This window comes from Beta vulgaris, chromosome 5 (assembly GCF_026745355.1).
Source record: "Beta vulgaris subsp. vulgaris cultivar EL10 chromosome 5, EL10.2, whole genome shotgun sequence".
Lineage (NCBI taxonomy): Eukaryota > Viridiplantae > Streptophyta > Magnoliopsida > Caryophyllales > Amaranthaceae > Beta > Beta vulgaris.
The window spans coordinates 35,151,521-35,223,609 of record NC_079206.1 but is presented as its reverse complement, the minus strand read 5'-3'; the positions used below and the strand labels follow the sequence as shown (position 1 = coordinate 35,223,609).

General features: G+C 37.3%; 1 protein-coding gene and 1 long non-coding RNA gene across 2 annotated transcripts; one reads left to right on the top strand and one right to left on the bottom strand.

Moving 5' to 3' along the window:
• Window positions 1–35,451: 35,451 nt before the first annotated feature.
• On the bottom strand, window positions 35,452–43,094 carry LOC104893465 (uncharacterized). Its single transcript, XM_010679569.4, has 7 exons — window positions 41,039–43,094; window positions 40,822–40,915; window positions 40,554–40,711; window positions 37,072–37,123; window positions 36,880–36,959; window positions 36,686–36,779; window positions 35,452–36,584 (listed from the first exon to the last, which is right to left on the bottom strand). The coding sequence occupies exons 1-7, from the start codon at window positions 42,821–42,823 to the stop codon at window positions 35,746–35,748; spliced, it is 3,102 nt and encodes a 1,033-aa protein (XP_010677871.1). The 5' UTR covers window positions 42,824–43,094; the 3' UTR covers window positions 35,452–35,745.
• On the top strand, window positions 39,378–48,552 carry LOC125497500 (uncharacterized). Its single transcript, XR_007274338.2, has 3 exons — window positions 39,378–39,650; window positions 43,375–43,452; window positions 48,209–48,552. It is a non-coding gene; the product is annotated as an uncharacterized LOC125497500 (long non-coding RNA).
• Window positions 48,553–72,089: the final 23,537 nt, after the last annotated feature.

Here is a 72,089-nt window from a genome sequence, read left to right as displayed (position 1 = left end):
TAGCATGTTGTTCCCAAATGCTATGGACAAAACAACAACTACGTGACTATGGAATTTACTTTGAATGTGTTCCCATCTATTGTGATAATACTACTGCTATTAGTATTTCTAAAGATCCCGTGCATCATTCAAGAGTCAAACACATCCATATTACGCATCACTTTCTGAAAGATAATGTTGAAAAGGGTCTTATTAAAATGGAATTCTGTGAGACTGAACGTCAAATTGCAGACATTTTGACAAAGCCCTTAAATAGAGATAGGTTTGAGAAATTGAGACTTGAACTTGGCTTAATCAAGTTGAAATGATTGCTACAATATTCCCCTTTGTGTTAATTCTTTGGCATTATGTTTGGATGTGCATATTCGATGTTTTTATTTGCTTAAATACATCACAATTCTTATATGATTATTTCATGTGTATAAGTAAAAATGTCTGAAAACTGCTCACCAATGTCCAATAATATTCCCCTTATTGTTCATAAGACAATTCTATGCCTTAAGTGATGACAAAGGATTAAAAGAATTAATGTGTTCCAAAGTAGCAAAATTTCTTGTTTCCATTCATTGTTCCCAAACGCTGTTCCCGCGTGTTAAGTTTAATTTTTTTTCTTTCAAAATTCAAAAATCCAAAAAATATTATGTTCAGATTTTTTTCTCTTAAAGAATATGATTTTCTCCTTATATCTCTCAAGTTAGTTGCAAGATATTTTTTAAATTAGTAGAAGATTTTTTTCCAAAAACGTGTACTACACGGTTTTTATTATTTTCTTTATTCCTTTCCTTAAACCAAAATAACTTCTTTGTTTTACTTCTCATAAAACCGAAAACCTCCACAAAACATGAATCCCAAAAATACTTCTCACTCTCTCTCCTCCCACAAACCGAAAAACCCTCTCCTTCCTCCATTAACATTGAATCACCTAACCCCATGGATATTTCTCCAATTCATTAACAAGAATTCTAAGAAAAAGGAAAACAATGAGGAGAACGTTGGAAATGGAGGTTGGAAGATCAACATGCAACAAGTGAGGGGGAATCGGATGTTCCGAGAGAGGAACAACAAGAGTTGCTCGAAAAAATCCACGGCATCTAGGTATGTTCATGGACTTTTATTGATGTTTCTTGGTGTAAAAGAGTAAATTTTCGTCAATTGCTCAATATGATCAAGTTTCAAGGTGGGACATCTTTTTGTGAATTGTTATGGAAATAGTTTAATTCCTAAATATGGAGAATTTTGTGAAAACTTTTCCATTGATGAAGAAGGAAATTGTTCTACTTTGGTAAAGGGAACACAAATGATTTTAATGCTAAAATTTGGGTAAATTGCTTGGTGTTCCGTGAGAGGAACTGATGTTTACTTTAAGAAGCAACGTGGATCCTATCCATTTTCGGATATCTCTTTTGATCAATTGATTGTTAAATATGGTGGTCAAAAGGGAAAAACATTTCTTGATCATAATCTTCTTTCTCCCTACCACAAAATTTATTTCACATCCTAAAGAAAGCCTTATTGCCTCGTCTTTCAAAACGTGCTCAAGTTAGCATGTTGGACTTGATTTATATTCATTGTTTAGCCTCTCATAAACACATAAACTTTCCCTCTTTAATGATTCAACACATGAGTCATTGTATTGAAAATGGTTTTGTTGTTGGTATGGGCTCTTAATAACCGAAATCTCTTGAATTGTCGGGAACTCAAACCATTGGTTATCCACGGGAAATATGTTGAATGTGCGTGCCTTGAATAATTGAATGTTTGTGTTGTGAATGGGAAGTAATCAAGGGAAGGGCTAACCTTGATGATGATGAGGATGATGAAGTATATGATGATGTGAAGAAGAAGAAGAGAAAGAATTGAAGAGAAGAAAAAAAAAATGGAAAAAGAAAAGAAAAGAAAAACAAAAAGAAAAAAGAAGAAGCTAAGAAGAAAGGGAAGAAGGTGGTTGAAGAGGTGGTGAAACCGGTTACAAAAGCACTAGAACTAGTCAAAGAGTTCAAAACATGAAAGTGCTTAATTTTCCTTTGCTTGAGCAGATGAAAGTTTTGAGGAAGATGAAGTTAGGGTGATTGATAGGAAGATTATGAATCTAACCTACCTCCTTCTAGGGAACATATCCTGTTCCATGGAAACCAATCCTCCTTTTCCTCCATCTCCACAAAATCTGCCTCACCTCTACCTAGCACCACAAAATGATCCTATCCCTCCCTCTACCTCAAAACCTCCTGTTCTGTTCCTAAAGTAAGGAAACAGATGTGTTCCCATTCCAGAGGAACAACCTGCTGTTCCCAAACCTAAGGAACAAACAGCGACCAATCCTTCTCAAAATGCTCCCTCGTCTTCTCAAAATCCTACCATTGGTTCTACATATACTCTAGCTCATGCTAGAAGATTGGATTATTTGTTCTCTTTGGTTATGGGTCATTCGGAAGCAATGATGGAGTTTGCTACGGAAGCAAGGATTTGAATGGGTTAGTAAAGGGGTAATGCACAAAGTTGACAAAGCCTTGGAGGACAACAAGGATCATGGTCGGCTTGGTGAACTTTCTTCCTCCATTCAAGAATGAACTCTCGGTATTGAAGTTGGAAGAATGTGTGCTCAAGGAAATGATCATACTTGGCCGAAAATCATCAAGAAGTGATGGCTAAGCTTATGATGTGGTGGAAGAAATCGAGCAACCTCCCTCTCCTAAACCATAAACCTCTTAGTTTAGTTTTTTTTTTGTGTGGGAACATGAACTTTTTAATATTTGTCTTTTCTATCTTTCTCCTTTAATCATGCTACAATGGAACTTGTTAATTTGATAATTCTAGTTTGATCTTTTTGCATGTGTGCGTCTAAATGAATGGCTAATATTCTTGGATTGCGGTTTTTGAGAGTTGAATGCTTTATTTGCTTATACTAACCAAATTGTTTCTCACAAATTTTGGTGGTGTGATGTTTTTAGTAGATAAATTCATCTTTTTGAAATCGTGGACTAATGTTTTTGAAGATGCCAAAGGGGGAAAGATAAAGGCAATCAGAGTAAATTTTTTTTGTCATGGATTATGTTCTCATATTTCTTCTTTACAAAATAAAATACAACGAGTCTATAATATTAATTTAACTTGGTTACATACTTTGTTAAAATTAGTTTTATATGACTTATGTGTATTATTTTTATAGTATATTGCCTTTTGTTGTCATCTTCAAAAAGGGGGAAATTGTTGACCCTTGAGTTTTGAAGATGACCTAACCACAAAAGACATAGTATATTTTATTTATGTTGTTGCAAGGTAATTCATGCTCGAGCTAAGAGAATACTTGATTGAAGATTAAACGGAGAATTAATCAAGATCGAAGTAAAGATGTTCGAGAGTGAAAGAATCAAGCATGGAATGAAGATTAGAATACATTAGGGTTATTTATTATCTTCATGTTAAGGTTGAGTAAAAGCTTAATTAAGTTCGTGGTGAATTCTCAAAGGAACTTGGTTCTGTTCCCATGAAAGGAACAGACCTGGCACTATAGGAACAAGGTTAGGGAACAAGACTTAAAACTGAATTTAGGAACTCCTAAGAGCTCTAAATGTTGTGCGCCTAATAAATATGCGCCCAATATGTTGTTAGAGTTTTTAGGGTTTTTAACTAAGATCCACTATTTTAGGAATTTAGTTTAAGTTTGTTAGGAAAATATTTTAAAAAGATTTTCTGATTTTAATTCAAACGATTTTCAAATCTTATCTTTTTATCTTATATATTTTATTTAAAAGATTTATGTTTTCGAAAAATAATATTTTCCGGTTTTTAAATATTTCGGTTTTTAAAATATAAAATTTTTTTCGGTTTTATAAAGATATTTTAAAAAGATATTTTTCCTAAAAACTAGCTAAAGTATAATTTATTTTATTTCCTAAAAACTGTTACAGCCTAAAGTACTGCTACACGTTTTGTAGTTAGTGGATTTAGTGGCTTAGTTAATTATCCTCCAAGTATTTAATTATTAAATAGAGTTTAATTATTCTCCAAGTTTTGTAAAACCACGTAATTGTTACTGCTTCTTATGAAGTGAAGTAGTGGATTAGTGGATGTTTACATGACATGAAAAATATTAATTTAATTAATTAATTAAATCATGGAGATCTGTATAATGGTTAATTAGTGAGAAATGTCTTGTCTTAATTGTCTATAAATAGGCGCCTAATTCATTTGAAACAAAGTTGTCTGACTTAGTTAATTTGTCTTAAGTTATCTAAAGTGTCAGTGCCTTTTCCTTAAGAGAATTCATACTTACATTAATCGAGTTTATTACTCTTCCATTGTTTTACAAAGTGTATTTTTGAGAAAAAGGGTTTGAGTGAACTCTTGTAAGTGTGAGAAGCTTTGAGTGAAGCAAGAGAAAAGAGAAAAAGAAAGGAACTTCGAGTGAAGTTTGAGAGAAACGTCAGTTGTGGGAACTGTCGTTGGGAACTTGAGTTGAGTGACTTAAGTTGAGAATCGAGAGAAAAGTAATAGGTTGTAATCAGAGTTGTTTTGGCCTATTATAGTGGAAAGTTGTTTAAAATCCCTTGTGGTCGAGGTTGTTTCTTCCTACTAGGCCTAGGAAGTTTTTCCTCGCTAAATCTCTCGTGTTCCCATTGTTTGTTCCCAAGTTTACTTTTAATTCCGCAAAAAGTATAGCTTATTCTCTCACTATAATTCACCCCCCTCTTATAGTGCTCATATTATACAACAATAAATTCTTACTCCTCCAATAAAATGAACAATATCTTTATTCTTCCATAGAAGGGAAAAATAATGTGAAATAAAAATAACACACTAGTATCTATATTTTTCCTAAAATGATAACTCTATAAAACACCTTTGTCCTTGTTGGCACACATCCAACATTATTCTTATAACTAATATCTTATGTATATCTATATATAAAAAAAAAGTATATAAGTATATATATATAACTTATGGCACTACATTGCCATCTTTATCCTTATCTTCCTTATAGTGCTCAGGTATGAAGGTTTCATCACTAGCTTCATCCTCTTCTTCGTCCTCATAATAATCGATGAACTTTCTCTGGATCTTAGACCTTCTAATAGGTATGGTGTCTTCGTCCTCTTCAGGTTCAGATGCATACCTGAAACATGCATCATAGATATCCTCCCTAGTGGTACCTCTAGCACGGTCCATTTTTATGATGACTTCATCATCCCTAGCAAATTCCTTTCTCAAAATACAACGCATTGTCCAATGCAGGTCTTCATACTCATGGAATGGGTGCATGAAAGTCGTCGGCTTCATCGTCAGTCAGAACGATGGGGTTGAAATAATTTCCTAGATTAGCAGCCATATTCGTAGGGCTACAACAAAATAAACCAGAAGGTTTAGCACTCTCTCTAACGTGTTCCCACAAATAACAAGGGGTAAACAAAAACAAAGGCATCTAAATTTACACTTTGCAGGCAAGAATTATAAACAGTTAGCAGGGAAGAAAAATAATAATGATGCTGAACTAACTTTTTAATGCAAGCATATAATATTTCTATCCTATATGCCCTTCTTATACTACCCATTCTCACAATGCAACACTATAAACCTTAAAGGCATGAAAAATAATGCAGACACTTTTATAAATAACATTACTTAAGTGTCTAAAAAAAATTGAATAATAAAAAAAAAATTCGAACCTATGAATTTTCGAAAAATATTCGACTCGACAAATAATAATAAAAAAAATTTCGGACTTAATATATTCGAAGGATAAAATTTCGAAGCTTGTATTTTCCGGAAAAAAAAAAAAATTCGAACCCTCAATTTTTCCGGAAAAAAAATAATTTCGGTGTCTAAAAAAAAAATTCTGGTTCTGAAAAAAAAATGTTTTATGTCCAACTTTCGAAATGAAGACGTAGAAGCTATACTAAGGTTTCCTTCAAATAACTCATAAGCTAGGTAACTTAGTTCCTTCAAATCACTTAATAAGTCTTAAACAAACCTAAAGCTCCCAGATACCACTTTGTAACACCCCGATAATTCTCTCTTTCTAGAAAATACTTTTATTATAAACCTTAGAGAATTACCCAGGCATTATCGCCCGTGTGATAACGTTTCGGCTTACTCAGAATTTTGCAGTTGGAAAACAACTTACTAAAAACAACTTTATTAAAGCTTATGAAATCAATAACAATATCTGAAACTAAAACACACCAACTCAAAAACTAATGTCTGAAAACACAAGTTCCTATGAAAGAAACTTAAATGATACTACAGATTCCCAATGAGATGCATCTGCGAACCTGTAATGTCAATGCTTTCTCGACTCTGCTCCCCCGAAGGATCACCACAGGATCAATAGGCAAAGCCATGATCACACACACAACAAGCACGTAATCAGCAAAGCTGAGTACTACATATCAGGCATAAATAATCCTAAACATGATACTACAAAAGTAACTTGCAGGGATAAATAATAATATAAACATATAATAATCTGCAGACAACTTTTACTGAACTAGACTCTAAACTTTATTTCTTTCTTTAAATGGAATAGTTATTGGACGAGTTGATTATCTAAAAATAGGAAATATGGGAGCTACCACATATTCCAAAAATGACCTGCGATATCGAGGAACCTTTGAACTGAAAGAGGGATGGTGATCAATCCATTCCTAGAAGAACCCATGGCACGCTCACCATGCAATTCCAACCCTTAGTGTCCAACTCTAGACGTGCACCAGTCTAAAGTCTATAACCTATTCTCGTTTCACTTTACGTTGAATATATTTTATTACTTGTGTTGACACAACAAACAAGTAACACATAACTAATACTCAAACAGTCATAACATAATCTCTTTTTATCTTTGGATTAACAAGTGATCACAACTCATCAATCAAGACTCCTTTAACTCCTTTTTATACTTTACTAACTTGCTTGTTTAACCTAGCCAACAATAAACTTTACCTTTATATAGGTAGAACTTGTAACTTACCAAATAAGGTCCACCGTCCTTATAAGATAATAAATACTCAACGAATACATGTAAGACATGATTCACTCTAACTTATATTAATTCACTCACGAATTAATAAATAAACTTGACTTATCATGCTTGCATCAATCTTCCATACAAACATTTATAATAATAATCACTTCTAGTTTAGATGTAGCACACAGGAAAATAACATGTAAAAACAATTTCAGTAATCATATATATGAACAAATAGAGTCCTATACATGATACTAATAAATAAAATACTCTTAGAGCATGCTTCTAAATCACATAGCATGTAGACGATGTACGTACCTTGTATAAACCAATCGGTAGGCCACTTTTACTCGCTAAAAGTTTCCTACTACAAAATCTCCGCCTAGAAAATAAAGTAATGAAATAAATATCTCGAACTAAAAATTTACAGCAACTTTAAAACGATCAAAACCCCCTTAAACGTGTTTTAAAATCGTTTTTACGTACCAAACTTTCGTTATTTTTAATCCCTAGTATAGTACAACTATTCTAGTGATTAAAAATCATTTAAAACTCTTAAAATACTTATTTTCTGAAATTACAACACTTATATTATTGAATAAATCTTCTGAAAATATATTCAATACATATAAAATTATGTACTAACCAAATCTCATGATTTATACTTTATATATATATAGTTTCTAGTAATTAAAAACCCTAAAAACTAAAATAAACTTAACATATTAAATCTAAAATTTATTATAATAATAATCATAATAACCGAAAATTTTTTATATAAATAAAACAATACTTTAATTCATAAACATGATAAATATCAATATAATAATATAAAAACTAGTATTTAAATGGAATCTTAGAGAGGAAGAAAGAAAAACAACCAACAATAATGAGGTAAAAGAGGCGTCGGACAGCAGCAGCCACGACAGAGAACCCAGCGGCAGCATGTTCGGCTCTTGAGAAGTAATCGTGACATTTCTTGTTGAACAAGAAACGTTACTTGAAGAAGAAGAAACGAACTTTTGGGAGAAAATTGAAGAATGACGCACAACCAAGAGGAGAGAGAAAGTGCCGAGTGAAAAGAGAGGAATTACGTGAGAAGAGGAGAAAATAAAGTGTGTACGGTAAAATAATTGGGCTTTTAGGATATTTATAAAGGCGTGTACTTGTGGGCTTAGGAAAAGAGATTTTAATTAATGAAACTTGATGACTAATAAGATGGGCTATTTAAAACTTTAGTCATCAAATGACTCTTTCCCTTTTTATCATTTTTGGGCTTTCGATTCCATTAACTACCTTTTCAATATACTTTTAGTATTTGGAATTCTTATTAAAACATGCTTAATTAAAATATTTCAAATTTTATTAAGCTATGAAAAATAATTACAGTTGACTTTTAAAATAGTCAACCCTTTTAAAAAGTCAAATCACTTTCCAAACTCATTTGGATTTAAATATAACTACATAAATACTTTAATATATTTATGAAAATTCTTTAAAATTATGGGGGATTACAGACGAGCGCAGGGAGGCGGTTTAAAGGAGACGGGTTCGTGTCGCAGGAGGAAGGAAAGGGGCGTTGCTGGGTGATGCCGCTGCCGGAGTTGGAAGCAGTGGTCGATGAGGGTGGCGGTGAGTAAGGGCAGTAGGGGGCGGCGAGTAAGGGCGGTGCTGGGGTTGCACGCTAGGTTTCTCATATTGATTCCTTGTTTTTCCTTTTTTTTCTCTTCCAATTTTTTCTTAGAAGGTCTTTAGCATCATTTTAGGACTCTCTCTCTCTAGAATTTCTCTCGCTAACACTCATTTTTTGCAAGTAGTGTATGTACATGTTAAATCATGAAAAATGGCCAAAAATGGTCAATAAATAAAGCCTTTATTGCAAAACTTGGTTGAAAAATTCTCACCGACCCTCATGATTTCTAGGTTAAACTAATCTCCAACAAATATCTGTAAAATCAATCGTTTACTACAATGACTCACATTTGGAAAAAAAAAATTACTTCAACGATCATTACTCCAAAAAGGCATTCGTTGGAAAATTGGTGATGGGTCCCAAATTCTTTTTCGGCTCCAAAACTGGTGGCAAGAGGACAATTTAATGACCATCTTAAAGCTAAATGAATATCAGGTAGACGTTAACCTCCTGGTAAAAGATTTCATCTTACTAGAAAATCCTGGGATCTCCTAAAATTAAAAACTCTTCTCCCGGACCATATCATCCAATGTATTAAAGGCACCCCTCTACCGTGTGCATCTCTATCTGATGAACCTATTTGGGGCCCTAGTCCCTCAGGACTATTCACAGTTAAATATGTTACTTGGCTGGCTCATAACCTCCCACCTAGCAAGGAGAAATGGCCTCACCGCTAGATTTGGCAGCTCAATATCCCACCAAAGCTAAAAATCTTTCTATGGTCGATCTGCCATAATAGCCTTGGGGTTCGTGCAACCCTTGCGAAAAGGAATATCATCCCTTTTCATTGTGTCCTTTGTGCCACTCACGACGAATCCATCGACCATATCTTTGGACTGTGTTCGAAGCTCCTCCCCCTTTGGCATCTTAAAGAACTTAACAAGTGGTTGCCCCATTCTTTAACTAAACCCACGTTTTCAGAAACTCTTTATAATATTAAAAATAATATTAGATACGCTTCTAAATTTGTCTTCCTAATTTGGAGTATTTGGAAAGAACGGAACAATATCAACTTTTATAACGACTCGCTTAATATTTATAGGATTCTTTAAAAAGCCAAATTTCTTTTCTCAGAATGGATTCTTAGCAATGCAGTTGATTACTGCAAATCCCCTGGCTCCCCGTTTTTCCATTCTTCTCTCCAACCCTCCACTCCCAAGTACCCTTCTTCGATAATGGTGGCTTGGGAGCCTCCATCATCTCCATTTTATAAACTCAACTGCGACGGTTCTAATTGTGATTCTTCAGCAGCAGCAGGTTTTATCATCAGAGACTCCGACGCCAAATTAGTCAAAGTCGCCGCCTTAAACCTTGGTAGCTCCTTAGTCTCAGTGGCATAAGTTATCGCTCTTCGGCATGGAGTCAGACTCTCTCTTCAAAATGCTATTACTCACCTCAACATTGAAGGAGATAATCTCATGGTTATCAACTTCATCAAAGGGCTTTGGTCCCCTCCTTGGCCCATCGCCCACATCATTCAGGATATCCAGACTTCTCTCCGCTCCTTTTTTCTTGGACTATTCGCCATGTCTACCGGGAAGCTAACAAAGCGGCAGATTGAATTACCAACGTTAGTCACCTACTAGATTCTAGTTTTTGTATTGAAAGTTGTACTCATTCAGCTCTTCATCTAATCCTTGAAAACGATAACGTTGGATCTCTCCTCGTGCGGAGGGTCTCCTAACCTTCTTTTTCCTTGCCTTTATAAAAAAAAAATTAACATGTACGTACATGTTAGGAACGTACGTAGAAGTACTATGTTTTAGTTAGCTATTTTAGTTATTTGCATTTATAAGAAACCTAGTGCCATGTTTAGGAAAAGGACTAGATAGTGAAACATGTACATGATGATGTTGATTTTTTTCGTTGTAGAAGTAATAAGTGTTTGTAACGTTTATGAGCATGAAGTATGAAGAAGCATGCAAGCATGATTTTCGTTTCTTATTGGACAACCTAGGTTATTCAATTTTATCACATAAACTAAGCATGTGTAACATGTGTGTGGTTATGGCAAGTGACTTCTATGCATTCTTTGTTTCCAAGTTAGTAAGTTCATAATCTTTTGATACTAGCATAAACCTGCCTCTTAGAGTACATATATTGTGAATATGTGTAGTATCTTTTTATACATAATTAACCTATCGTATTTATGGTAATTAGATATCCTTGTACCCTAATATATATGATGAATAATAAGCATAGGCTCGCTAAGGGAGTATTCCTAATTCTAACCTAGTATCAGCCTTTTTATCCTAAGGCCACACATCTCTTCTTCTCTTCTTTTCTTTCTATCGACCTTCTGTCATATACACTGGTTGATGAAGTCGTCACCCCGCTTGCGGCAATCCTTCTTATCATCATGCTTTAACTGTTTAACATTAAAGCCCTAATACCCTTGATTCTCGACATTGACAAAGTACCCTATACTCCATGGGCCACGCTCTTCCGTAACATCGTTAAGGTGTATAACGTTTTGGATCATATTGATTATGAAGTTAAGAGATCCGAGGATACTGATGATGAGTTATGGGCTCGTTTAGATGCCATTTTTTGTCAATGGATGTATGGAACAATTTCCACAGATTTGCTTCTCAAGATACTACAAGAAAAGTGCACGGCTATGGAGGCTTCGACTCACCTTCGTAATAATTTTCAGGACAATTGCGGCACTCGCATGGTGCACTAGACATCTCTCGCAATTCAATTCTCTTTGTGATTATTGCCTAAGTCTCTAAGATATCTCTACTCAAACTTGCCGCTATTGAGCATCATATTTCCGACGAGCGATTAGTTCTTCAACTAGTGGGGAAATTGACCTCGGATAATTGCATGGTGGCTACTCATATACAATAGTATCCTCTTTCTTCTTTTGACAAAGAATGTTCAGTGCTTGAATTGGTTCAGGTGAGTCACCAAAAAAATGGGGCTCGTCTTCCTGCCGGTGATACAGTTTTAGACACATAATCGTGTCTCTCCATTTAAAGATCCGGTGATGAAACATGTCATGGTCTTAATTGCTCCGACCTAAGGGCGGAGTAGTATGAAAAGTCATTCAAAACCATTTCGAAATGTGTTAAAGTCATATTTTAAATCCCAATTAATTATTCATGATAATTAATTGTATTTGAGCCAAATTCTTTGAAAAGCCCAATTATTTGATAATTAATTGATTTATTGTAAAAAATAAATATGTCAAAAGATATTGTTTATAAGTTAGAATCAGATTTTATCCTGTAAAATCTGATATACATATAGTCAAAAGATAAAAGATAATTTTTAGAACGCGTTTTTATACTTAAAAAAAACTATCAAGACATGTCAGAAACAAGCTCTGCGATGAGCGCAACTACATGTGCAGAGTGCAAAGCCTGCGCCGAGTGCACGTGTCCTGACACGTGAACTTCCACGTATGTGCCAAGCGCACAAGAAATGCCACGTAGACTTCTATTTAATGTAGAGTCCTCCGTCAAGCACAGTTCTTTCCTTGAGACGCGAAATTTCTTTCCCATCTTTTTCAAAACGTGTGCCACGTGTAAGCTTTTTACTGGGCATGCCGCGTCATGTGCTTGACATGTCAACTGCGTCAGGCGCAGCAGGCGTGTGAGGCGCAATTATGTTGTCCCTAAAATAAGCTTGATTTCCGTACAGATTAGGGGTAGATTTTTTCATATAACACTCGAGAAATATATTACGAACCTCTCTAGAAAAAATAGAACCTCCCTACAAAATTCACACCTTTCAATCTACATACATTCATATTTTTAGGTGTCACGATTGCTCGTCCCGAAGGTTCTGGATCTCGCAGACCTAAAGCCACGGTATAATCATGATATGGATATTTAATATAAAATTGCTCTACTGTGTATTCTAAACCATTTTCAATTTTATTAATTTTATACATTATTACAGCTTCCTGATTATTTTATTCATATTATGTGATTGTCCTGCTTTATTACTTTTATCACCCACAATTTATTTCTGCTAAACAAAAAGAATTGTTCTGATATTAATCAGATTAATTTGGACAACCTGCGAGGTTTCTTGTGAATTGATTGCATAATAATTTTTCACTTAAAACAAGTCTTTATGTGTTTCCTGAACCAAACTTAGACTAATTATTTTTAGGGTGCTTAAAATATTATATGATTATTCTTTGGCATAAAATTTGTAATGAAACGATATTTAGTAGAGGCCAGCAATAGACAATGTTGTTCACTATGACCATATTTGTACCCTCATCCCCGAACTCAATCTTTGGTTCACTTTGACCATCTATGGAGTCAGGATGGGAAAGTCTACATTGGATAATTTGCCCCTACAGTTTTCCCATATCCAATTAGGTTTGTGATTTTTCCGAAGTAGAATTGTTGGCGACTTCTTTCAAAATAATTTTCAATAGAACCTTAAGAATGGGGTAATCAAATATAATACGTGCTCACACCGCCTAGACAAAATAAAAACATGCCTACAATTTGGCAACTTCACTGGGGATGATTTAAAAAAAAGATTAATTTTTTAAAATGAGTGGGTGAAACTTGAAAAATAGGATTCATTTTTATTTTTATGTCTTTGAATAATATACAGTTTTGCATATGCATGGCTTTTGATCAGCCACCATAAGGATAACCTACCTTGCCTCATTAGTACATGTTCTATGTGTGAGGTCACCCCCGGGGGTTTGCGCTTTGTCATTTCAAAAAGCTTCCTGAACGATATTGTTGGATCTTAGTTATAAGCAAACCGACCCAACCATGGCATTGTTCTCTTGTTCCTGACTTGAGAACTGTTTCCTATGTTCGTTTGTCTGCATTCGCCAAAAAAAAGTGGTCATTTTAGGGTTTCACCTAATTCAAGAAATCAGTCCTTTCATACAAGGTCGAGTTTGTCCTAAAAAGTGCATCTAGAAAAGTGGTCATGGTTGAGCTAGGAGTGTCATGCATGTCTACCTCTTCCCTTTTCATCCCTGCAATCCATGTCAATCTTACCTTACCATATTCATCAATTTAAAAAAAAACTTACTTTTGTCGTAATCAATCCTACACCTTCTTCTATTATACCTATTTCGAAAATATTTAACAATCATCATCATACCACCACATTCTAATAAAACATATTTTTTTCAAAATTAATGCATCATTTTTTCCTAACAAAATATGAAACAAGGGGTTCCTTTCAAAAAAAAAATGAATTTCGAAAATTCTAAACCCGGACTACACACCTTCAATCCAATACATTTCAATCCAATTAGTTTAATTCACTTGCATTCATTTTAGGCCCATATGCATTAAATTCCATTTTGCATTGATATTAGGTCCGTCTAATTTGAGTCCATACATTCATTAGCATTAGAGTCGGTCTTAGGCCCATATAAGTCTAGCTCATGTCAAATTCTATGCTCATTTGCATCTAGGTGTGAAACCTATTCAATGTCAAGCCCAGTCCAAGTCTAAATCCCAGTCTATTCCATTTTAAGTTCAATCCTAGTCCAAGTCAAACCTAAAATGTCAATTCATAGCTTAGGTCTAGTTTGCATCTCCATATAATCACTAGTCAGTCTTCGAACTATTAAAATCGAGTTTTAGGACTACTAAAGTTCATAACTTAAAGTCTAGCCTGCTTGCTCACCCGTAAGTTCAAGGTCTAGCATTCCTTAAGTCTATATGCAATCGTTGTGTCTAGCCTACTGCTTACCCGTAAGTTCAAGGTCTAGCATTCCTCAAGTCAATAAGCAATTATCGTGTCTAGCTTGCTTGCTCTCCCGTAAGTTCAAAGTCGAGCATTCCTTGAGACCATAGGCAATTTTTTTGTCTAGCCTGCTTGCTCACCCGTAAGTTCAAGGTCTAGCATTCCTTAATCCCATAGGTAATTTTTGAGTCTAGCGTGCTTAGTTTAATGTAACTTTCGAAGTCTAGTTTTCTAGCCTGCTTGCTCACCCGTAAGTCCAAAGTCTAGTTGCCTAGCCTGCTTGCTGAAGGTTAAGAGTTTGGTCTCGGTTATTGTTCAGTCTTCCTTAATGTCTAGCCTACTTGCTTACCCGTAAGTTCAAAGTCTATCATTCCATAAGTCCATAAGCAATTATTTAGTCTAGCCCGCTTAGTCTAATGAAAGGTCCGAAGTCTAGGTATCTAGCCTACTTGCTCATCCGTAAGTTCAAAGTCTAGGTGGCAGCCCGCTTACCTTAATATAAGAGTCTAGTCTCCCTTATTGTCCAATCTTCCTTAACGTCTAGCCTACTTGCTCACCCGTACAAAGTCTAGAATCTCCTAAACCCAATCATGGAGTCCAGTTTGCTTGCACATTACAGTCCATGCACTAGTAGAATTTTTTTTCAATAAGCTATGCGCTTAGTGCAGCTACTACATGTGCCGAGCCACGTGTCCTGACGCGTGAGCTTCCATGTAATTCGTGCCTAGTGCACAGCCAATGCTAAGCGCACCAGAACTGCCATGTAGACTTTTGTTCAATGTAGAGTCTTGCATCAAGCGCAGCTCTCTGCTTGAGACGCGGATTTTTTTTCTTAATTATCTTTTTCAAAACACGTGCCACGTGTACGATTTTTACTAGGCATGTCGCATCATGCGCTTGACAAGTCACCTATTCGAGGGGTAACTGGCACGTGAGGCGGAATTCTGTTTTCCCTATAAATAGACCTGATTTTCATACAACTTAGGGACATATTTTTTTCATATAACACTCGACGAATATATTATGAACCTTTCTACAAAACACATAACCTGCCTACGAAATTCACACCTTTCAATCTACATACATTCATACATTCGGATTTTCAAGTTTCACGATTGCTCGTCGCGAAGGTTGTGAATCTCGCAGACCAAAGCCAAAGTATAATCTTGAGGGTCCTTAAATAAATTTTCTATTTTTATATTGAATTTACTAACTATTTCTTTCATGATGTAGATCTTTATATAAAATCGTTATAATGTATATTCTAAACCTTTTTATTTTATTATATTTATTTTCATACATTATTACACCTGCCTAATTATTCAATTCATAATTTGTGATTGTCCTGCTTTAATGCTTTTATCACCCACATGTTACTTTTGCTAAAGAAGACCTAATGAAATGTTGTAATATAATCAGATTAATTTGGACAACTTGCTAGGTTCCCTGTAAATTGATTGTATAATAACTTGTCACTAAAATATAGTCTTAGGACATGTTGCCTCAACCAAACTTAAACTTATTATTTTTAGGGTGCGAAAAATATTATATGATTATTCTTTGACATAAAATCTGTAATGAATCGATATTTTTTTTTTGAGGCCATCATGGGCAATGTGGTTCATTATGACCATACTTGTACCCTCACCCCCGAACTCAATCTTTGGTTCACTTTGACCATCTATGGAGTCAAGATGGAGAAATCTACATTGGATAATTTGTCCCTACGAGTTTTCCATATCCAATTATGTTTATGATTCTTCCTAAAAATAATTGTTGGCGACTTCTTTCAAAATATTTTTCAATAAAACCTTAACAATGGGGTAGTCAGATATAACACGTGCTCACACCGTGTAGATTAAATAAAAACACGCCTACATCGATGTTGTTGGACGGAGATCTATCCCCTCTTTCGTTCTCCCATGCTAGTGGTGGTGGTCAATGATTTTTAAGTAGTGAACTAATGAGTTATTTAAGTGTATGATTTTTAAGGTATTAATGAAAGAAACTAGGAGAATATGAAGTTAAGGAAGAAGTCAAGAGAGGATTTCAAAGGCTAAGTAAAGAAGTTTCTATGAGTTGATACTGGAGCAAGCATTGGATCAGAAGAATAAAAGCAAGGCGTTTTATTTTCTAGTTCCATGTAAAGGAACAAAGTAAGAATGGTAAGGAACATTGGCAGTTTATTAGAATGAGAGTTTGTTCCTTGTAAGGAACAAACTAGTGGCACTAAACGAAATTGTTAAAGGAACTTGATATATAAAAGGAACTAGACTTAGGCGTGCATAGTATAACGGTAAATTATGAATTGAGTAAGTCATGCCTAAAAATAGGAAATTAGTTTTAACTGTAAAATCAGTTTTAAAAGAAAATCTTTTAAGGAAAAGATTTTGTTTTTCGAAAAATAAGAAAATATTATCCGGTTTTAGAAGATTTATTTAAAAGATATATTTTCTTAAAGATTAAAATTCATTTTGTAATAAATTGTTTTAATAAACTGATTTTCGGATAAAGCTCAAGAACTCCTAATCTTTAGGAGATTGTGGCTAAAAATATATCCACGTTCAAATGAGATCATGGGATCATGGGACATGATATGAAACGTGTTCCTTAGGGGAAGGAACATCATGGGTTAATGGATTAAACATGAACTCGATTTTAACTCCCACGTTCTATGTGTTATCACTATAAATATTGAAGTCTAAATAAGTTCAAAAGTGTGTCTGACTAAGTAATTAAGTGAGTTTAACTAATTAAGTGTCAGTGCCTTCATTCTCTCATAATAGCCATTTGTTCTTTGCTTCTTACTCTAATTCCACTAAGCTTATTTCGATCAATTGTATTTTGGTTTTTGGGGTAAGGGAACTTTGAGTGAAGTTCTGTAAGAGAGAAGGCTTTGAGTGAAGCTTGTATGGTGAGAAAACTTCGAGTGAAGTTGAGAGGAACTGCTGTTAAGGGAACAGTGGCTCAGGAACTTGAGTTTAGGAACTCAAGGTGTGGCTCGAGTTAGAATTAGGTTGTAACAAAGTTGTTTGGCCTAATTAGTGAAAGAGTTGAGTTTAAAATCCCTAGTGGTCGAGGTTGTTTCTTCTTGTTGGGCCCAAGAAGTTTTTCCTCGTAAAAATCCCTTGTGTTCTCTAGCTTGTTTATTCGTTTAAGTTTTAATTTCCGCAAAAAGTTACGTTTATTTCTACACCTACAATTCACCCCCCTCTTGTAGTGTTCCTAGGGAAATAACAATTGGTATCAGAGCTAGAACTCACGTAAGATAGGAAACCCTATTGAGAAAAAGATCCAAGGAACAATGAATACCACCGAGAAACTTGAAGAAGGTTATTCCACTCAAAGGCCTCCTATGTTCAATGGGAAGTACTACAACTATTGGAAGAACCGCATGGAGATATTCATCAAAGCTGAAAACTATCAGGTATGGAGAGTCATTGAAGTTGGTGATTTCGAAGTCACAACTACAAATGACAAAAATGAGGTAACTCTAAAACCCCTCTCTGATTATGACAAATCTGATTTTGAAAAAATGGAAGTAAATGCCATGGCTATTAAACTGTTGCATTGTGGACTTGGACCCCATGAACATAATAGGATCATGGGATGCAAATCCGCAAAGCAAATATGGGATTTACTAGAAGTAACCCAGAAGGAACTAATGAAGTTAAAAGATCGAAAATTGATTTACTTATGAATCAATATGAACTGTTCTGCATGAAATCTAAGAAAGCATCCGAGACATGTTTACTCGTTTTACTAACATTATTAATGAGTTGGCTTCTCTTGGAAAGTTTATTTCATCTGAGGAACAGGTTCGAAAGGTTCTTAGGAGTCTTCCTAAGGACAGATGGATGGCTAAAGTCACTGCTCTTCAAGAAACAAAAGACTTCACTAAGTTCAACTTAGAACAGCTGGCAGGGTCACTTATGACTCATGAGCTTCACCTTGATACTGAATATGGTGAAAGCTCCAAATCAAAATCAATTGCTCTCAAAGCAGATGATGAAGATGATTCGGATCTAGAAGAAGAAGAAGCAGCCCTCATGGTTCGAAAATTTCGAAAGATGTAAGGAACATGAAGAATGGAAACTTCAAAGGTAAAACTAAGAAATTTTCTAACAAAGCTGCTTGTCATAAATGTGGTAGTACAGATCACTTCATCAAGGAATGTCCTCTTTGGGAAAATGACAAAACCAAAGAAAGGAACAAGGAACGCTTTGCTGAAAGGAACAAAGAATCAAAGCACCTTTCTCTAAGGCAAAGTGCGCAAAGCTATGATAGCTGCTTGGGGAGATTCAGAGACGGAAGAAGAAGAGGAACAACCAACTGAAGAAACAGCAAACCTTTGCCTCATGGCAAACATGACGAAAAAGAAGATGAAGAAAAAGTTGAGGTAAGTCAACATGGTCTTGAGTCAGACTTAGATGTAAAACTAGGCTGAAATATATGATCTTCTTTATGATGCAATTCTTGAATGTAGAGATGAACGTGAAAAACGTAACAAACGGAACAAGCCTTAAAGGTTCGCAAGGAACACATAGAATGGCTTAAGAAAATGAGAACAGATGTTGAAACAAGATTCTTTGATTTATTTGATAAAAACTTAAAAATCAAAGAATGTTATGAAAGTTTGAAAAATGAAAATTATCTAATTAATTTAGAGATTTCACACTTGAAGGATTTGTCCCTGTTCTGAGTTCCTTTGATATAAGATCAACCCTTTGAAAGGATACAGATCTGAGATTGAAAAATTGAATAAAGAGAAAAATTATTTTAAAGGAACAGATCTGTACTATTAAAAAGGAACTGGTTGTCGCAAGGAACAGAGGCAAAATCATGAAGTTCCTAAGTGGATTGAGAAACCACAGACCAAAAGGAAGGAAGGTCTTGGTTTTGAAAACTACAAGAAAAGGAACAAGACAAAGAAATATGTTGATCTACCTAGTGATAATTTTGTATGTATTGTGGAAGGTAGGTCATTACATAAATCAATGTCAACTAAAATCTGAGATGATTGGGAAAAATGTGACAATAAGTAAGAAAAAATGGGTTGTCAAAAAAATCCTAGTCAAGAACAGGAACCCACGAAAGATGGGGTTCCTCAACTAACAACTAGTTGATTTTTGCAGGTTGGAGTGAGGGGGAACAACACATGGTATCTCGATAGTGGTTGTTCCAAGCACATGACAGGAGACAAAACAAGTTTCTCTCACTCACAACCTATGAAGGTGGAAGTGTAACATTTGGTGATAATAAGAAAGGTAACATAGTTGCATGGGTAAGGTTGGTAAGTCAACACTACACTCCATTGAAAATGTATTTTTAGTTGAAGGTCTAAAACATAATCTATTAAGCATTTCTCAATTCTGTGACAAGGAAATACTGTAAAATTTGATAAAGAAAAATGCTTATCATCAACATTAAAACTAAGAAGGTTATCTTGGAAGGAACAAGGAAAGGGAACACATACATTGTGGATCTAGACCTTGTTCCTCAAATCAATTTAACTTGTCTTAGTGTTATTGAAGATGATTCACTTCTTTGGCACAAGCGTCTAGGACATGCTAGCTTTTCATTACTTGAGAAACTTAGATCAAAAGATCTTGTTTTAGGATTACCATCCATAAAATTTCATATTGATCAAGTTTGTGATGCATGTGCACGAGGTAAGCAAGTAAGATCCTCTTTCAAATCTAAAACGATTGTAAGTACCACTAAACCATTAGAATTAATTCATATGGACTTATGTGGACCCATGAGAATTCAAAGCAGAAGTGGAAAGAGGTATGTACTTGTATTGTAGATGACTACTCTAGGTATACTTGGGTTATTTTTCTCTCACTAGTAAAGATGAAACTTATGATGAGTTCCTTGTCTTTGCTAAAAGAGTTCAAAACACTGAGTGGTCACAAAATAATGCACATTAGATCAGATCATGGCAAGGAATTCGAAAATTATAAATTTGATGACTTAAGCAGAGATAATGGCCTAGATCATAATTTTTCTGCCCCTAGAACACCACAACAAAATGGTGTTGTAGAAAGGAAAAATAGAACTTTGGAGGAAATGTCTAGAACTATGTTGATTGCTAGTGAACTTCCAAGGAACTTTTGGGCTGAAGCTGTTAATACTGCTTGTCACATAATTAATCGTGCCATGATGAGACCTATCATTAATAAAACTCCTTATGAACTTTATTTTGGAAAGAAACCAATATCACTATTTTAGAACATTTGGTGCAAATGTTATGTGCATAATAATGGAAAAGATAATCTTGGAAAATTTGATGCAAGGAGTGATGAAGCAAATTTTTAGGATACTCTCACATAGTAAAGCTTATAGAGTATATAACAAGAACTATGTGTGTTGAAGAAAGCATTCACTAATCTTTGATGAATCTGACAAATAAATCCAAGCATACAGGTTGATGACTATGAGATAGGGTTGGTACAACCAAGTGAAAAAGCAGATTCACAAGAAGAAGAAGAAGTGAAAGAGGAAAGGAACGAGGAATTGGAAAATAATAACATCAATTATGTTCCTGTTCCTCAAGGAGGAGAAGATGTTCTTGTTCCTCAAAATGAAGGAACTGAGTCCACCGAGGCTAACAGAGGAACAACTGACAGAGTTCCTCATCTACTCAAGGAACTCATGAGGAACAACATGTTCCTATAAGAGAGTTTCAACCAAAACCTTGGAGACAACAAAAGTCACATCCATTGGAACTCATAATCAGCGACATATCCAAAGGTACGCAAACTAGATCTCAGTTAAGGAACTTTTGTGCATTTCATGCGTTCCTATCAATGATGGAACCAAGAAATCATGAAGAAGCCTTAACTGACTCTGATTGGATTACTGCAATGCAAGCTGAATTAAATGAGTTTGAAAGAAACAAGGTATGGCATCTAGTTCCCTCATCTAAACAACAAAAAGTAATTGGCTTAAAATGGGTGTTTAGAAACAAACTAGATGAATATGGAACCATTGTAAGAAACAAAGCTAGACTTGTAGTAAAAGGTTATAATCAACAAGAAGGAATAGATTATGAAGAAACCTTTGCTCCTGTAGCTAGATTAGAAGCCATTAGAATTTTAATTGCATTTGCTGCTTACATGGGATTTAAATATATCAAATGGATGTTAAGTGTGCATTTTAAATGGCTATCTAAAGAAGATGTATATGTTGAACAACCCCCGGCTTTGAAAATAATAATCTCCCAAATCATGTCTACAAGCTTGATAAAGCTCTTTATGGGTTAAAACAAGCACCTAGATCATGGTATGAGAGATTATCAAAGTTCCTTTTAGAAAACAATTTTAAAAGAGGAAAGGTTGATAAAACCTTGTTCCTAAAATCTAAAGGAACTGACATTTTCTTGTTCAAATATATGTTGATGACATCATATTCGGAGCTACTAATGAAACATTGTGCAAAGAATTCTCAAGTCTCATGAGCAATGAATTTGAAATGAGTATGATGGGTGAGTTAAATTTCTTTCTTGGACTACAAATCAAACAAACTGAAAAGGAAATAATTGTTCACCAACAAAAATACATAAAGGAACTATTAAAGAAATATGGCCTCGAAAATTCAAAGATAAATCACACTCCTATGGGAACTTCAACTAGATTAGATGAAGACTCCATAGGAACAAGTGTTGATCAAACAAAATATAGAGGAATGATTGGTTCACTTTTGTATCTAACTGCTAGTCGTCCAGACATAGCTTTCAGTGTTGGTTTGTGTGCTAGATTTCAAGCAAATCCAAAGGAGTCTCACCCAACTGCTGTAAAGAGAATTCTTAGATATCTTAAAGGAACAGATGATCTTGGACTCTACTATCCAAGAAGTGATACATTCGACTAAAAGGATATGCAGATGCAGATTATGCTGGAGATCTTGTAAATAGGAAAAGCACCTCAGGTATGGCACAATTCCTTGTCATAGTTTAGTTTCTTGGAGTACCAAGAAACAAAACACAGTTGCTTTATCCACTGCTGAAGCAGAATATGTAGCACTGCTGCATGTTGCTCTCAAATGCTTTGGATAAAACAACAACTTAGTGACTATGGAATAAACTTTGAATGTGTTCCTATTTATTGTGACAATACAAGTGCTATAGTATTTCTAAAGATCCAGTGCATCATTTAGAGTAAACATATACATATCAGACATCACTTTTTAAGAGAAAATGTTGAAAAAGGTTTGATTAAACTTGAGTTTTGTCAAACTGAGAATCAGATTGCTGATATCTAACTAAGCCTTTGCAAAGAGATAGATATGAAAAATTAAGGCTTGAGTTAGGTTAATAAAAATTAAGTGATTGTTCCTATGTCATTCCCCCATGTTTGAATCAATTTGAGTGACTTTGTGTGCTAAAAATAATTGTGTTTAATTGCCTAAGACCATTGCAAATTGGAATGTTACAAAACATAAACATGAATTCAAAGAATTAAACAACTCACAAATGTCACATAATACTCCCCTTACTGTTCCTAAGGTAAGAAACATGCATGATATGAAGGAACATTGATATGTAGCATTAGTTGTTCCTATAGCACAAGTTCCTTAGCATTTATTTTCTTTCAAAAATTAAAACTCATAAAAATCAAAAATCCGAAAAATCCCAAAAATAAGGAATCAGATTTAATTAAATCTTGATTCTATTTATCTTCTTTTCGTTTTTTTTTTTTATTTATTTTTTCTTTATTTTTCCCGCGTGTCAAAACACTTTACATGCAAAATTCCCTCTTAATTCATCACATAGAAACCGTGTTCCTCCAACCTTCATCTTCACCATAACCGAAACTCATCACACCTCTTATACTCCATAAAAACCTCCAATCTACTTCAAATCATGGCAAAAACTCAACGAAATCTCCTTTTCCAAATCAAAAACTCCAACCCTCAAAAATGGAAAATCTCTTCTCCTACCAAAACCCTTGAAACGACAAATTCAAGAAACACCCATAAGAGCAACATTAGAATCTCCAGAAGGAGTATGCGAGAAGAAATTAATTGGGGAAGATGATGAAGAAGAAACCCCGGAACAACTCAGGGGGAAGAAGAAGCTGACCTGTTCCTTCCAAAGGAACTGTTTCTTCTCTTCCAAAGAAACGGGTGAAAGAAGTAATCTAGGTATGTTTGGGTTTTTGTGTGATTTAGAATGGGCAAATAAAGTAGAATTTCAGAATTAACACATTCTAAAGGAACAAGGATGGAATTCTTGTTTGAATTTGCCTTTAACAATGCTCTTGTTCCTTTAGCTATGGATGAATTTTGTGCAAATTTTACAATATGAATGGCTTGCACAACTGAGTTAGAGGAAAGAAAATTAAGTTTAATCAAGCCACATTGGGAAAGTTTGGGAAGTTCCTTGCAAAGGAACTGATTTGTATTTTAAACGGAAAGGAACTGTTTCTTTCCAATTTTCCTCAGACAAAATTTGAATATTTTGGAGGAACTGCTGGTCAAAACAAACTAAACATAATACTCTCTCCCTTCACAAATCTGTTTAACTTGTGTGGAGAGCACTCATTCCTCGAACTGAAAAGAGGAATGAAGTGGGTCTCTTGATATGTGTTACATGTTTTGTTGACCACCACATCAAATCAACTTCCCTTCCTCTTTATTCAACATCTTACCCACTGTATTGAGAATCAATGTGTTATTGGTATGGGCCTTGATACATCTCTCCTTCATCACTTTGAAGTAAGACTTACTGGTTGGCCACTAGGATCAAACAAGGGAACATCTTGAATGAGAAGACCTAATGGACTTGGTCTTTCTGTCCAAGAAGGAGTACTCATTCAAGGGAAGAACACTCCAGTTCCTCAGCAGAAAGAAAACTGCCTAAGGTATTATGAGAAGATGAATGATGTTATCTTGGAGAACCTGTTCCTAACCGGAGGAACCAAACCAATAAGGCGCAAACACATTGCCAAAGCCTAAACCCTCTGTTTCTAAGAGTGAGGAAGAGCACTCGTTGAAAATTGCTCATTCTGCTTGTTCCTTCCAACAAGGACTCCCTTTAGTCCTTTCGGATGGAGGAACAGGAACCCTCACTCTCAAGGAACCTACTCCACCACATCTCCAAATCTCTGTTCCTTTCACAAAATACCTCCATCTCACCTCATCCTTTCTGTTCCTTCCAGTTTTGAGCAGTTAAGGATGAAAAAAGGACCTAACCTTTTGCTTCCACCTCCACAACTCTTCCACACACCACCTTTTTCCTCCCATTTACACACTCTCCATCTGTTTCCATTCCGGAACGATGACCTTCCATCAACCTCTCCAGTTCCTCCACAAACCCATCTGCCTCTGTTCCAAGGGTAAGGAACAAGTCTCGGATGACTGTGCTGGGTTAATGATGTCTGTCCTTCCTGCACAACAATGATAAAATTATAATCACTTCATGGACTTTGGATGCTAAAACTGATCAAAATGCGCATATGAAGATTAGTGATACGGTTTGCAGCAACAAAAAGATGGAACTATGGCCTACCTTGGAGGAGTTGAAGGAACAGTTGGTATCAATCATGGGGGTAGAAGAAATTGGAGGATGTGGTTGAAGAAGAATTGTAGAGGAACACCATTCCCCTTCCCTTTTTAGTTTTTGTTTTGTTTCCTTTTCCAGGAACACAACTTTTGTTTATCTTTTCTTTTTTTCTTCTTTGTTTTTTTGGAACAAGTGCTATATAAACAATGACTTTTGCTATTATGTCTGTGTTTTAATATTTGCATAATTTCTTCCTTGGAATGGCTAGTATTATGTGATTGATGTTTGAGCAAGTTTATCTTTGAATTCTAACTTAACCAAATGGTGCTTGCTTATGGTCTTAAGGTGTTAAACAATTCATCAATACATGCAGAGTCTATTCTTTTTGAGGATGACAAAGGGGGAAAAATTTAAGGAACAAACTGTACAATAAATAATTAAGAAAGAAAAAATTAAAAATAGGTAAGGTAAATGAAAAATCAAAAATAGGTAAGGTAAATGAAAAATCAAATTCAACTTAGTATTACTTAATTGTGTTTTATTTTTATTTCTTCTTTATTGTTTTATTTTCATTCACTTATATTATTTGTTATTTCCTTAGTTTGTACCTTTGTTGTCATCATCAAAAAGGGGGAAATTGTTGAACCCTAGTTTTGATGATGACAAAGAAACAAAGAGCAAACTAAGTAGTGAACTAATGAGTTATTTAAGTGTATGTGTTTAAGGTATCAATGAAAGGAACTGGAGAATACGAAGTCAAGAAGAAGTCAAGAGAGGATTTCAAAGGCTAAGTAAAGAAGTTTCTATGAGTTGATACTGGAGCAAGCATTGGATCAAGAAGAATAAAGCTAGGCGTTTTATTTTCTAGTTCCATGTAAAGGAACAAAGAAAGATGGTAAGGAACTTGGCAGTTTTATTTGAGAATGAGAGTTTGTTCCTTGTAAGGAACAAACTAAGTGGCACTAAACGAATTATTAAAGGAACTGATATAATAAAAGGAACTAGACTTAGGCGTGCAATAGTATAACGGTTAAATATGAATTGAGTAAGTCATGCCTAAATAGGAAATTAGTTTTAACTAATGTGAAAATCAGTTTTAAAAAAAAATCTTTTAAGAAAAGATTTTTTTTTCGGAAAAATAAGAAAATAATTATCCGGTTTTTAGAAGATTTATTTAAAAGATATTATTTTCTTAAAGATTAAAATTCAGTTTTAAGTAAAAAAGTTTTATATAAACTGATTTTCGGATAAAGCTCAAGGAACTCCTAATCTTAGGAGTATGTGCTAACATATCCACGTTCAATGAGATCATGGGATCATGGGACATGATAAGAAACGTGTTCCTTAGGGGAAGGAACATCATGGGTTAATGGATTAACATGAACTCGATTTTAATCCCACGTTCTATGTGTTCACTATAAATATGAAGTCTAATAAGTTCCAAATGTGTCTGACTAAGTAATTAAGTGAGTTTAACTAATTAAGTGTCAGTGCCTTCATTCTCTCATAATAGCCATTTGTTCTTTGCTTTCTTACTCTAATTCCACTAAGCTTATTTCGATCAATTGTATTTTGGTTTTTGGGGTAAGGGAACTTTGAGTGAAGTTCTGTAAGAGAGAAGGCTTTGAGTAAGCTTGTATGAGTGAGAAAACTTCGAGTGAAGTTGAGAGGAACTACTGTTAAGGGAACAGTGGCTCAGGAACTTGAGTTTAGGAACTCAAGGTGTGGCTCGAGTTAGAATTAGGTTGTAACAAATTGTTTGGCCTAATTAGTGAAAGTTTGAGTTTAAAATCCCTAGTGGTCGAGGTTGTTTCTTCTTGTTGGGCCCAAGAAGTTTTTCCTCGTAAAAATCCCTTGTGTTCCTCTAGCTTGTTTATTCGTTTAAGTTTAAATTTCCGCAAAAAGTTACATTTATTTCTACACCTACAATTAACCCCCCCTTCTTGTAGTGTTCCTAGGGAAGTAACAGAAATGGTGGTGGTGGTGGCAAGCCCCACATTGGTAAGTATAAAGGGAAGCAGAAGGGTAAAAATAATTCTCATAATAATGGTGGGCAACAACGGCAACGTAACTCTAATAATCTTCAAGCCCGATCATTAATTTATCTTTCATGGGCTGGTCGGTGGCGCCCACAGATTTATTACCCCCTTTGTTTGTTTCCTTCTTTACCTCATGCGCACTAAAAATCTACAACAGGCCAGCAAAAGGGGCTTTTGCGCCCACCGTCGAGACAACAACAGGTCCAACAAGCCTTGTCTGCTCTAGGTAGCTATCAACCCACTGAATTACCAACATTTTTCAATGCTTTGTTCCTCTAACCTCTAGATTCAAACTGGTATATGGACACTGGGGCTATTTCTCATCTTATGAACCAATTAGGTGTGAATTCTTCTATTGTCAATTGGCGTAATTTTCATTCACAAATTTTGGTTGGTGATGGTTCTAAAATACAAGTTATGGGTTCGGGTAGCACTTATCTATCTTCATCTTCCCCTTCCGTCACTAGTAAAAATATTCTCTGTGCACCTAACATCATTAAAATTCTAGTCTATATCCATCAGTTCACTTATGATAACTCAGTCTTTATTGAATTTGACCCTTTTGGTTTTTCTGCATGTGAAGGACCTACAAACTTATGCTCCATTTGATAGTTGATACTATTCACACCGATTTGCATACTTATCCCCTCAATAGCCATACTGGTTTTCATTACTATTTGTTGTTCCTTGATGATTATTCTTATTATATTATGTGTGGGTTTATCCTCTCAAACATAAATCAGATGTGTTTTCCACCTTTGTGCGCTTCGATGCTTATGTTAAAATCCACTTTAATATTTCTATCACTACAAGAAAAACTATCATTTACGTCCATATTTCTCGTCGTAAAAGGGCCAATTCTCGTCGTTAAAAGCCTTTTACGACGAGAAACGTGTGCGGTCGTCAGTCGCTGTAAAAGGCATCGTCGCGAATAACTTAACAACCAGATTTAGTCACTCGTCGCAATTGCTCTATTGCGACAAGATTTACTTCTCGTCGCAATCAGTCATCATTTACGACCAGTTTTCTCGTCGTAATTTCTTAATAAAAATATTTTAAAAAAAAAGAAATTAGCAACTATTTAGAGTTGCTAATTTCTTTCCAAAGCATGGATTGAAGGTTTAACTCGAAAAAATAGAACAATAACACAATTTGATACCATTTGAATTCCCAAAAAATTAGATATAGAAATCTAATATTTATATTCCTATGCCTGGAATTATTACAAACTACTACTATTACAAGTATGAAGTCTCAATTATACATATAAGATACATAAAACTATTGTAAATATACAATTGAAAATCTTTCCAGGGATCTTATTTAGAATTATACAAATAATAATTAAAAAGAAAAAACTAAAACCTCAAAACATAATTTAACACGAACATTCAACAGCTAATACAAATAAAATCTTCAAACAGCAGAAAAACATCAGCTTCAATCACTAAATCTTCAATCAGCTTCAAACATTAAAAATGTATCTTCAAACAGGAACCTAATACAAATAAAATCTTCAAACATCAATCTTCAATCAGCAGGACGGACAACAGCTTCAACCTGAAACAACAAAAACAGAGAATTGAACATGAATAATAGGAAAAATAAACAGACAAACATGAACGTTAAAAACCAAAAAAGAGAAATTTTAGCAAAATTAAACTTAAAAAACCCATGAATTTGAGATTCAACAGGAACATTCAACAAACTTGTGCAACAGCAAATTTAACCTAAAATCTGGAGCAAACTAATCCCAAAAACCCCTTAAATTGAACCCTGAAATTCAACACAAAAAACCCAAATTTTCAACTAAAATTCGACTAAGAAAAAAAAACAGAGAATCGAATGAACAAGCCCATATTTCGAATGAACAACCAGAACAAACCAAACAAATCGAATGAACAAACCCTAACCTCCAAGAAATTCAGTAAATTGAAACCCTAGAACAGAAAAAATCGAACTAAAATCCAAAAATTGAACTAAAATCCAACGAAATTCGAACTTAAACCCCCAAAAAACACAATAAAACCAAACCAAACCCCAATTTCGAGAGCATGACATGAGAGATGAAGGATATGAGGAAGACGAAGAGACAAATGGCGATGAGGAGGGAGACGGCGATGAGGAGAGAGATGGGTGTAAGGAGGGAGACGGCGATGAGGAGAGAGATGAGTGTGAAGAGAGAAGATTTGGTGGTTATGGCATGTCTGATTTGGGGAAAAAAAATAGAAGGGTAGGTAAATGGTACATGTATATAAAAGGGAGTAGATTGATAATTTTTTTTATTTCAAATTTCATTTAATTTGGTGATTGACCGGGAATAAATCCCGCTTAAGTTTTTCAGCCAAATTTCAAGGTTGTCTGATTTTACGCCAAATTTCTTATATTTACAAATTACAACTAGTTACCGGATCTCGTCGTTATTTCTTATTATTTACGACGAGAAATCTGTGTGGTTGTAATTGTTCATTTTTTTGCGACGAGATATTAGCTTTTACGACCAAAATTTCGCCTCGTCGTAGATAATTTTTCTATTTACAACTAGTTAGCAGATCTGGTCGTTATTCCTAATTATTTACGACCAAAAATGCATGTGGTCGTAATTTTTGGTCATAGATGAAGTATTTTGTTGTAGTGATATTAAAGCTTTACAATGTGATAATGGTCGTGAATATGATAACGCCCCTTTCACTTTGTTTTCCCTTACCCATGGCATCATTTGGCATCATTCTTGTCCTAATACGTTCCCTCGAAATGGTAAAGCGGAACGTATGATTCGCACACTTAATAACATTTATCGTTGTCTCTTATTTCATACCTCTCTTCCTCCTACTTTTTGGGTTGAATTATTGAATATGGCAATTTATTTACTTAATATTCAACCTACTACTCTTCTCCATAACCTTACTCCAATGCACATTCTTTATAACAAAGTCCCTTCTTACACTCATATTCGTACTTTCGGGTGTCTTTGTTACCCTAATCTCTCATCTACTTCTCCTTACAATATGAGTCTGTGTTCTGGTTCATGCATTTTCCTTGGGTATTCTCACTCTCATAGGGGGTATCGGTGTCTTAACAAAGTCCCTTCTTAATCTTGTAACTCATAAAGTCATCATTTCTCATCATCTAATTTTTGACAAGACTCAATTTCCTTATTCAGCTCGGTACACTCCTAATACTACTGATTTTGAGTTGCTTGATATTGAACCTGAGTCCACACACACACACCACCCCCTCTAATTCTGCCTAATTCTCCTTCTCTTGGGTCCCTCTCTCCTTCTTCACTTGGATCTGTTCAGCAAGGTCCAACTCCTTCCCCTAGCGTCGGGAGTATTGGGCCCCCTGTGCCTAATGACACTTAATTGGATCCCTCCTCCCACTCTTCTCCAGATCCGCGCCCCTTTGGCCCAAACTCTCCTTCCACTTAACCTGGCCTAGACACATATCCCTCCCCTCCCTCTTCTCCAGATCCGCGGCCCAGCCCAAATTCCCCTCCTCCTTCTCCTGTGCCCACTAGTGCTGCCCTAGGCCCATTTTCCTCCCTTTCTTCCTCTCACTCAGTCCATCCTTTGCAGACTCGAGCCCACTTCGAAATTTTTAAGCCTAATTCCAAGTTCGATAGTCTTGTTCTTTTTACTTTCTCTACACCTAAAATTTCTCCACTTCCTCGCTCTCCTACCCTTGCTCTCCAAGACCCTAACTGGTAGATGCCACTAGGGGTGTAAGTGGATTGGACTGGATTGGACTTGCCAAATCCAAATCCAGTCCAAAGCTTTTGGACTCGAGAAATTGAGTCCAAGTCCGATCCAAATATTTTTTGAGTCCAGTCCAATCCAGTCCGATAATTTTTTCTTGAGTCCGAATCCAGTCCAGTCCAGTCCGATTATTATATCTTTTTTCCCGATTTAGATTCAATGATTCACAACGTTTTTTGAGATGCTTGAGCATTTTACATCTGATTCAATTATCAATATCCAAAAATTAGATTGAATGCTTAATTTAAAGTAAAATACTATGAATAAAAAGTTGAATTAGATGCTTACCTTGATCTAAGGTGAGAGGAATCAGAGAGACTGAGAATTAATCTGAGGGAGAAATAGAGAATGCGAGAGTTGAGACAGCGAGGTAGAAAGAAAATGAAGAGTAAGAGGAAGTCAGTAGTAAGGACTGAGGAGTGAAGTGAGATAGAATTAGTCGGCTAGCCTACTAATGCAGTTTTGCTAGTATAATTTACTTATTTAACAAATGGAGCTAAGTGTAATAGTCTGGCGCTAAGTAAAATTGTTTGGTGCCAGTTGAAATATTTAGAGAAGGAAGGTTGAAAACTCCAATAATTTTAAAAACAGTATCAATTTTTTTAATATATACATTATATATGTATTAAATATATATTTATATATAAAAATATTTTTGGACTGGACTGGACTTATTGGACTCGAAAGGGATGAGTCCAAATCCAGTCCAAAAATATTTGGACTCGAAAATTTGAGTCTGAATCCAGTCCGAAAAATTTTCAGTTCAGTCCAGTCCGACAAGTTTGGACTTGATTGGATTGGACTTTGGACTTTTCGTAGTCCGCTTACACCCCTAGATGCCACGTGTGATTAATATAATGCTATGATCGAAACTCGTACTTGGGATTTAGTTCTCCGTCCTTCTTATGCAAATGGTGTTCGTTGTTTATAGGTCTTTACTCATAAATAGCGGTCTTATGGTACTTTTGAGCACCACACGGCCCGTTTGGTGGCAAATGGTAAGAGTTAGGAGGAAGAGGTGGAATGTGGTGAGACATTTGGTCCGATGGTGCGGCCTACCATCATTATTAGTACAATCTTGTGTTTGGCCATTTCTCGTAAATGGTCTATTCATCAGCTTGATGTAAAGAATGCTTTCCTTCATGGTCATCTTCAGGAGATTGTTTACATGCATCAACCACCCGACTTTGTTCATCCAGACAAGCCTAAACATGTTTCTCTTCTTCGCAAATCCCTTTATGGTTTGAAGCAATCTCCCCGAGCTCGGTATTGGAGGTTTGCTTCTTATATTCTTTCTTTCGGTTTATGAACAACAACAGTGATGCTTCCTTATTTATTCATCATCGGTGATGTGATACCGCCTATCTTCTCGTATATGTGGATGATATTATTCTTGCATGTTCGTTTGATGCTCTCGGGACTCGTATCATTGCTCTTCAGTTCCGAGTTTGCAATGAAAGATCTTCGTCCTTTATCTTATTTTTGGGTATTTCGGTGACTCGTACCCATAATAACATGTTTCTTTGTCAGCGAAAATATGCGCAGGAGGTTCTTACTTGATCCGATATCTCTTCTTGTAAGTCAACAACTACTCTAGTGGATACTAAGTCCAAACTTAGTGCTTGTAGTGGGAAGCTTCTTGATGATCCTACTCTTTATCGCCAACTTGTTGGGGCTCTATAATATCTTACTTTCACTCGTCCTGATATCTCCTATGTCGTCCAGCAGGTATGTCTCTTTATGCATGCACCCCACGAGCCTCACTTTCATTCTCTCAAACGTGTTTTTCGTTATCTGAAAGGGACGCTTGATTATGGCATGTATCTCTCCTCCACCCCGGCTTTGGGTTTAGTTTCCTATACTGATGCAGATTGGGGTGGTTGTCCGTATACTCGCCGCTCTACTTCGGGATATTGTGTGTTTCGTGGTGATAATCTTATCTCATGGTCCTGTAAGCGGTAAGCCACCTTGTCTCATTCTAGTGCCGAAGTTGAATATCTGGGTGTCACTAATGTAGAGGGGATCATGGGTCGTGCCGTGCCTAAAAAAAAATCCCATTGGTCCAGCCAGGCCAAAATTCAGGCTAAATTTTTGTTCCCAAAACCTGCTACTTCGGACCAAAATGAGCGGGCTTTCAGGCCAAAATTGGGCTGGGCCAAAAAAAGAGACTAAAAAGTCATTTTTCGCTTGCCCAAAGCTCGGCCCAAAAAAAAAATTGGGTCGAACCCAACCGCGAGCCAAAAAATTCTATCCAAAACCCGTCCAAAAATCGGGTCGGGCCGGGCTTAGTTAATCAGCTCTGCGCTAATGTGGTTGCTGAAACAACCTCCATTCTCAACCTTCTTCTCGAGTTAGATTTTTTGCTCAAGCGGGCCACATATTACATTTGTTTATTGTGATAATACTACATGTCTCATAACCCAATTCAGCATCAGCGTACAAAGCATTTGGAAATGGATATATATTTTGTTCGTGAGAAGGTTGCTCTTGGTCATATTCGTGTGCTCCATATGCCTTCTTCCGCCCAATTTACGGATATCTATAGGGGTGAAAGTTATTCGGATAAAATCCAAAATCCAATCCAATCTAATCCGAATTAGTAATTTGGAACGGATTCGAACTGTGTTCGGATTGGATTCGGATTGAGATTTTTTGAAAAATTGGATTTTCGGATCAGATTGGATTGAGGGTAATTGGATCCAAAAATCAATATAACCAAATAGCAATATGCCTTGTATATGTATCTGGATTGCATTTAAGTGCTTAACTGATTTTATATTATAAAAAAACCTACTCCATAGCCCAATGCACATAGCACTTCAATCCTTCCCCTAAAACACTAACTACACTTAATTCCTCATTTCCTAAATCTACTAGGCTCCTGTTGTGCTAATTTATTTCACCGAAAAACTAGATTTTTTAAAAAAAGCAGATTTTCGGATCGGATCCAATCTAGAATATAAAATTTTGGATTGGATTGGATCGGATTCAAACCCTAATTGGTTTGGATTCGGATTGAAAAATTGAAATCCAAATTTTATTCGGATCGGATTGGATTAGGCCCTAATCCAAACCGCACACCGAACTTTCACCCCTAGATATCGACACCAAGGGCCTTCCTCAACCCTTGCTTATAGATTTTCGTTCCAATTTGAGTATTTTCCCTTCTCCTGCTCCAACTGCGGGGTGCGTGGTCGGTCCTAAATGTACCTTAAAATACCGCAAGTGTACGGGTCAATTAAAATAAATATAGGGTAAGCAAGATATCGTTTTCCACATGGAGGTCTATAGTCAACTACCAAATTAAGAAAATCTAATATTATTTAGACGATTCCGGTAACGTGAGTAGTGAAAATAACTAAGCTAAAAAAATATAAACTACTATTAATTCTAACACTAAGGGGTAAGAATCAAATATGAGCAACAGTTCCAGGACTTAGATTTCGCCAATTACTTTCTACAATGAAGTCAAACTAATTGCTGAGTTAAAGACTATTGTATTGCAATGATCAAATTTCCTAATTTATATTATCTCCTCTTCCAAGGTAGAAAACGTATATTTATAATAACTTTACGCCTACTTTCGTGGTCGTAAACATTACCATAAACTCATTACGAACAAGAATTCATGTAAACGATCACCCCAAGTGTATAACTATTCCTAAAATTATACTACTTGACTTTGATAATTCCACGAACTAATATTGAAAGTTCACTCCCGCTACTAATCCAATACCTTAAACATATAATCAACTGGCCAAATCAATTATACGAAATCAAACCAAAATTATCAAATTGCAATTGAAATAGATAAACCCAAAACAATAATTCAATTCATTGACAGAAAATTAAAAGACTACATCTAGTCCTAGAACATGAAAATTTAACTAGACATAACAACTAAATCAACCCAAACAATTGAGAATAATAATCTGAAATTAAACATAGTAATTAATAGAATTCAATAACATAAACGAAGAGAAGAGATAAGGAAACTCCAGATTCGTATGAAGAATCAGATGAAACGCCCTTGCTCCCGCGCTGGCATCTCGCGTCTGATCTCGTCTCTCTGCGTTGCTGCTTCTGGTTTTCTTCGTCCTTTTTCTTCTTCGTAGTCTGCCGTCACTCTACTTCGTTCCCTCCGTGTATATATGCAGTATTCTGTTTTTTTATTTCTGCCTCAATACTGCTTGATGGTTTTTCTTTAAAAACCAAATCCCTCTTGTGGCTGCCTTGTTCTTTCTCGGCCCAGCACCACGTTTTCTTTTCTTTTTGTTTTAGTAATTTGCCCAACTCCATCATTTAGTAGGCTTCTTTGCTGTTGTGTTAATTTCTTTCCTTTTTCTTTTGCAAATTATACCTACAACACACATATATAGTACTAGATCAATGGCTCTAAAATATAGTATTCACAAAGAGAGTCAATTTCATATATTAATCAACTTCGTTACCAAAATAGTTTATTTCTGCCAGTGTCAAAATATAAGATAAAAATATATCACAAGTCTCGTATTTTAACCCATAAGTGATAATAGAAGTGAATAAAATATACGTAAAATAGATACTTACAGTGCGCTAGAGTAGATATATTATAAATATATGTAGTATCTTTGTATACATAATTAACCTAATGTATTTATGGTAATTAGGTATCTTTGTACTTTAATATATATGTGATGAATATTGAATAATAAGCATAGGCTCGCTAAGGAAGTATTCCTCATTCTAACACCGCCAAGTTAATTGGAAAAGTACTATGATATAGGCGCATGCACAAAGACGAGTTTGATTGGTTTTGACATTTGTCTTGCTGAAAAATTTAGTTTCATTTCATTATAATCAAGAAAAAAGATAAAGAAATTAGTCCATCTCTAACAAAACTATAGTCAGTCCTACAACCTTACTACTTTACAGAGATTATCCATGCCTTACTGATGATTGACACGATCTGAAAACAGTATATGCTTTCTATGGATATCTACATTCTTAACCGTACCTCTTCCCTAAATCCAACAAACAAAGATTAATTTTGGGATCATCTGTTTCGACCCAAAATGATGTACTCAACAATCAAATAAAAATGCTTAGACAAAAAAATCACTTCATGTCATAAACAGATTAGACTGACGCCCAACCTTAACCGGTACACCCAAATTTTGATAAGCCCTTATCTCTCCTCCAAGCCCTGCCGTAACAATGACCAATCCCCATGCTCGAGCTTGCATGGTATCGCTTCCATGACTGGCACCCCCATCAAACCACGACCAACCCGAAGCCCATGAAGGCGACGCAGAATGGTTGGAAGATATTGAAGGTGAGTCGCCGTATCTAATTGATCGTCCACTAGAGGAGTTGAAGGAATCATCTATCCCTGAATCTGTACGACTGATTTGTGCAGGATCTGCTTCTGGGCTATCAGGAGCCTTTTCACCATCTACAATGTTCTCACTATTGTTATTATTGTTGCTGCGGTGGTTGTTTTTGTTATTGTCATAATCATCTTTATTGTTGCTGCTGCTGCTTGCATTCTCTTGATTGTTGCTGTTGCTCATATTGCTATCGTGGTTGACAGTCTTTTCTCCCGCATTGTTGTTTTTCTTGTGATTTGGCAACGGAGGGAGTTGGCTCTTGTTGTTCTTATTTGAGTCTTCTTTCTTGGGTGAACTCGTGGCAGAGGCAAGTGCTTTTTTTGTGTTCTTTTTGGAGTGCAATTGTATGGTGGGAGGATCAAACTTTACACTACCGGGCCATGGAATTGCCACGGATACATCCTTACACTGGAAATGCTCGTAGGAACTCGTGTCAGTTATGGTCTTGGTTTTACCATTTCGGTGCTCTTCCCGCTTCCATACATAAACATTTGAATCTTCACTACCACATATGACATATTTTCCATCTGGGCTAAAAGAAGCAGCAATTTGACTGCTAGTATTTCTAAATCCTGTCATTTATGAATGATGTGGTCAGTGCTTTTAGCATTTGCTGTGAATATCTGAGATTATGTAGTAACATGAAGATTTTCACACCATAGGGAAAATATACCTCTGAACTTTTGTATGACATCTGAGCCATCATATATTCGTATCCTTGAATCCGCAGAAGTTACAAGAACTTCATTTGGGTTTTCCGAGTTAAACTGTTCAAAAATAAGAAATATGTTCGCAAATATATTTAACCATGCCTGGAATTGATGAGTGTATAATGGATATCGTAAAACAAATAGAAGAAAGGGATACCTCAAAACCAGTTATCTTTTTTGGAGTTCCTTTTTTCTTGCTCTGGATATCAAATTGAATTGTTTGATTTAATTTCCCATCTGTATTACCAAAGAATTTCCAAACGTATGAATGAGTTTTTGGTTCGTGTGGGGAGCTATTTATACAAGTTAATGTTCTGTTCAGCATGCAGGGAAGCATAGCAGCTCATACCGGTTATGCTGTACATGCGACAATTTCCTTTATGAGAGCCTACTGCAGCACCCTGTGTTTACAGATAACATAGATTGTTAGCAGCATATTTCAGACTTGAAGCGAAATGCTGAAAAGATTATCTTATGGAACTTGCATACATCACGAGTCCCCGTCCATATTGTATCGCTAATGCACATCCAATTAAAAAGAACATCTTTTACACAGTAAATCAATGTTTTCTTCTTAAAATATGATGCATATATCAAATGTAGTCATGATTTTTGGAACATGGGGACGATATCAGATACTCCCTCCCTTTCACAAACATTTACTCACTACTTGTTTGAGCAAGGTAATTTGACTGAATTTTAATTATTATAAATTGTTTAGATAACCACAAATTTAGTTATGGATCACATATATATTGTGTATCAAATATGTGTATAATACATACTATCATTTTATTTTATTTTTTTTGGAGGTTGAGATAGCGGAATAGTGGCATTGCTTCGCACCTCATCCTTCTGATGTCTAGCTAGGGATCAAACCTCATAGGACTCATTTGAGGATTTCCGTTCATCCCCTCAATTGAGTCCCCTTCATCTTACCTTATATGAGAATGCATATTTACATGAGAAATATGAGTATGAATTTTACGCAATATAGCTCTTATATATGAATAAGTGATGTAGCTCTAGAAAATGAATATTAGAAGAAGGAAAAATTTGAAAAAAAAAAAATTCAGCTCAAAATTGTTTAGGGGGTATAACTCTAATTAACAAGTGTTATATATATATATATATATATATATATATATATATATATATATATATATATATATAGGGTTGGGATCCGGTGAGAATAGGTCCCTATGTGAGAACACTTTTTTATGTGAGAATGAATCTCATCCGTAGGTTACCAGAGAATCAAGAAAACCACATTGAGCAACTAAGCCTGTAAAACTATGAGATAACCACACTTTTTTATGTGAGAATGAATCTCATCCGTAGGTTACCAAGAGAATCAAGAAAACCACATTGAGCAACTAAGCCTGTAAAACTATGAGAAAATATCATAGTGACCATGTGTTATATCATAATAACCCATCTATCACATGTTTAATGAAATTAGTGAAGAAAAAAAAAAATAATTTACTATTTTCATATCATGGTGACGCTCTGCTATATCATAGTGACCCTCTACTGTATCAAGCAACTTTTTCTCTCTTTCACGCGCTGAACTTGTTCTTTGAAAATCATGACATTCTAGGATTACATTAAAAACTATAACAGTCACTATATGTCATATGTGTTCGAGCTGTTTTTTTTTTTTTTGTCCATTCAAGCTAAAATTGAAGAAAATTAATACGAGAATCAAGAAAATGACATTGAGCAACTAAGCCTACAAAACTATGAGAATATATCATAGTGACCATGTGTTATATCATAATAACCCATCTATCACATGTTTAAAGAAATTAGTCAAGAAAAAATAATATTTACTTTTTCCATATCATGGTGACCCTCTGCTGTATCATAGTGACCCTCTACTGTATCATAGATAGTAAACAACACAACCCTCTGCTATATCATAGTGACCCTCTGTTGTATCATAGTAACCAACACACTGTATGGAAAAAAATAGTTTGGAATCCGCAAATAATCGAACTAAAACATTGAAGAACTAAAACTCCATGAACGACGATATAGAGGAGAGAGAAAGAGAAGATAGAGAGAGATCCAAAGGTAGCGTGAAAGGGGTGGGGAAGAAGGGGGGGAGGGGTAAGGGTTAAACTAAATTATAAAAATGTCATTACTCATAAGTGTATTTAGGAAGGTTAGATTAGATTAGATCCAAAGGTCCAGATTTGTTCTCACATAGAGGAGGTGTTCTTACAAGAGCCCTCCTCTATATATATATATAGGCAAGATCACACGAGAAATGCTCTTTACATGAGAAATGAGAATGAATCTCAACGACAGGATTGGATTAGAGTGACAATACTTGTTCATGAGAGTTATACCCACTTAAAAAATTTAGAGCCAAAAAAAATTCAAATTTTGAATATTTTTTTTTTCTAATATTATTTTTTTTTTTTAGTTATATCACTCTTTCATTAGAGTTACATCACTTATTCATAAGAGTTATAGCACGTCAATATCATTCTCATTTCTCATGTAAGTATGCATTCTCATATAAACTCACTTCTATATATATATATATATATATATATATATATATATATATATATAGGAATGGTATCTTGTGAAAACAACAATTAAGCTGAAAACTGAAAACAGTTAATCTGAGACGTCGGATTTATAAAACAATATTTGGACGGCCATGATTTAACGACATACGCCCTTTCTCCTCAGTATCTTTACCTTCCCGTCGACCGCCGACCGTCGTAAACCGTTAACCAAGCCGACCTCCTTTTCTCTATCCCGCACCTCATAAAAAACCCCTTCCATTCTGCAGAAAGGAGGAGAGAGAAAACATACATAGCTCGCAAAAATGGAAGCAAGGAAAGTCATTGTTTCTGCTCTTTAGTTCGCTTGCTCTGATTACATTTCTCTCAATCTCTCTTCCGCTGAAAGGTTCTTTCTTTTTCTATGAAACTTTGCTATATAATTCTTCATTTTTTCGGTTTTGGATTAAATTCTGTCAAGATTTCGATTAGTTTTTTCTTTTCTTCCTTCATATTACTCATTCTTTAAACTTGCGATTTGCTACTTTTAGCTTATTTTTGCTCAAATTTGCTTTAGTTGTTTGACGAATTGTTTGTGTTTTCGCATTTTAAGGTTGAATTTCTTGAATTCACTATTTTCAGTTCAATTGATGGTCAATTCTGGTCTAGTAGTTTGAGAATTCGCTTGTGTTTCAAATTTTTAGCTTTTGAATTCGCCATTTTCAGCTCAATTGATATTATTCTTTCACCAGATTTTTGATTATGAGAGTTGAGAAAGAAAGAGAAGGCTGAAGTAGATGAAAGTTGAAGAAGAGGGTGGGGGAAAATTAAAAGTTGTCGGTGATTTGATTTTCGACTTGTGAATTTTTGGTGGATTTTGGTGTAGATTTGTTGAAGACTTAAAAGTTACGCTTATAATACTCAAAATTACCCTAGAAAGATGAAAATTAATTATGACATAATAAAGTTATCCTAAACGTACTAAATGTTACACTTATAATATAAAAAGTTACCCTGGGGATATATAAAGTTATCCTTAATATAATGAAGTTATCCTAAAACAGGCAAAAGTTACCCCTAAAGTATATAAAGTTACCCTAAAAGTGGTAAAAGTTACCCTTGTTTTCGGTTTTCAGACTTAGAGCTGTTTTCAGCGGATCCTACCTATATATATATATATATATATATATATATATATATACTCCCATTTTCCATATCATAAAATTGGTTATCAATCACATTTATAGGTCTCTTAATCGAATTATCCAACAGAGTGGGAGCAATAACTACATAATATCAAAAAAAATTAGACCTGGCCATCAGGAGTATAGGAAGCAGCAGTGACCATTTCATGAAGATCTGTCCAATCAACCACCCGTCTACCTGGTACGCTCCATATTCGGACTTTGGCATCAAGTGAGCCGCTGATGAAATATTCATCATTCACAGGATTGAACTGTATACAAGTGACTGGGCAAAAAACGTCAAAGCAAATCTTCATATTGCCTTAAAAATACATAAAAAAAATTATATGCCAAACTATATGTGATCATAGGATTAGAAATTGGTTTTATATATACCATAATCATTATGAGCAAACAACTTCAAACAGGCCTTTGTCTCCAAGTCCCACAGCCTGACAGTTTTGTCCATAGAAGATGAAAGCAAATACAGCTAGAACAAAAGAACATCATCTTAGAGTTACAGTTTTTTTCTTCTAATTTAACTCCAAAGCCCACAAATTCAAATGAGAAAAGTAGTAAAACAAAATGATATACCAATTTAGTTATTCCATACCTGAGATCTAGACCAGGAAAGATCTAGCACATCATCCAAGTGACCTTCAAACGAACAAACAGGTTCGTTTGAGAGAGCAAAAACAGTCTCAGGCAACTGAACATATTCGGGCATGCTACACCCTCTACGACTACCTGATCTCCCTTTCTTTTTCTTCTCCAATGTAGACAAGTCTGGGGGGAGAGGAGGCTTGTCTCGGTCAGGAGATGGACAAAATATTGGATGAACGGGGGTGGAATTAGCAGATTCCTCAAGCGGCCTTAAGGATGCAATCTCACATTGTTGAACTTCCCACACATGAATCACCTTATCTTCTCCTGCAGTTGCCAAATAACGTCCATCAAAATTGAATTTTATGGTCCAGATTGATCCTTGATGTGCCTGAATCTCCTGGCAGAGTCTCAATGCAGTCAATTCCTTATATGTCTTACCCTGTGTCCTCACCCTCACCCATTCATTGTTCTGATTAGCACTATTTTTCCCACCTTTTTGTGGGTCTGCTGGAATGGGAACGGGAACAGGAACAGGAACAGGGTTGGAAGGCAGTGGATGTTGCTCTTTCTCCGCTGTAGCCCCACCTAAACCAGTGACCGAGTTTGCCACTTTGTTAATATTCTTTAGGAATGAAACTCCCCTCCTCTTGCTATACCGGAAACTCTTAGACAAGTATGCGTTAACGCTAGTTTTCCTTTCAAGGGCGGCACCACTACTGTCAACGCTGCTATGCCGTCTCCTGTTCTCTCTTCTCATAAGCTCCTTCACCACAGGGGAATACCCTACCGATTTCTCAAACTCCTCCATTGTCATTTGCTTCCCTGTTTGAAGATCACTCAGGCGGTTCCACATTCCATCTTCCGCGAATTCCTTGACAACAAACTCTTTTCCTGTATCTAAATTCTTTATCAGGAAGAAAGCCCCTAATTGTTCTCCACCATTAGCGACCATGCTACTCTTCGGCTGTTTCGACCTTGCTTTCTTTCCTATTTTGGCGCTGCTCTTTCTGTTGTGTTTACTAGCATCCTCGCTATGATTGCTATCATTGGGGGTTATGTCGGAAGGATTACAAAAAGTGTTAAAAGGCACAAAAGTTGATAACGTTCTGGTTAGCCTCTGTTTCGAAATGTCTCCGATTAGATGCTCCTTTCTCCGTTTGGTCTCAATCGAGAACGGATCAATGTCGCCATCAGATCGTGATCTGACCAGAATAAAAGAAGCATCAGGTGAGGGAGAAGCCGTGGAATGATCCTCAATCTGATCATTGGTGTGATCCTCGTTATTTATCTTAGGTGATACAACTTTTTCTTCTTTTTCTTCTGTTCCTTTGGCTCCTACAGGTGAAGGTGCAGGTGCAGGTGGCAAAGGCGGGGTTCCACCAGCAGCAGTGAACTTCTTTGACATTGTCATTGTCCTAAGTCTAACAAGTTCCTTGCTGCTATTAAGCCCCATCCCCTGCAACAGCCTACGTCGACGTTCTTGTATCGATGTAGGAGCTGCTGTCCATATGTCGTACTCCTCATTAGATGGCGGTGGCAACGGTGGGGTGGGTCCCAACACATTCATAGGTTGGGACCCGCCCTCGGACGAGGAAGATGAGATGACAGACGCAAAGGACATGCGTGGGTCCTCGAACTCTTCATCATCAGAGGAGTCGTCAGAGGGTCCAGCTAACATATCCAAGGGTACCACGGCGGAAATGCGGTTGTTGCTATCGAAGAAGTCGTCGTCTTCGTCATCGTGGGATCCTAGCCCATCCCAGTTCATCGTCATCGTTCGTTTGGTTTCCATGTTGAGTTAAATTATCGTAATTATGATTGTCGTGGTAATGATCGATGTTGTTGTTCATTTGGTATTGATGTTGAGAACACGGTGTGTTGACAAGGTCAAATGGTTGAAATTTTGAAAGAAAAGCATGTTTTGTTCTGATTGTCCGTCTGATTTTCTTTTTTTGGGAATTATTTTGTTTGCAGAGAGAAGTGGAGAGAGGGTTGGAAAAGAGAATGGAAAGGAGAAAAACAGGGGGGCAGTGCCAGATTGCCTCACGTTAATAATAGCATGTCATGGTATTTGACTATGTTTATAAAAAATAAAAAGAATAGTGGTGTTTGTGTAGTATTTTCCTTTATTTTTAACTTCACAAACTTACAATTGGTATACCCATTATTTACATGGGTCGATGAGATTTTGTTATTTTCTCGTTCATTTGCCTGGATGTTCTTCCATCTTCTAAATCTTACAAAATGAAAAAGTAGGAAAGAAGGGGGAAATTCCATTTATTTACCAAGTGTTGCAATTAATTGATATCTTTTTTGTTTCTTTATCAAAATTTGTTGATTCAGGTGCAAGATGTTCCCAAACTTTGGCGAGAACGCTTCCAAGCCCACTATTCACATCTACGGTGTTGCTCCCAAGATCTCGTAAGTACTTTTTTTTGGCCCTTGATTATTAAGTTGGAGATGTTTCGACATATTTATCAAACCCTTTTTTGTTTTTTTATTCTAATTTATTTTTATCCTTGCATGTTGGGATAAAGAAAAATTAGATCATGTCTCAAAAGAAAAAAAGTGTGACCACACAAGATAGTGAAATAATCTTTGGATAATTAAGGCTATGTTTGGCAATATTGGTTGAAATGGAATTGATAAGGTGGTTGAAACTAATTAGGTAATAACTGAAATTATTAATATGTTGAAATTGATAATTTAGCTGATTGTATAATCTGTTTGCTAAAATAATTTATGATTGTAGCTGAAATATTGTTTAGGCTTAAAAAGATAAAAAGAAAATATTTTTTAGGCTTGAAAAGATAAAAAGAAATTAAAAAGTCTTAGCACCTGATATCAGACGCTATATTTTATTCCCATTCAATTTCAATCAAATTTTGGACTTAAATTTTTATTTAAGTTCTTTTATGAAACACCACTAATCATATAAGGTGACTTAACATTATAGCACCTTTATCATTTAAGTCACCTTAAATACTTTCTCAAACATATTTTAAAATGAAAAATGAAACCTGATGTAATTTATTAGTACTTGGGAAATTAGGGGTATTTTGAATATTTTATCAAATGTATGCACATTGAAATGATTGGTTCAGGAAAAGAAAAAGTAGTTAGTAAGATAAAGCTCACTAATGCCTCCATCAAGGTCCATATACAAACTATTTTAATTCAGTCTACCTATTTAAAGGGTTTGGTCACATGATCGAGGACATGGAAGATCTTTTGAGCTAGACATGCAAGATAAGTTAAAACTCCTTAATGAGATACCCTATAACTTCACAAAATATTATCTTAATTTCTGAGATGGTCACTACAATTAGTAATTATATAGGTATTATATAGTTATTGTTTGGTTAAGAGAGGTTTGGGGTAAAAATAGAGGGTTGAACATATATTATATGATTCTAGTCAATTTTCTAACGTGGGTATTTGGTAAAGAGAGGTTTGAGGTAGTTTTTAGAGCTTAAGAAACACTTTTGATAAGTTTTTTGATATGAGAGGTTTGAGAATGAGTAGGGAAAATACATTTATGTCCTAAAGTTTAATATTTCTACCCTTACTAAAGGTATCACTAAAGGCCTAAACCTATCATAATGGTATGTTTTTTGATTTGATTTTTCTTTTTCTTGTAATTGTTTTTGTTAATCTTGTATAGTCTTATATTTTTTTTTCTTGTATGTCTTATTCTTATCAATATATATATTCACCAAATATATTTATTTTATAACCAATAAATGGTACATTAATGGATTATGTTCATGTCTTTATTAATTATATTTGTTAATTATCTACCCATAAGTTTAAATATTTAAAAAATTTAAATAATGATGAATATTTATAGATTTGTTTAACTTATTATATATTATTATGTTTTATCTCAAATATATATTCACCAAATATATTTATTTTATAAACAACAAAACGTACATAAGTAAAATTATGTCCATGTCCTTGTTGATCATTTTACAAAATCATGTACCAAACATCTATGAGTTACTTACCAAACACCATTAGTCAAATCAGAGAATACAATTAACTAGTCAAATCAGCTAACACAATTAGCTATCAGCTATTGATTAATACAATAAGCTGACAACAAATAACTATCCGCCAATTGCCAAACAGGGCCATAGTGTAAATACCTTTATATGTAATTAGCTAGTTGTAACACTTTGACTTTTATATTATTTATATACTAATCTTGATTGAAAATTAAAGGTTTATCTCATATATAATGATGGAAAAATTAATGAGAATAATCCAATTTTTAGGCGCTATTCTTATAACAGTTCCACCTTTTGATTAGCTCAATCAAATTTTACCTTTTACCTCATCTTCTTAAATTGAGTCATTATCTGTCGGTAACTTTTTCAATCTATATGAGTTACGAAAGCATTACATTTTTATTGAGCTTTTCTTTTTTAGGGAATAATTTTGTTTCCGGAGAGAAGTGGAGAGAGGGTGGGAAAAGAGAGTGGAAAGGAGAAAAACAAGGGGGCAGTACCAGATTGCCTTACCAGAAAGAATAATTCCGGTTATGATTAATGAAATCTGGAGCCTGAAAAAGAATTTAAAATCAAGTATTGAATTCACTGCCAACTTCACAACGAAGAACGTGGCATCATGTCTTAAAGCATTCACATTTTTATGGAATCCTTTTATCTATCAATCATTGAATTCGGTACACCTTCGGAAAAGAATCAATGAATTTGGTAGTTGTAAAAACAATATAATTATTGAGCTTTCGAGTTTCAATGACGAGTGCTCAAACATTCACTTACGTCAATCCCAAAAAAAAGTAAAAATAACAAGAGTTGAAAGATACAAATATAACTTTAAGGTATTGTATGGGGGCTGACTAAGTTCCATACCAGTCTACCAAGACCGATAAACATTGTCAGTCAAACATGCCTATCACGGAACCGTTGACTTCGTCATACCGGTTCCACTGAGATACCTAGACGGTATCCTCCTTCGGGCCTTTCATTAAGGGCCTGGGCTTGATCCAACATTCATCTACAAATGCCTACGGGCCTAAAGATAGAAGTTCAGCATAGGATAGAAGAATATCCCAAAGGGATATGCCTATGAATATTCCAAAAGGAGCAGAGTCCTACTTTAATACGGGCATTAACGGGCCCCTTATAAATACTCCGTTGATCTGAGTCATGAGGTACGTTGACTACCACAATCGTACTCCTCTTGAGAGCTACCGGTTTACCCATTACTGACTTAGGCATCGGAGGGGCATTCCTCGGACCCCGATGATAGTTTACGTGTTCTCTCTTGCGGGAACTGGAACCGGCTTATTTATTGAGGACTTACCGGTTCGTACCCTTAAACTTGTCTCATATCGGAACAGGTACTTTAAAAGTTTTCTCCTTTTCGATCTTTGAACGCTCATCTGTTGGGTATGGAAACGACGGTTCTAAAAAGCATGTCTTAAAAAATATAATGGAAGATCAGTCAGATTTAGGGGTGTTCATTAGCGGTTACCGGATTATCGAATAATTGCGCATGCTGGTACCCCCAACTACGGGTAGTGGAAAAACTGGGCACCTAAGTTTTTCGGGTCGGATCCTGGTACCCGAAACACAAAGCATTTGTTCAACACTCAATAGTCAATTCACTATCAAAATTTCCAGAAGATCAAGTAACACTGAAACACTCACTGATTTTCAAAAACACTCGTATGATACTTCAGGAAAAAAAAAAAACAATTAACAGTACTCACTTAATGCTAATTAGAAGAGATCGATCTATATCAATAGGGCCGTCTCATAAAATTAGGGGTCCTGTGCTAAATTAAGTTATAAAAACTATTTTTTGGTGAATAGGAAGAGATGGAAAAGTCATTAATGATCTTTTTTGGAGAATAGAAGGAGAAGAAACACCAATTACAAATTAATCTCTTTATGTTTGCATCCAACATTACACTCTATAAAATTAGAAAGAAATAGTATGTAATTAGAGTTAGGTTTTTTTCCTCCTTAGGAGAACAACTAATATAATTGGGCCCTTATATTTTGGGGGCCCTATGCAGTTGCTCACCCTGCACATGGCCTTAGCCGCCTATGTATATCATTACAAGAAAATCCATTTATTGCAACTTTTTTCAACGACTCATGTGTTTGTTGCAATACATGGTTTTGACAACAAAAAAAAAAAAATAAAGTTGATGCAACTACTGTTGCCATACATCAAATTTTCATTTCCCTCCCTATGAAAATTGCGTTGGCAGTTTTTTGAAAATGACCTTATGCATAGCAACAAATATTGTTGCCATGAAATATTGATTATGTAACGTAAAAAGCTATGTTGTTGCTATACAATGTCACTTATTTTTGCAACAACAACAGTGTTGGGAAATACTCCCTCTATTCTTTATTAGTTTACCCGTTTTGACATTTTACATTTAAAGTAGTAAAACTTTGAGTAATAATATCTCTAATTATGACTTTGTAAAAAATATTTAAAAATTGATATTCCGAAACTACGAATTGAGACGAATCAAATGATATCCCACATGATTATATTTTTCCTTACATATAATGCACAAATGATGGTCAAAGTAGTAAAAATGAATAGTGTTATAAGTTAAATTGGGTAAACTAAGAAAGGACGAAGGAGCAATCAGTAGGGCTAAATCAACAACGTGTTGTTGCTAAATATATTTATAAAGAAATAGAAAAAAAAACTAAATATCTTTGATAGACTATAGAATCAGACGACATTCAACCTTTCAACCCATAAAAAAACCCTTCCTCCCAACATCTCTTACACGCCCTCGTCCCCAAATTGTCATAACACCAAAACTAGTGCTGTAAATTCAGTTAACCAGTTCAGTTCTGATTCAAACCAAACAGTTCAGTTAATTCAGTTGTTTTTCCCAGCTTAATTGATTCAATTTAAACTTTTCGGTTTCAATTTCAATCCATACAATTAATTCAATTTTAAGTCCAGTTCAGTTTGATTTACAGTTGTGTTATGGTTTTACCCATACAATTTTGCTTAAACAGTTGACTATTTACTTAATACTATCAGTTAAATTATTATTTTCTGTTCGGATTCAGTTATTTTTCAGTTTCTTAAATAAAATTGCATCAACTCGATCGAGTGGAATTTGATATCGGTTGTGCCATATGCTGTTTTTTTCTCTTCGTGTTAGGGGTCAAAAGCTTACCCGTTACAAAAAATTTGAAGTCGATTTGGACTTTTTACCATATCAGTCGAACTTGTCGGTACCAAAAATGCCATCAAGATTCAAGAGACGTGTCTATATTTGTCTACAAAAGCGCATTTGAAAGTTGCTAACTTCACTGTGAAATTGTTTTATCAAAGAGTCGACTGTATATTTGGCTGATATTCAATATTACAATTTCAAATTCTTCATCATAGAATGTCTAGTCATTGTTCATTTGTATGTTGGTTATAATTTCGTTAGTAATACTAAATGTAATTACGTACTATAACTTTGTAATGTTACTATGTAATGACGTTATGTTTTCTATAGTTTTCCAATGCGTATATTGGCTTGTAACCATTAATGATTCATGATTGAGGGTGATCAACGTGATGATGAATTATAATGGTTGTAAACACAAATTTTAGATGTCTGCAAAATAGAATCAAAAGACGTGAAAAAATAATAATTTTATTAATATAAAATTACGAGTACAATCTCTAATATAAATATCCACTGATTCGATCTCCACAAATGATTTGATTTTCTTGAAAAAGGGCCTCCGGGCTTGATCTCCTTCAAGTATGGTTTTTTAGAATAGAACGACTTTGATGCTTGTTGTTCTTCTTCTAGGTTGGATGATTTGATTTTAATCTGTAGACTGGGAGAGTTTCTAAACTCTGAGCAACTTTCTCTCTCTCTTTTTTAGTCTTCTGTTTTTCCTTTTTTTGACAAATGAGGAGGAGCTCTCTATTTATAGAGTTAGGAGAACCCTAGGGTTTCCACTTGACCTACCTCTCGAGTCTCATAGACATAATAGTCCAACCTTCATTTAATGAGTCCAAGGCTCAATAATAAATGAGTTAATCAAATAGGCCACGTTTAATAGTGAGCCCAAATTAATTAATTTAGATGATCATTTATTAACAAAAGTCAACATTTGACTTTGATGTGTGACGTGGCATAGAATAACATTTTTTATGCCTACAAATTACCCCCTCGAGACTGTATCATGTACACGATTTTAAGTGTTTAGGCGTGATCGAGTCTCGAATTTTTTGAACATACTTTAGCCCAGGACCATGTTGTCTTACCAGCGCTACTTTTCTGTAGACAAAACCCAAGAGATACTTAATTAACCTCCTTTTATTGCTTCTACATATTGTAGCAAATTAACAACACTAAAACAAAGCCCACAATTTTTTTTTTGACTTTCCTTTAAGTTAACCAAATCATGATATTGGTCTTGCAAAAACTGAACCCCACAAATATTTGTTAGCTGACTTTCTCTTAAGTTAAGCAACTCATCATGTAATTTAGTCTAACAGAAGCCCATAAGTATTTTTGTGGTTGACTTTTCAACTCAGAATATAATTTGCTCTTTCACACAAGATAAAATTATATACATACTCGTCTTTCATGTTTGGCAGGATTTTATGGAATTTGAAGGAGATAATGTTGCTTCAAACTTTAATCCAAATCTTTTGTGGTTTCGGATAAATAAGTTTGTAGAATTTTTATCCAACTGAAACACTTCTTCCCCCACTATATATATACATAATGGGGGTTAAAATATTTATTCCGCCATTGCCTCTTCTGCTCACCTTAAACCAAGAAGACGAGGACAAAAACCGAAGCCGAGCACATAACCACCGCTGCACTACCCTGAGGCCCCTGCGTTTCCGAAGCCGTGATCTTGCCACCATACCAGCATTGCACCACACCCGCATTGCACTGCCTCGAGGCCCTGCGTTTCCGAAGCCGTGATCTCGCGACCACACCAGCATTGTACCACACCCGCATTGCACTGCCCCAAGGCCCTACGTTTCCGAAGCTGTGATCTTGCTGTAGGATTCTATAAGTACTATAAGCGAAATTTCATGAATCTAATTCATAAGCACTTAAAATAGGATCACATGCATATCCAATTAGGGATCACATATTATAAGTTTGGAATTAACCTTTGTAGCGTGAATTTCACAAAGCTTGAATAACCCGGATAAAGAAGGTCAGATGCGATTCCTCTACTTGTTCCACCAACCTGGATCAACACTCCACCAATGCTAGTTGGAAGAGAAGAAAACTTCATCAAGTTTATGGAGTATATTACGTGACTTTTGAGAGAAATAGGAGAGAGAAAATAATAAGAGATATCTAATCTATTTTCTTTACTGCGTAACCCAATATATAATATATTTTAGTTTAGAAATAAACCCTCTCCCTTTACCTCTTGGCCGGCCACCCCTAGGGCCCTCTTGGGCTCTAGGCTTCTTTTGTTGACCCGAGTCTAATGTGTGACCTCATAGGATCCATTATATTGGGCTTCAGGTTTATAATTTACTAACCCGAAGTTCTATAGCTTTCTCTAGCAAGACGTATAGACGACCCAATAAAACAAAGTTATTATCTCCATAATGCGATCCATTATATAATTATAGAATTTTTTGCACACGATGCGTGCTTGAATTTTTTTTCAAAACAAAAACTCGATTTTCTTCGGTATAAGAGTCAAAATTTGAACATTAGACATGCGAAGTATAATTGTTTTTAGTTGCAAAAACTTGATTGGTTTAGTTTATGTCACTTAAGTCTCTCACCATTCTTTTTGTTTTTTTTTTTTTTACTTTTCAAAGTTAAATTCTATGACCAAAATAAAAATTTTATTGAATTTATTTATGATTTCTATTATTATAATTTTTTAGTTGATTTTTGAATTAAGTATAGTACTTCATAAAATGTAAAGAAAGTTGACACTTTGATTTCAAGTCAATTTTTTCCTAGGTTGTAGTTTGTAAGTGAATTTTTAAGTTTTTGTAAAGTTTTCTCATTTTAGTGATTTACATAACGTAAATTATGCAATTTTATGATTTTAGTTGACTTGTGAGTGATTGTTATAATTATATTTTCACTTTATTATTTTTGTTTGAGTCCCCTTTGATTTGTAAGTGAGTTTGTAATTTAGAATGGGAAGGGGGTAACATAGTCTCTTCATTCAGGGACATCATTGCTCTCCCCTTCCCTTATATAATAGAGATATGTTGTACTTTAATTCTTGAATGATATTTTACATAAACCTTTTTACCTTGATAATTAATAAATAGTATATAATAGAAAAAGATAGGTCCAAATATACGTAAAAGTTTCATTATATATAGGAAACACTATAAAAAAGTAAATAATTTTTTTCCTTGTCTAACTTCTAAATTCCGATTTCACTACCAATACACCTTTATTCTTTATCATGACCCACCATTAATTGTGAATGGTTCTTAAGAATAGTGATTTATAAGCAAATTTTTGTAAATGTTTTTGTATGTATTGACGTTCTAGGTTATTAGTTTTAGTTTGTATGTTAATTTTCAGTTTTAATCAAGTTTCCTGCTTATTTGAGTGATTTTTATAACGTGATTTTGTCAATTGTATGAGTGATTTGTGAAGTTTCTTCTTTTAAGTGATTTGTGAGTGAGTGCTGTAAATTAATTTTCGATAGTTTTCTTTGAGTGTCGATTTTGATTTTGACATTCCTTTTGTAATTTAGAAAGGAAAGGGGGGCAAAATGGGCATTTTAAAAGAGGACACCATTGCTATCCCCTTCCCTTATATAATAGAGATTAATTGCATTTAAGTCGAGGACATAAATCCTTCAATCTCTCACTTGTCCGAGACGAGTGTGCAATGTTTTTATTCCTCAAGTCTCTTAATGTCTTAATTTGATAGTATGATCATATTTCTATATCATCCATACTAGCTTTCAAATTACCTTGAAATCCGAGTTCAAATTGTCAAACAAATGATCAACGAATGATCCATTTGAGCACGACCATGCATTTTCAATTTTTCGCTCTTCAAGGGCCAAGACACCTATCCTATCTCATATAGGAGGACTTTTCCAATCTTGTAGTAACCAATACTCCCACTCAACTTTTAGCACAACCTGAATGCTGCCTTTATAGTCCCCTTTTACGGCATGACGTTTGACAGTATCAAAGCTATATACAATCATTGGGCTAAGTAATTTTTACTCATGTCTCAGGAATCTACTAATATAATTTCGAAGTTATAAAACTTCTAAGTAGGTCAAGTTCGACTATGTATCAACTATACATATCCATATGATTGATTAAACATCTCTATGTTTCCATAGCCCATGAAACGCGCTATCAATCAATCTTATATGCTAATCCTTTAAAAGTCATTTATGTCCAGTTTAATGACTTAGATTAGGAACTTTAATATTCTATGAATTCTGTTCACTTATGGTGTTTCATTCATCAAATCACATATTTGACAAAACCATAGAATTCAAGATATATTTTGGACATTTTATTTAATACCAAACCAAAATTAAATAAGACAAAATTTATTCATAAACATAAATAGCAAAACCATGTCTTTACATTGTAAAAGTTTCTCTAAACCTAGTACAATCTAAAGCCACTCTAACATTATCTTCAAGCCTATAGCCCTAGCGTGACACTCATGCTTGGGTTGAGGTAGTGGTTTAGTTAGCGGATCAGCCACGTTCTCATCCGTATGAACTTTGCAGATTCTGACATCCTTCCTGTCAACTATCTCTCGAATGAGGTGATACTTCCTCATCACATGTTTGGACTTATGTGACCTTGGTTTTTGCTTGCGCAATAGCACCATTGTTGTCACAAAACAACTCAATTCCTTCCGAAACTAGGTACGATATCCAGCTCTGTCAAGAATTTCTTTATCCAAACTGCTTCCTTAGCTGCTTCAACTGCTGCTAAATGTTCTGTTGTAGAGTCTGCTACAGTGCTTTTCTTTGAGCTCTTCCAGCTCACTGCTCCTCCATATAGACGAAAGACATACCCTGACTGAGAGCGGTAGTCATCTCTGTCGGTTTGGAAGCTTGCATCCGTGTAACCTTCAACAACCAACTCACTTTGTCCCCCATATACTAAGAACATGCCTTTAGTCCTCCTTAAGTACTTAAGGATGCTCTTAGCTGCATCCAGTGTGCTTCTCCTGGATTTGCTTGGAACCTGCTACACATGCTCAAGGCATATCAACATCAGGTCGAGTACTTATCATGGCATACATGATAGACCCTATAGCCGAAGCATAAGGAATGCTACTCATTCGCTTTAACTCATCAGGCTCAATCGGGCACTGACTCTTGCTAAGCGATATCACATGTGACATGGGAACGAAACCTTCTTCGAGTTTTCCATGTTGAACCTTGTAAGAACCTTATCAATATAAGTTTCTTGACTTAGCCCAATCATCCTTCGAGACCTATCTCTATGGATTTTGATTCCCAGTATGTACTCAGCTTCTCCAAGGTCCTTCATAGAGAAACAACTTTTTAACCATTCCTTGACTGACTCAAGCATTGGTATGTCTTTCCCATGATTAGTATGTCATCTACATAAGAACCAAGAAAACTAAGCTGCTCCCACTAAACTTCTTGTAAACACAAGACTCTTCTTCGCTTTTGATGAAACCAAATTGTTTGATTGCCTCATCAAACCGAAGATTCCAGCTCCGAGATGCCTGCTTCAATCCATAAATGGATCTCTGAAGCTTGCAAACCCTTTTAGGATTTTCTGGATCTTCAAAACCTTCAGGTTGTGTCATGTACACATCCTCATTCAAGAACCCATTCAAGAATGCGGTTTTGACATCCATCTGCCAAATTTCGTAATCGAAAATGCAGCAATCGCTAAAAGTATCCGAATTGATTTAAGCATTGCTACTGGAGAAAAGGTCTCATCATAGTCTATACCATGAACTTGTCTGAATCCTTTTGCAACCAGTCTTGCTTTGTAGACATAGACATTTCCATCTTTGTCTGTTTTCAATTTGAACACCCACTTGCATCCAATAGGGCTAACCCCATCAGGCAAGTCAACCAATGTCCAAACTTTATTCTCAGACATGGAGTCTAACTCGGATTTCATGGCCTCAAGCCATTTCTCAGAGTCTGGGCTCGTCAAAGCTTGTTTGTAGGTAGTAGGTTCTGAATTTTCCAAAATCATAATTTCAGAATTTTCAGTCATTAGGAAATCAACCAACCTTTTGTTTGGAATCCTTGGTCTACTAGACCTACGCGGGGTCTGAGCATCAAGAGAAAGTTCTCTTCAACAGTTTGAAGATTTTCGTTGATTCAATTCGAATGGGACGGTAGGAGGTTCTACGCGTTGAATACGTTATCTCCTAACATGACTTTCGTCTTGTTGGGCCGTCTCTGACATGGTGTGAGCCACGTCCAGTTGTTGCTCATCTCGAATTTCTTCGAGTGTTATTTTACTCCCACTTGTCTTTCTAGAAACAAATTCCTTTTCAAGAAAGACACCATCACGAGCAACAAACACTTTGTTCTCTTGACGGTTATAGAAGTAATAACCCCTTGTCTCTTTTGGATATCCCACAAAGAGACATTTATCTGACTTGGGTGCGAGTTTGTCTGATAGTAACCGCTTTACATAGACCTCGCATCCCCAGATTTTAAGAAAAGACAAGTTTGGAGGTTTTCCATTCCATAACTCATATGGAGTCTTTTCTACAGCCTTTGACGGGCTCCTATTTAGTGTGTGTGCAGCAGTTTCGAGAGCGTATCCCCAAAAAGAAATCGGAAGATCAGAAAGACTCATCTTGATCGAACCATATCTAGTAATGTTCGATTCCTCCTTTCAGATACACCATTTAACTGTGGTGTTCCTGGTGGAGTTAATTGTGAAAGAATTCCACAATCCTTTAGATGATCATCAAACTCTTGGCTCAAATATCACCACCACGATCGGATCAGTGCTTTTATTGTCTTACCAAGTTGATTCTTACTTCATTTTGGAACTCTTTGAATCTATCAAAAGATTCCGACTTATGTTTCATCAAGTAAATAGCCATATCTACTCAAATCATCAGTGAAGGTGATGAAATATTAAACCCTCCCCTTGCCTTTGTGCTCATAGGACCACACACATCTGATGTATGAGTCCTAAAAGATCGCTGGCCCTTTCACCTTTTCCAGTAAATGGTGATTTTGTCATCTTCCCATTAAGCATGATTCACATACATCAAATGATTCGAAATCAAATGATGGAATTATACCGTCCTTTTGTAACTTGTGAATGCGCTTTTGGTTTATATGACCCATTCGACAATGCCAAATATAGGTTAGGTTAGAATCATTTGATTTTTGTTTCTTGCTATCTATGTTATAGACTTGTAATGATTTATCAAGCACATATAAACCATTTATCAATTTAGCTTGGCATAGAACATATTATTAAGAAATGGAACAACATTTTCTTTATTTCAAAGCAAAAACCTTCAGAATAAAAAACTGAAACCGAAATTATGTTCTTAGTTATTGCATGAACAAAATAACAATTATTTCATTCTAAAATAAGCCCAGATGGCAAGTGTAGACTATAGCTCCCTATGACAAGTGCATCAACTCGTTCTCCATTTCCAACGCATAGCTCTACCTTGCCTTTTGCCAGCTTCCTACTTTTTTTTAGTCCATGCACATCATTAACTATGTGAGAACCACAACCGGTATCAAGTACCCATAAAGAAGTAGAAGTTAAAATTGATTTCTATAACATATATACCTCAAGTGGAAGCCCCAGACTTCTTTTCCTCCCCAAGATTGACAGGCTGGTCGACTCGACGGCGGGCCACGCGTTGTTCAGTTTTGTGGATGCGAATGCGGGTTACCACCAGATCCCTATGGCCGTAGAAGACCAGGTGCACACCGCTTTCACCACCAATTTGGTGTGTATTGTTACAAAGTTATGCCCTTCGGTCTCAAGAAAGCCGGGCTACTTACCAGCGCTTCGTGAACAAAATGTTCAAGAAACATATCGGATGAAATGTGCAAGTCTACGTCGACGACATGATCGTAAAAAGCAAACAAGAAGGGGACTATGTCTCAGACTTGAGGGAAACACTTTCAACCCTGCGCGCCTACAATATGAAGCTGAATCCGAAGAAATATGTCTTCGGAGTAAGAGAGGGAAATTGCCTCGGGTTTCGTGTCGACGAAAGAGGGATAGAAGCCAACCCTGAAAAAATTCAGGCCATTATTGAAATGAAGAGTCCTGGAACCGTCAGGGAAGTCCAGCGTCTAATCAGTTGTATGGCGGCCTTAGGGCAATTCCTTTATCGGTCTTCCGACAAAAGCCTCCATTACTTTCGAGCCTTGAAACAGTCGACGTTCAAATGTGACAAGTCTGCAGAAAGCTTTTCAACAGCTCAAGTCCCACCTGGCCAACCTCCCTAAATTAGTCTCAGCTTTACCAGGAGAGACGCTCTTTGTCTACTTGGCTGTATCGGTGATGCGAAATGGAAAGGCCTTATTAGTCGAAAGATGTCCATAGGTCACTTTAATCTATGGATATGGTTAATCTTATGGATTAAGAATGGAATTAAGGGCTTAAATGGTGGAAGGCAACCAAATGATATATCTTTAAGAGCAATGATCTCTAAAGGCTGCATAAAGGAGAGTAGAAGTGAAGATGTTCACGTTCTCAGAGACTCTAGCGCAGCGAAATTGTTTTTGCTATTGTGAGCAATCTATAAATCATTTTCCAGTGATTCTTTTTTTGTTGGATTGCTAACATCTTGAAGTTTAATCCTACCAAATTTTGTTACATTTCATGAAGAAACGAAGTAACAGCAGCCTTTCCTTTGAGACGTTGTTTCACTGATTTTAACAAAGGAAGGAGGAGAAGCTAAGTAAGGAAGCAAGCAGCTGCCTAAGGGAGTTAGGGAGGTGTGTGCTTGAGGTGCTTATGTTTAATTAGTGTTAGTTTAGTCCTAAACTTGCTTTACTTGCACTAAGTGTAATAGTTAGCTACTTAGCTCCAAAAATCAGTTTTGTAACATGTAATTACTTGTAAACCGGTTGTACTCCTACTTAGCCTAGGATGTAATGTTGCCATGTTGGACGTCCAAGGGGTATTTGCAGCAGCCATTATGAGTTTTCTTGAAGGGAGGAGTCTTCACATGAAGGAAAGACTCTCATTGGACCCTTGGTGCAGCTACTTGGAAGCATCACAACCAAGGAAAGCTAGGAGAAGTATTTCGGCTACTTAGGAATGCTTTTGTAGTATTATTGCTTTGTTTAATCTTCTAGTGTATTAGACTTAGCTTATTTTGTAGTAAGTCTTTCAATCTATGTACTATATATATGTAACTTGGGTTATCAATAAAAATAGGTTTTTGAATGTTGAAAATTGAGCTATGTGCTTATTGAAAAATGGGAGGGTTAAATCCAAAATTTCTTCTTGTGGTTAAGGAGTGAACTTAATCTCAAAACCCTTAAGTTAAGTGAGTGAAGCTTAATTTGAGAGAGAGTTAGGATAATTAGTGAGTGAAGCTAATAAAAATACTCTCAAACCCATCCTAAATCATGTTTAAGGTGAGTGAAGCCTTTAACTTGTTTTAGAACCCTTAAGCAATCATAAGTGAGTAAAGCTTGTGAAAACTTAAGCAAACTACTAGCTTTAAGAGTGGAGATTCTTTTAGCTTATAGTTCAAACTATCCTAAACACCATTCTTCATTGAGTTGTGTTTATCAAACAATTCTTTTAGTTTTAAGAGTTTTTCTTTCGACTAAAAGTCTATATCCATTGTTCGTTCGTTTTCCGCCGCATTGTGTTATTGGTTCTTCTAAACACACACGTGAGAGGAGTCCAATTTCGCATCAATCGGAGCGTGCTCTTAGCGCAGTCCTAGTGGCCGAACGCGAGAAAAAATCAATATCTGGCATACTTCATAAGCCACGCCATTCGAGGTGCGGAGGGCAAGTATCCCTCCATCGAAAAAATGATCTTTGCCCTAGTTCTTGCCACTTGGAAGCTCAAATTCTACTTTCAAGCTCACCCCATCAAAGTTATTACAGGTCAGCCCATCCGGAAGGTAATCGAAGGAAACAACCACTCCGATTCCCAGCTCATCTTTGGGCAGGTGATAGGGGAGTTCGAAGCTAAGGAGGACAACATGAAGATGTATCTGAGGAAGGCGAAGGAAGAAATTTTGGGCCTATTACTCTTCACCATCACTCACATACCTTGATATGAGAATCAACAGGTGGATAAGCTGTTGAGGCTAGCAAGCTCAGCTAAGGACCTATCGCCTCGACCCATCATGTGGAATGTTTCAAAGGCACCCAGCAACAACAGAGGGGTAACCACTCTTGACATAATTACTAATTGGATGGACAAAATCATATCCTTCTCTCGAGATGGCATCCTCCCCGAAAATGAGCTCGAGGCAGACAGAGTTCAAATGCGAGCTCGATGGTTCACATATCACGAGGGACAATTATACAAAAAGTCGTTTATCATCCACTTCTCCGCTGCCTCACCCCCAATTGTACATCAGAGGGCACGTGGAAGGCACCAAGATGCTTAAACTATCACTGCTAAAGCTCTTCGAGAAGGGTATTACTGGCCCGCCATGAGGGAGGATGCCTTGAAGATGGTCCAAAGATGCAAAGATTGCTAGATGCATGCTAATTATCCTCACCAAGCTGCAAGCTTCTTGACCACCATCCAGGCCCCTCTACCGCTTGATATGTGCGGAATGGACCTCCTTGGACCTTTCCCTCGAGCTTCAGGACAACGAAGGTTCCTACTGGTGGCGGTCGACTACTTTACAAAGTGGGTCGAGGAAGTACCTCTGGCCTTAATCACTGACAAACAGGTTCAGCAGTTCATCTGGCATCAGTTAATCACCCGATTTGGGGTCCCTCGAGTCCTTATATCAGATAATGGACGACAATTCAACAATGGTCCCACTCGAGATTACTGCTCCAAGTTCGGCATTGAAACCAGATTCTCCGCTGTTAGTCGATCCCAGACTAATGGACAGGCAGAAGAAGCGAACAAAGTAGTCTTGAAAGGGCTGAAAATAATGCTCGAAGGAGCTAAGGGCTCATGGATCGATGACCTTCCTAGTATCTTATGGTCAATAAGGACGACTGTTCGAGAAGCGACGGGCCACTCGCCATTCAACTTGGTATACGGCAGCGAAGCTGTCCTACCTGTTGAGTTGGGCATCCCATCACCCCGGATCACATTATATGACCACGACCTTAATGAGGAAGAGAATAAAATCAACTCGAGGCACGACTCTTTTAAAATCCATCTCCTTCAAGCTCAAGCTTACTCGGTTGTTCAACCGTCGAGTCAAATATCGACCCTTCCAGGTCGATGATTGGGTGCTAAGGAAGTTCGAAGCAACTGGCCGAGAACCTAAGTTGGGTAAACTGCAGCCTAACTGGGAGGGCCTATATCGAGTCACCTCGGTGGTCCGTCCCGGCACCTATCGCCTTGAAGACCAAGAGGGACGTCCTCTTCTTTGACTATGGAATGCGGATAATCTCCGTAAGTTCTATGTCTGAAAGTTTGTCTCTCGAGCTTGGGGGCATACTGCATGAAGATAACATAACTTCTTTTGTAAATTTTTTAAGGCACTAGATCTCATTGCATCAAAAAACTTTGTAAGAGTCACTTGCCTTAATTTTCGGGTATTGGTTCTCATAGCAGTGGTTAAGTTAGCCTTTGTAAATATGACTTATTTTATTAAACGACCCTCGAGTTTGTCCCTCGAGTTTGCTCATCAACATGTGTTTCGAAGTCAAAAATAGAAAAATGTAAAAGCTCGAAGGCAGAAACTTGAAAACAACAAAGAATCAAGTTTTATTCCATTAATCATGGTACAAGCTATCGAAGCTACTACATTACAAGTTCAAGAAAGGGCTTAGATCAAACAAGAAAACTTAAGGGTTTAACATTAACCCTAGTAGGAGACATAAGAAAATAAAGAAGAGCCTAGAGAAGAGAAGGAAGAGAAAAACGAGGAGACGGAAGAAAAGAAGGAAGAGCCTGGGTTCATCCCTCGAGATTTGCAGGTGGAGGAACCCGACCCTCAACGTGAGAAAGAGCCTCTACTTCTTCCTGGGAAAGTTCCTTGACGCCTTCCTCGACTTCAGCCAAGATAGGCTGGGAGCGATCCTTTCATGGACCAATCGTACCTTCTGGAGCGCCTCGACCGGGCCTATCTCGGAAGCCTGCAGGGAGGCGTCCTCGAGGAAGGTCCTCCCCTCGGCAGAAACTTTCTAGTCATTGACTATCGCCTTCTGGTAGTCCCGAGCCTTGGCAATAGCCTCCTCAGCATTCTTTTAGGTCTTCTCTACTCGCTCGTCGGCCTTCTTGCAGTCTATGAGGGCCTCCCTCCGCCTCTTGCTGGTAGACTCCCTCTGAGCTGTGGCGACCTCGACAACATGTTCGAGCTCCGCCACCTTCTCTTAAAAGGCCTTGTTAGCCTTTACCATGGTCTCTTGATCCTCCGAGAGCCACATCTCGGCCAAGCGCAGCCGACTAACGATAGTTGTCCTTTTGTCGCAGGACATCTCCCTTGATGAAGTTCCGACAGCTATCCCCGGCATATACCTTCGAGCCAGTGTTAACACCCGGATCGACAACTGGCACAAAAAGGGAAAATTAGTGTCACTAAACAAACAAAAACATTCAAAGCAAGGAAAAGAGAATAATCCTACCTCGGTCAGGGTCGCCTTAACGGCCTCGACCTTCTGCCCATCAAGGGTCAGACATGCCTTCTCATCTACCTTAGTCATGAGGTGTTCCGAGGCCTTGTCACGTCTCGCTTTCATTTCGGCCCTCGAGATGGCTAAGAAGGGTAGTCTGCTGGTGTCCTAAGGCCACTGCCTCTTCTTCGAGACCTTGGCAACCATGGCACTCGAGGCAGCAGCCGCCGATGGGTCCTCGACCTTAACCTCCTTTGGCGCAGGCTTTGGAGCAAAGATACTTGGGGGCAGCTTCCCCCCCCTCATTTGAGGGATTAGCCTCGAGCTTCACGATCGAAGCCCCCGTTGCTGCCTTTGAGGCGGAAGACGAGCTAGAACTAGACTTGGCCAGTTGGCGGCGCTTGGCCGCTCGAAGGGCTTCAGCGGTGATCAAAGGTTGAGACATCGCCGGTCGAGGTTAAGAAAGAAGGGATGAAGGTTAAGTTAAAGAGAGAGAGAATAAAAATGAGATTATGATTTTTGCGGGGCTTCTGTCCCTACTTATAAGCAAATAAGATTACAATTCCCCAGAAAGGCATTAATGACCAACCTTACAATGAGTTCTACGTGTCAAATCCTAGAAAAGCGCATCAGGCGCGACGCGCCGCATGAGCTATGGCCCATAAAAGGGGTGCCAAAGTCCTCGAGGGACTCTAAGTCTCGAGCATCCACATATCGAGAGACTGGAGTAAAAGAACAAATCAAGAGAAAATGTGCCAAAAGAATCTATTTCATTCAAGAAAAAGGGTTACATCCTAAAAGTCACTCAAGGCTTAGGTAAATACATCCAAAAGAAGCAAAAAGCTAAAAAACAAAAAGTTGTCCAGTAAATACAAAACTAAGCAGGATTACTCGAGGTCTCGCTACCCGAGGTCTGAGGGACTTCCTCTTCACCACCATCCTCTTCATCGTCATCACTCTCACAAGAGGTATGGTTGCTCGAGTTCTGCCGCTCCTTCGAATCCTCCTCATGGGCCTCCTCTCCTCCGATGATGGGTACATCGACAGTCGAGGGCACTCCCTCGATCAGCGGAATGCCCTCTCCTAAAAGGTCCCATATGTCTACGCTGTCGTCCACCTTGAGTTCGGCGTTAACTACTGCATTATACTCTGCTTCGACCCTATCCCAATAAGCCAAACGGTGTATCTTCCTCAAGGCCTCCCGAAGCTTGGTCACAGTCTCTCAAGTAGCAATCTCAGTTGCTTCTAATCCCATGTTGGCAGCAAACATCCTACCGCCCTCGGAGTTTTTTCACTCCCGGATTATGAGCTTCTGGGTACACGTAACGCTATCCGTTGGCTCGCAGTGTCTTGAGTTTCTTCTCTAAGGCGGCCTTCTCTTCGGCCCACAACTTCTTCTCCACCTCGAAGTCCTTGTTGAGCTTCTCGATCTCCAGGCCCCGTTAAGTGGCCAACTTAGTTTGAGCTTTCAACCCCTCTTGAAGCTTGCGGGAGCTTGCAGTGTGACGATGGCTGATCACAGCCATCCAAATCGAGTGCTGAAAGAAGAAGAAAAGTTAGCACCAGATCACAAAAAATAAGCAAATTAAAGATGTTACCTTACATCAATCCAGGAAGAGTGAAGTTGTCGACTTCCTCTTCCTCAGAAGTTCACGTATGCTTTTATGTCGGCCCTTGAGATAAAGCGCTTCACCACCGAGTCGAAAAGAGCAGCCTTACTTCTCGATAGTGGTCTTTTCCGTGAAAACCCGAGTGTCACGCTCCGGATCCGAAGTCTTCCTCTTCTTGGGAGCCGGAGAGTCATCCCCTCGAGAGGGAGAGATCTCCCATGCCTCCCGCAGCTCAACATACCTCCCCTTCGATCTAGAAGCATCCTCCTTAGCAACTTGCCTGCTCTCGTTCGTCGCTTGAGGGGTGACAATGGCAGAAGCGGTAGGAGGACAGTTATTAGGCCTCTTCAAAGGATCATGCAAGGAGAAAGAGGCAGCAAAGAAAGCATGGCAAAGCGCAATGAAGTAAGAATAAGAAAAGGCTACCTTTGGGGGTCGAGGCACCACATATATCCGTTCGACGCCTTATGTCGAAGTTGCTCCTGAGCTCTCTAATTTGCGGTCAGTCGCTTCTGCATTTCGTCGTCGAGTTCTTGACGGGCTATGACTGCAAAACAACAAAAAAGCAAAGTGAGAATTATATTTGAAAGAATGGCAGTCGAATGCCTAAAGCTCAAAAAATCCCTACCTTGGGGATAGGCAGGGCTAAATCCCATCACTGATAGGAAGTGCTCGTTTCTAAAGTCGTCCGCAACATGATTCCAGTACTAAGGGACTTGATTTCGATCACCCCTCTCGATGACGGTGACGTATTGGCAATTGTTGACCCTTGAGTTTTGAAGATGACCTAACCACAAAAGACATAGTATATTTTATTTATGTTGTTGCAAGGTAATTCATGCTCGAGCTAAGAGAATACTTGATTGAAGATTAAAGCGGAGAATTAATCAAGATCGAAGTAAAGATGTTCGAGAAATGAAGAATCAAGCATGGAATGAAGATTAGAATACATTAGGGTATTTATTAATCTTCTTGTTAAGGTTGAGTAATAGCTTTATTAAGTTCGTGATGAATTCTCAAAGGAACTTGGTTCTGTTCCCATGAAAGGAACAGACCTGGCACTATAGGAACAAGGCTTAGGAACAAGACTTAATAATTAGGGAACAAGACTTTAAAACTAATTTAGGAACTACTAAGTAACTAATATAATGCGCCTAAGGTATTTGTGTGCCCAATATAGTTGTTAGAGTTTTTAGGGATAATTTGACTAAGATCCATAATTTTAGGAAGTTAGTTTAAGTTTGTTAGGAAAAGATTTTAAATAGATTTTCTGATTTTAAAATCTCTGATTTTCAAATCTTATCTTTTTAAAATATATATTTATCTTTTATATTTTATCTAAAAGATTTAGTTTTCGAAAAAATATATATTTCCGGTTTTTAAGAGCTTCGGATTTTTCGAAATAAAAATCTGTTTTCCGGTTTTTGTAAAAGATTTCGAAAAAGATTTTTTTCTCCTAAAAATTAGCTAAAGGATTTTTATTTATTTATTTCCTAAATTCTAGCTTACACGCCTAAATGATTTACTGTTTCAAGTTTATGGAGTTAGTGGATTTAGTGGCATAAGTTAATTATCCTCCAAGTATTTTAATTAAATTAAATAAGATTAATTATTCTCCAAGTTTGCAAAACCACGTTATTTGTTACTGCTTCTATAGAATGAAGTAATGGGTTAGTGGATGATGTACATGACTTAGAATAAATAATTTAATTTAATTAAATTAATTAGAAATCATGGAGAACATGTGATAATGGTCTAAGTTAGTGGAAATCATGTCTTGTCTTAAAGGTCTATAAATAGACGCCTAATTCACTTGAGAAAAATTGTGTCTGACTTAGTTAATTTGTCTTAAGTTATCTAAAGTGTCAGTGCCTTTCCTTAAGAGAATTCATACTTACATTAATCGAGTTTTCATTACTCTTCCATTGTTTTACAAAGTGTATTTTTGGGAAAAAGGGTTTGAGTGAACTCTTGTAAGTGTGAGAAAGCTTTGAGTGAAGCAAGAGAAAGAGAAAGAGAAAGAGAAAGGAACTTCGAGTGAAGTTTGAGAGAAAACGTCAGTTGTGGGAACTGTCGTTGGGAACTTGAGTTGAGTGACTTAAGTTGAGAATCGAGAGAAAAGTAATAGGTTGTAATCAGAGTTGTTTTGGCCTATTATAGTGGAAAGTTGTTTAAAATCCCTTGTGGTCGAGGTTGTTTCTTCCTACTAGGCCTAGGAAGTTTTTCCTCGTAAATCTCTCGTGTTCCCATTGTTTGTTCCCAAGTTTACTTTTAATTCCGCAAAAAGTAGTGCTTATTCTCTCACTATAATTCACCCCCCCCCCTCTTATAGTGCTCATATTATACAACAGCAATAAATGGCTACCCTAGCCTCTTCCTCCGTCATTCGAGGTACTGATATATTCAGGCCCAAGTTCGGTCCCTCGAGCAGGGAACAACCGAAAGATCCCACTGCTCGGCCTGGTACACGTACATAAACTCGGTACAATAGAACTGCTGATTCGAGGGCATGATGCCCACGATCTTGTAGGGGTGACGAACCTGAAAGATCTACCAACCTTTTCCATTCTGGGTGGCAGACCTAATCACGAGCCTTACCATATTTTGCCAAAGGGTCAACGAGGGTTTTATACCCATCATGTTACAGATAGCCAGGAAGCCTACCATCGAGCCTACGCTATTGGGCATAAGTTGGCATAGGGCTAGACTGTACGAGGAAAGCACCTCGACTATGAAGGGGTCCAACGGAAACCTTAGTCCCAACTCGAGATAAGCCTTGTAAAGGGCTATGCAACCCGTCGGAGGGGTGCAAACTGTATCCGTGGGTTCTTGTATGTAAAGGGCATAAGGGTGCTTAATCCAGTAGGAGTGTAACAGCCCGCTCTTCCGAGCTGCTAACGAAAACACACTCAGCATCCATAACCAATAATTAACTCTTAATTAAATAAAATCGCAGCGGAAAAACATCCTTAAATACACCAATATCTCCAATAATATTCTCAAATATCATATACAACGAAACATAAATAACTATTTTCAAATCAGCTATTTGTATACAAACTCAATCCTAAATCTAGGACGACATCATAATCTTGCTTCACTTCAAATTCCGAGCTCTTGATACCAAACCTGCAAATTCAGAGAAGAAAATACAAAACAAACAAAATTCCAAAATGAGTGGAAAACTCGTAACCTTTACTTCATCCCGTTAAAACATTTTATTTCTCAAATCGTTTTCATTTCGTTACAACGCTGACATAGCTCACTCTCTTAAACAATCAGTGGCAAGTACAGGCTTCGGACAAAGAACAAACACTGCCTCCAAGGTTCGTTATGGAGCCCAGCAATACTACCCTCAAGGTTCGTTATGGAGCGTAGCCGACCGTATCAGGTCAAAAGAGTAACCATCCTCCACCCATACATTGCCCACTTACTATTTTCAGTTCATAAACTAAGCCAGCAAAACAGTTTTCGAATTCATATTCATCAAATAACATTTCCAGAATTAACTCATAACATCACATTCATAACTATGGCCATAGTACGAAGTTATTTACGAAAACATAACAAAGAGATTCACACACATGGGCATAAGTAATACATTTTACTGAACATAAAAGTTACCTGAAATGCAATCCAGTTCCAACAACACGATCTTTTTCATAATCCCGAATGGTTCTTCATTCCAAAAACATTCTCGAGTAATAACCTCACAATAATAATAAGAATTAACAACAATTCTCCCTATAATCTTAATTGAAGAAACTAATCCAATAACTATTCCTAGAAAAGATATAACCATCATAATAGGCGTAACACTTCTAAATATAAACTCTAACTAATCTAAACTAAATCTGCCAAATAGAAACTAACCAATTCTATGACTTTTATACTTATCTTCAAGTATATCAACTCCAACCACAAAACCTCAACCACAATGAGTGAACAACAGCAACAACATAATAAGAAGGATCATAAGAACAACAACCAATAAAATGACAGTAACAACAACACGACACGATGCGTTTCGGTACTGCAAAACTACACCATCGCAGCCCATGAGCGGAGGAGACACAAGAACAGGACAACAATGCAATAAAAATTGTGCAGCAACAACAACAAACAATAGCAACTTGGGATAGAATTACTAATTCCATAACTCTGAAAATTCAAAGAAATATAGACAAGAGGTTTATACCTCTGTTTTACTTGAGCACATATGACAACAACAACATCAATAGCAACAGCAACAGCAACCACGCATCACCACCAGGCCACACCATCAACACAGCAACAATAGTAACAACAATTAGGCTAAACAAGATTATAAATCATAATCTCAAGAGGAAAAGAAAGAGGTTGATATACCTCTGCCCACAAGAGCAGCGACGCGAAGAAAAGAGAGGGGGAGTTTCGAGGCTTTGACGGCGAACACCATCAACACAAAAACAGCGCACAAATCGACTGAACATAACCGCCGGTAGAAGAGAGGAGTGATGGCGGCAGGCGACGAAGCTCCAGCGAGACAAGGCAGCAGCACAACACAACACATCAACACATAGAGGAGAGAGAAAAACTGGACAGCAACAACAACATCACCGGCAGCAACGACGCGAACGGAGGGAAAGGGGAATTTCGGCGAGCAAGGGTCGACGGCGCGGCAGCGCCTAGGAGATGCGAGTGAGCGAGAAAGATGGTGAGGAGTTGGGGTTTCTGTTTTGGGGTTTGGGGAACTCGAAGACGCGAGAGAGAGAAAGAAACTTGGGGTGGTTTTTGGTTGCTTATTGACCGACAATGAAGGGAGAATTTTGTGGGTTATCTTTCAAAAGCAACCGACACATTAAAGGATGGGCCCGACTTCGATTTTCTATTTGGGCCAAATACCACTCAACTTAAACTTAAAATCCGAAATATAAAATAATAATAATAATAATAATAACTCCACAACTCAAATAAAATAATAAATTTCGCAACATAATTAACTTAATAATTATATTTAACGTTTAAATAAACGCTCTTAAAAACAAGGTTATTACAAGGAGTTTTTGAGGAACCGAAGATTCTCCGTCAGAAAGTCCATGAAGGGCCCTCGAAGATGGAAGTGAGCTATTCCTCGAGGCGGAGTCACAACCTCCTCATCCTTGCCGCTCGTGTTTGCGGTAAGAGAGTTGCCCTCACTGCTTCCTTCCATCACTCGAATAACCTGGCTACCGAGAAGATCATCAATGTAACTCCTAATGGACAGGGGTCGAGCAATAATGACATAGTGCGGGGGGTTATTTAACTCCTCCTCCCATCAGGAACTATAGAAACACCGTAACTCTAGTACGGTAGGGCGTCGAAGACCTGAGTAGGATAAAGGCATTCGAATGTCGCGAACACCAGGGGAACCCCTCCTACTAATATCCCATCGAACAAGGGTTCAAGCAAGGGAGGAGGGGTCCTCAAGCTAGATGAGGTACCCCCAGTATCCTTTAACAGGGGGCTCCATCCAGAACGGTTCATTAGAATGTCAAACAAAGAAGCAAAAGAATAAGATCGTACCTTGATTGGAGGGCCTTCGAGATTCTCCCCCGACTCGAAGTGTGGCAATCGACCTTCAGAACAATCAAGATTGTATAAAAAGAAGAGCAAGGTCTCAAGAGATTAAGAGTGCACAACGAGACAAAAATAAAGTACTTACCCCTCCTTGTATAGACTGCCTGAAAAGGACGGTTAGCATCCGACGGGCTTAGGAACCCTGCAAGAGTGTAAAGGATTGGGCCTTGCAACAGGCCCAAATTCACCAACTCCCCGGATCAATCTCTACATACTCCTCGGGTTTGACTAAATTCAGTGGAGCCCAGGGACGGAGCACGACTGCACCACCCAGAAACTCACTCCGATCAATGGTGTAACACCCCCAAAATCCATACACGTCTACAGCTACGTCGCATCGACTTTGGGAGTGTTACCGCCTCGATGAAACACAAGGCATAAATAGAAAAATGGTAGCTCAAATAATTGCCTCAACACTAAAATGCAGCAAAATTAAAAATGTAAATACAACTCGGGAATCATCGACGACCTCTTTTATCCAAACCACAAACCATTTAAGTAAGTCCTAGAAAATCCAATAGTACTTGATTCAAAATGCTTAAATTCAAAAACTAAGGACTAGCCCCCGTATGCTTGATATCATGCAGCAAAACCAGCACACCTAGTCTGCTCCCCATTGTAGCGTCAATGGTTCATCACAGGTTAACAAACACATAACAACACACAATCAGCCATGCTGAGTACGTAATGAACCATTGAATACATATAAGCATAAATAATGTACGCATGAACAATCCTAAGCATGGCTATCCCCGGCTTATACCTTCGAGCCAGTGTTAACACCCAGATCGACAACTGGCACAAAAAGGGAAAATTAGTGTCACTAAACAAACAAAAACATTCAAAGCAAGGAAAAGAGAATAATCCTACCTCGATCAGGGTCGCCTTAACGGCCTCGACCTTCTGCCCATCAAGGGTCAGACACGCCTTATCATCTACCTTAGTCATGAGGTGTTCCGAGGCCTTGTCACGTCTCGCTTTCATTTCGGCCCTCGAGACGGCTAAGAAGGGTAGCCTGCTGGTGTCCTAAGGCCACTGCCTCTTCTTCGAGACCTTGGCAACCATGGCACTCGAGGCAGCAGCCGCCGATGGGTCCTCGACCTTAACCTCCTTTGGCGTAGGCTTTGGAGCAAAGATACTTGGGGGCAGCTTTCCCCCCCCCCTCATTTGAGGGATTAGCCTCGAGCTTCACGATCGAAGCCCCCGTTGCTGCCTTTGAGGCGGAAGACGAGCTAGAACTAGACTTGGCCAGTTGGCGGCGCTTGGCCGCTCGAAGGGCTTCAGCGGTGATCAAAGGTTGAGACATCGTCGGTCGAGGTTAAGAAAGAAGGGATGAAGGTTAAGTTAAAGAGAGTGAGAATAAAAATGAGATTATGATTTTTGCGGGGCTTCTGTCCCTACGTATAAGCAAGTAAGATTACAATTCCCCAGGAAGGCATTAGTGACCAACCTTACAATGAGCTCTACGTGTCAAATCCTAGAAAAGCGCATCAGGCGCGACGCGCCCGCATGAGCTATGGCCCATAAAAGGGGTGCCAAAGCTCCTCGATGGGACTCTAAGTCTCGAGCATACCACATATCGAGAGACTGGAGGTAAAAGAACAAATCAAGAGAAAATGTGCCAAAAGAATCTATTTCATTCAAGAAAAAGGGTTACATCCTAAAAGTCACTCAAGGCTTAGGTAAATACATCCAAAAGAAGCAAAAAGCTAAAAAACAAAAAGTTGTCTAGTAAATACAAAACTAAGCAGGATTACTCGAGGTCTCGCTACCCGAGGTCTGAGGACTTCCTCTTCACCACCATCCTCTTCATCGTCATCACTCTCACAAGAGGTATGGTTGCTCGAGTTCTGCCGCTCCTTCGAATCCTCCTCATGGGCCTCCTCTCCTCCGATGATGGGTGCATCGACAGTCGAGGGTACTCCCTCGATCAGCGGAATGCCCTCTCCTAAAAGGTCCCATATGTCTACGCTGTCGTCCACCTTGAGTTCGGCGTTAACTACTGCATTATACTCTGCTTCGACCCTATCCCAATAAGCCAAACGGTGTATCTTCCTCAAGGCCTCCCGTAGCTTGGTCACAGTCTCTCAAGTAGCAATCTCAGTTGCTTCCAATCCCATATTGGCAGCAAACATCCTACCGCCCTCGAAGTTTTTTCACTCCCGGATTATGAGCTTCTGGGTACACGTAACGCTATCCCGTTGGCTCACAGTGTCTTGGAGTTTCTTCTCTAAGGCGGCCTTCTCTTCGGCCCACAACTTCTTCTCCACCTCGAAGTCCTTGTTGAGCTTCTCGATCTCCAGGCCCCGTTAAGTGGCCAACTTAGTTTGAGCTTTCAACCCCTCTTGAAGCTTGCGGGAGCTTGCAGTGTGACGATGGCTGATCACAGCCATCCAAATCGAGTGCTGAAAGAAGAAGAAAAGTTAGCACCAGATCACACAAAAAAATAAGCAAATTAAAGATGTTACCTTACATCAATCCAGGAAGAGTGAAGTTGTTCGACTTCCTCTTCCTCAGTAAGTTCACGTATAGCTTTTATGTCGGCCCTTGAGATAAAGCGCTTCACCACCGAGTCGAAAAGAGCAGCCTTACTTCTCGATGGTGGTCTTTTCGGTGAAAACCCGAGTGTCACGCTCCGGATCCGAAGTCTTCCTCTTCTTGGGAGCCGGAGAGTCATCCCCTCGAGAGGGAGAGATCTCCCTGCTCCCGCAGCTCAACATACCTCCCCTTCGATCTAGAAGCATCCTCCTTAGCAACTTGCCTGCTCTCGTTCGTCGCTTGAGGGGTGACAATGGCAGAAGCGGTAGGAGGACAGTTATTAGGCCTCTCAAAGGATCATGCAAGGAGAAAGAGCAGCAAAGAAAGCATGGCAAAGCGCAATGAAGTAAGAATAAGAAAAGGCTACCTTTGGGGGTCGAGGCACCACATATATCCGTTCGACACCTTATGTCGAAGTTGCTCCTGAGCTCTCTAATTTGCGGTCAGTCGCTTCTGCATTTCGTCGTCGAGTTCTTGACGGGCTATGACTGCAAAACAACAAAAAAGCAAAGTGAGAATTATATTTGAAAGAATGGCAGTCGAATGCCTAAATCTCAAAAAATCCCTACCTTGGGGATAGGCAGGGCTAAATCCCATCACTGATAGGAAGTGCTCGTTTCTAAAGTCGTCCGCAGTAGGATTCCAGTACTAAGGGACTTGATTTCGATCACCCCTCTCGATGATGGTGACGTATTGGCAATAAATGGCTACCCTAGCCTCTTCCTCCGTCATTCGAGGTACTGATCTATTCAGGCCCAAGTTCGGTCCCTCGAGCAGGGAACAACCGAAAGATCCCACTGCTGGCCTGGTACACGTACATAAACTCGGTACAATAGAACTGCTGATTCGAGGGCTTGATGCCACGATCTTGTAGGGTGACGAACCTGAAAGATCTACCAACCTTCTCCATTCTGGGTGGCAGACCTAATCACGAGCCTTACCATATTTTGCCAAAGGGTTCAACGAGGGTTTTTACCATCATTTACAGATAGCCAGGAAGCCTACCATCGAGCCTACGCTATTGGGCATAGTTGGCATAGGGCTAGATGTACGAGGAAAGCACTCGACTATGAAGGGGTCCACGGAAACCTTAGTCCCAACTCGAGATAAGCCTTGTAAAGGGCTATGCAACCCGTCGGAGGGGTGCAAACTGTATCCGTGGGTTCTGGTATGTAAAGGGCATAAGGGTGCTTAATCCAGTAGGAGTTTTTGAGGAACCGAAGATTCTCCGTCAGAAAGTCCATGAAGGGCCCTCGAAGATGGAAGTGAGCTATTCCTCGAGGCGGAGTCACAACCTCCTCATCCTTGCCGCTCGTGTTCGGTAAGAGAGTTGCCCTCACTGCTTCCTTCCATCACTCGAATAACCTGGCTCGAGAAGATCATCTATGTAACCTAATGGCCGGGTCGAGCAATGGTGACATAGTGCGGGGGGTTATTTAACTCCTCCTCCCATCAGGAACTATAGAAACACCGTAACTTTAGTACGGTAGGGCGTCGAAGACCTGAGTAGGATAAAGGCATTCGAAGGTCGCGAACACCAGGGGAACCCCTCCTACTAATATCCCATCGAACAAGGGTTCAAGCAAGGGAG

What these genes read in the sequence shown, in the direction of transcription:
- LOC104893465 (XM_010679569.4), bottom strand. Translation starts at nt 42,823, where the DNA reads ATGGAAACCAAACGAACGATGACGATGAACTGGGATGGGCTAGGATCC. An exon ending in AAAAGATAACTGGTTTTGAG is followed by an intron (nt 36,780 to 36,879) that starts GTATCCCTTTCT and finishes ATTTTTGAACAG; the next exon opens with TTTAACTCGGAAAACCCAAA. An exon ending in TGTCATACAAAAGTTCAGAG is followed by an intron (nt 36,585 to 36,685) that starts GTATATTTTCCC and finishes CATAAATGACAG; the next exon opens with GATTTAGAAATACTAGCAGT.